The sequence below is a fragment of the Epinephelus fuscoguttatus genome, linkage group LG1 (assembly GCF_011397635.1).
Source record: "Epinephelus fuscoguttatus linkage group LG1, E.fuscoguttatus.final_Chr_v1".
NCBI lineage: Eukaryota > Metazoa > Chordata > Actinopteri > Perciformes > Serranidae > Epinephelus > Epinephelus fuscoguttatus.
In genome coordinates, this window is record NC_064752.1 from 15,198,277 (window position 1) to 15,261,072 (window position 62,796).

General features: G+C 40.7%; 2 protein-coding genes across 2 annotated transcripts; both read left to right on the forward strand.

Annotated features, from left to right (window-relative positions):
* The first annotated feature begins 22,075 nt into the window (after positions 1-22,075).
* On the forward strand, positions 22,076-32,972 carry ngfb (nerve growth factor b (beta polypeptide)). Its single transcript, XM_049579125.1, has 2 exons — positions 22,076-22,202; positions 29,309-32,972. Exon 2 carries the CDS (start codon positions 29,320-29,322, stop codon positions 29,905-29,907), a length of 588 nt encoding a protein of 195 aa, XP_049435082.1. The 5' UTR covers positions 22,076-22,202; positions 29,309-29,319; the 3' UTR covers positions 29,908-32,972.
* Positions 32,973-43,975: 11,003 nt separating this feature from the next.
* tspan2a (tetraspanin 2a) lies at positions 43,976-60,590 on the forward strand. Its single transcript, XM_049579111.1, has 8 exons — positions 43,976-44,232; positions 49,917-50,019; positions 57,287-57,384; positions 57,934-58,008; positions 58,997-59,089; positions 59,183-59,260; positions 59,410-59,493; positions 59,586-60,590. Exons 1-8 carry the CDS (start codon positions 44,164-44,166, stop codon positions 59,649-59,651), a joined length of 666 nt encoding a protein of 221 aa, XP_049435068.1. The 5' UTR covers positions 43,976-44,163; the 3' UTR covers positions 59,652-60,590.
* Positions 60,591-62,796: the final 2,206 nt, after the last annotated feature.

A 62,796-nucleotide genomic window follows, 5' to 3' on the forward strand; every position in this document is an offset into this window, starting at 1 on the left:
AGCAGTATTGACACACTTGAATTTAATGATTTGTTTTGTGATGGTGTATAGATTCTCAAAAATGTTAAATCTGTTTTAATTGTTTACAATGTTTTATCTTCTTAATTTCTTTGCCCTAAAGAATCCTGCAATCATATTCAGTTTTATTTTTTAGGCAAATGTTGATTCATTTGCTCAGACTGCAGTACAAGTAGTGCTATGATGTTGGATGTTTCAGGGACTGTGATTGACACAAATACGTTTTTATGCATGTTGTGGGTGTTAATATTATGAAAGTTTTCTGAAAATTAAATATAAAAAATAAATAAAAAAAAAATCACAATAAATCACCATGCTCACAGTATGGCAATATAACACATGGGGTTGGGAAATACTGAAATTCCCCTACTGACAGAGAGAAACAATGATATACTAAATTATCATCCAAAACAAAGCTGAAGAGAGCTGCACATTGACATGAGTAGCGATGGACTGGAGATGCATATGTTGTGATACCCAAAAGTGGACACAAAGTGGCCCCAGTGTATAGGCAGTAAGCGCCATTTTGAAAAAGGACATGCTGAGCTCAATAAAACAGATCAATCAACTGGTGAGGTTATTTTTATTCAATAACGAGTTTAAGTGCCCTGCACAGTGTCACGTTTATATTTTGTTGCCTCTGCCAAAACCCTGAGGACTGAGGGTTTATTGCTCACCATGGTCGGAGTGTTGGTCTGGTAGCTCTTTGAAAATACACTCGCTGGCAGATCTGCATGTTCTGTTGGATGGTGAGTTTTAAGATGGGAGCAGAGATTTGTGGCGCTTCCATATTAAGTCCCAACTTGTTTATGGCACAGCTTACAAATCACTTTGTTCATGTTCTGACTCTCTTTTGTTTGGTTTAAAGGCAAAGAATCGGCTAATAGACTCTTTCCTGCTGGAGCTGGGCTACATGGGTAATTACGTACAGCTACAGATGTATGTTAGCATGTTGTTAGTTTTTTTGGTGATGTTTTTCATAGACTACAACAATGCAGTGAAACATGGAGAAAGCAAAGGCAAAAAAAAAAAAAAAAAAGGGTTTAACTATAGAATTGTACAGAATTTATAAAACGTCAAATTCAAACCAGGCATTGCAACTAATATTGTTATCGTGGACACCAGAGCTGGGTAGCATTTAAAAAATGATGACACTAGTACCATAGCAGTACCCTTAAAGTGATACTGATACTGAGTACTTCATTCAGTACCCAAAATGTGAATGGAGTGGGGTTTACTAGACACACTTGCGAATGTTTCGGTAGCATCTCGGCACGCTGAACTTACAACTCAATCAAATACACAGCACTCTATGTCACCTCACCACAGACTGTATGGGTTGTTGCTGCTGCTGCGGGAGCGTGAGCGCCGTGCTGGGGACAGTTGAGTCCACCCACGCAGACACAGTGACAGCGCTAACTATTAGCACCACACAGCTACTTAGACCTGTTGATAAAAGTTGAGAGTTTAGCCCTTTAGTTGATGGTGAGAGTTTGCTGCTCAAAAGAAGGCACCAACAGAAGATCTGTTCCAGTGGGGAGCCTGGACGGTCTGGGATCAGACCCCGGCACAAAATGGAGCGAATGCAGGTACTCAGTACGTTTACATGGACGGTTTAATTCCACTTTTAATCAGAATGAAAGGCCATTCCGATTAATCGGAATGAAAGGCCATTCCGATTAAAAGTGGTCATGTAAACGGTCATTCCGATTGAAAATGCTCATTCCGATTGAAAATTAAATCCGATTAAAGGGGGTGGTTTATTCTGTTTGTCATTCCGAATGAAAGAATTTTGTGGGCATGTAAACCCTCATTCCTCTTTAAGTTCATTCCGGTCTTTCTGCGCATGCTCGTTTCCTTGCCCTTCTGGTGCGATTACGTATATAGCGCACATAGCAACGGGCTGCATAGCAACGGGCTGAGATAGAGCAGTCGGACTGGTTGCACTCACCGGTTTCCATTCACCACAGCACGGTCTTCTACGTCCCTTCTCCTCCTCAACAGATGAAGCATTAGCAGAGCAAGGTTGTTGTCGTACTGCTGCTTCAAGAATATAAGCAAAACACGCCCGAAAAAGGCACTAAGAACAGCGTCGTCAAGCATCTTGTTATCCGGAGTGAGGACTACAGTGTTTTCTTCCGGTAAACGTAAACATGTAATATCTGCCCCGCCCCCTATCCAATCAGAAACCTTCCCTGCCCCAATCCTTGCGCAGACCTGAATAAAGGCGATTAAACTGATCTCCCATGTAAACCCTCATTCGGAATGAATATGTCCCACGTAAACTACCTGGAAAAACTTTAATTCCAAATGATTTCATTCAGATTTATTTCATTCCGAATGAGAAGCCATCATGTAACCGTAGCCACTGTTTGACTGGAGACATTTAGATACTACTTAGTACTTGGTTATTTCAATGGATGCCTTGAAAGGTATTGAGTACCAATACCCAGCCCTAGTAGACATATGAGGAAAATTATGGCCAATCCCAATATCGCCCAAGACTAATGACGCAATTGAATCATGGCCCCTGTATCATGATGCATATCAGATCTCCAGACTCTAGCCAATACACACAGCCCTACTACTTCCCTCTACAAAAACATAATATGAGCCTCTTTGGCCATTCTGAATCTTTATTTCCATTTGAAGAAAATGAAAACAACATTTTTAGGGATATCTGGATGATGCACAAAGTCACAGTGACTACAAACAAACAGACCACAACAACTCAATATCTTACAAAACAACACATGGAGTGCTGGATTGTTCTAATACCAAGAGTTTACTGCGGATAATGTTTTCAGACTAACAGAGCAGCCAAAAGCCAACATGCTGCTGCTGCTGACAGACACAAACAGCAATAAACAGAGGTGTGAACAGATGAGTCCTCTCATGTCTACAGCAAAATACTTGAACTGTGAGTAATAAAATGTCTTGAATGTTTTTCAGCAGAACTCCTCAAATGTAAAAGAAGGATCTGCATGATTTTTAATATGACAGTAATAGACTCAAAGCCATCCAAGTGCGGATACAGGAGGATGTAAAAGTCTGGCCAAATAATTTCTCTGAGTGAAGGGAGAAATCAAAGCAACAAGTCTGTCCAAGCGTTGACAGCCATATCTGATCTGGTATCTGTCATTGTAGTGTCCTCCGATAATCGAATTGGCCGTAATCTGCAAAAAAAAAAAACTCAGTAGGGATGCGCTCATTATAAGCTGGAGAATTTGAGACAGCCCCAGGTCATCGAGGCTGTTCAGCTCTTAACTGTGCCAAAGTTAATTCACAAGAAGATGATAATATGAAGTTCATCTCAGGAGACCCGAGGTCTGCCAAGGTTTGATCACAAACTAAACTTCCACCGTTTTGCTGATCAACACACACACTGACTCTCTTAAGTCACTGTTGTAAGAATTTATTTAACTAATTTGCAGCACTTGAGCGGAGCCCGTTTCTCCGCTGAGCCTGTTGTGTTTACTGACATTGTATATGGAGACTGGGGTCAGCTGCGTTTCCTCAGCGCAGTGAGACCAAACACAGCCATCAGTGAGTAATGAAACTGTCCTTGTTATATCTGCCATTAACCATTCTCATGTGGTTGTTTCTGTCATAGCCAGTGATTGTATTTCGCCTTGTTGGGTTTGGGCAATATAAAGAAAGACGTTGTTCACTTTATGACACATTCTTTCTCGTGCTGTTTTCACTTATCTTTGACACATTAAGTCCAACAGATTTTGTTGCGTGTGATCGGGCTGTATAATCCGAATGGTCAACGGGAAGGAGGTCCCGTCTTGTGGGAACAGCTCAGCGCATAAATACTAAATCGCAAAGCTACATTGTAATTTCTGCAGACTGTGTATCCTATCACAGGAAACATAAACAGTAGGTTGCTATTGTCACACAGATGTTGCAATCAAAGTACCTACTTGGTGATAACTGAAGTATCTGTTGCATCACTAAAAGCTTTAGACTCCAGTCTCTGAGCATGTGCTGACTGACTGGCCCTCCCTGCTCTGGCTCTTTGGCTTCACTCAGGCCAGTCTCTGTTTGGACCCGACATGGTCCTCAGGTCTCAGCGCCAGGCAGACTTTCACACATCTGCCTTAAATCACAGCCGACTGCCAGCAGAGGCCACATTTCTCAACCAAAGGTCATATTTTGTTGGAGAAAGTTTCCCACATAGTTGTCTGATAACAGTAAAACGGAAAATTGCCTCAACTAGATGTAACAGGACAGCAGGCAGGGGGAAAATGGAAAATTATGTGCTCCAATTGCATACTATTATCCCTCTTAACATGTTTCCTTTGAATAGGTGCCAAAAGACAAAATAAGAGATTTCACTTCCCTACAACCTTAGGACAAGCTGAGGCAGGTATGCAAAGGCTCAAACCCTTAAATGTAACCCTAAATGTGTTGCAATGTTGTGTTGAAGCACCACGTGCAAGCATGTCTACTAGCATGAGTGAGGTAACTGCTGTGAGAAAATTGTTCAGTGATACAATAAACGTGCTGGAATATGTTATGGTGGGTTTGGCTGTATCCATAGCAACCTTAAAGGTGCAATGTGTAAGATATGGACAGAAATTTAGTTTAACATATTCAAAAATTATCAAACATTCAACAGAATGTGGAGAAGTATCAGTTTTGACGTTATATCAAAGACGTCTATGTATTGTGTTGCAGCAATATCTACTGAGATGAGCATGCTAAACAGCTAGCCTGGGCCTGTACTGTCTTCTGTAACACCACTTGTACCTCGAGGCAACAGTGAGTCACTGTAGTGTCCACTCTGTCCTCAGTCAAACATCAGAGGACAAAGAAGTCAAGTCCAGAACTAGTTTCCAGCAATCTCTCCTGACATAAAGTTCAGCAGTCTTTTAATGTCCATAACTCCCCCTTCTGTCATTGGAAAAGCCTTCTTCCCATCTTGCTTGATGTCTGTATACAGATATCTTCATATGTATGCAAAATTGTTAGGCAATGGGACAAGACTGTGGTATCAGGAGCATTCTGATTTCCATTTGTAGCTCGATTGGTATTGACCGACCAATTTAGAGCAGCAGGTTAAAAGGTCATGTGGAGAGGTAGAACGCCTTTGCCGATCAGAACCCGTTGGCTATCATCTGACGACTTAGTTTTATATTAGCCTTTTTCTTAATCATCTGCATTCATATACAGATATCTGTTTATAGAAATTAACCGAAATGACCATCACACAGAAGAGAAGGGCTCGGATATCTGCTAGAAATGCTAGATCTCCCGAAATATTTACCTTTGCCCCAAAAGGCTTGTTGTCATCCGGCGAAAATCGATGGGTTATGAGACTGCCTTGGGATCGGCATGTCATCTGTATCGGCCAATAACGGCTCTAAAATGAACTACCAGATTCGGCCAACATGCTTTTTCTTATTTTGCACAATGAATGAATATCACATGCATTAAAAAGTATTGCATTTAATGTCGCCATCTGCTGATGGGCCGTCACGATAAGAGTATACATGCATAATATGATGTTAATTTCACTGCAGAAGGGATCTGATGATCACTAAAATTAGGTAGGCGAAAATGTGGATATATCGACATCGGTATCAGTTATCAGTTAAATGAGTTGTTACATATTAGTAACTGATATCAGCAAAAAATCCAATTGTATCCCTCGTGCAATGTGTACATGGACAACCAAACAGTGTCTTCAGAAAGTACAAACAAGGTCCACAGTTGTTACCCGCACCAACACAGCCAGAGTGCCATCGGACTCACAGCCTTACTGGTTCAAGGTCTGTGCTCACAATCAAGGCCAGACAGAGAATATGTTCCAATTCACTCAATCCAAGGTCTGATGTCCGAAATCCACGATACTGGTGTTGTTAGGTCGGCCACTGCAGGCCTGTATATAGCCAAGCTCAGGGGCTCAGCTAAGATATCTTGAGGGCTTATTGACTGTCGATCGTTCATGTTCATGGTCTTGCATCATCGTCTGAATCCAGGCGTTGCCAAAGCCAAAATATGTTCAGCGCCAAATAACAAAGAGTCGGAAACCCAGGCAAAGACTGTCAAACAGCCAAGAGGCACAAAGCACAGACAGTGCATCTAACAACAACACAAACTGTACCGGAAAACCCACGAACAAAGGGCCGAGGCCACATGTGAAGATTATAGGACAGCAGTGGTATTTTGACCGGCTCTCAGACTTTCTCAGTTTGGCTGAATTTGGTGTATTCTTTCCCTGCTGTTACTAAGATGTTGGCTTGGAGGTGAAATGCTGCCCACTATTAGTTTGGAGCACCGGTTCAAGTATTACAGATTTCACCTTTAAAACCTGTGCTTTTAAAATGTGCCTGTTTCCCTCCTACAGTCAGCTCTTTGATCAGTTTGACAAAAGAAAATAAACACTGGGCAGAAACTCACATAAAGATATATCAGTCTGGTGATATTTCCTAAAATTTCTCAAAACAGTTTAGAAAAACCCTGAATACTAATAATAGTCTTAATGTGAAGGAGCACATATTTTTTGCTGGAAATTTTAACTGACATTTATTGACCTCATCTTGAACCAAACCGCAGTCTGCTTTTTATCAGTTCCCATAGCGATGCGGTCGTCTTCACGTTTCCCTGTATTTCCTGAATGAAACCATATTTTTGCAGATTAACTTTACACAAACAGCCATGTTTCAGTAACGGACAGACCCCGCCACAGTTTATCTTCCACAGAAATTCCTTGTCTTACTGTCTTTAGTCCACTGCCAGATATCACCTGCTGCTGCTGCGCTGTGTGCTGATGTGTGGGTGTGCTCGGGTCTTTGTGAAACAGACTCCAATTTGAATACACCGAGGGCTGCCTGATGCAAGATCTGTATTCTGAGTGAACACTATTTCTCCGAGGGGAGTATCAGTGAGAGAATAAGAACTGAACTATCATTCACCTTTTGGTGCTGGACCTCAATCAAGAAATATCTCAGTTATCGGGAGCAGCTCTCACTGCCCGAATTAAACCCTTCCTCTGTTTAAAGCTGCACATAAGCTATGTTTAACTTCTGATTGCTGCTGTCCATTTCCTTTTCCATGCCTCCTAATATTTATTTCTTCATTTTCTTTCTATGTACCTGCTTCTGTGACTTGTAAAAAACAAACTCAGGAAGGAATACACTGAACAGTTGCCAAGCAACAAAACTATGCCCTATTTACCTTTGACTGAAAACACTCCTCAAGTTAAGAGATGTTTATACACCATCGTTTCTGTGTCTTCCTGCCTGTCATCCTGTCCCTATGAAATAGGGATGGGCAAACAATCAAAATTCATTATTCGATCATCAAAAAAATTAACGATCGATTATTGATTAATTGATAAGTGAGTATTTCAAAAGAGAGAAAACAAAAGAGTGCAGTGCAGACTGTCGCCGCAAGAGAGCACAGCTGCCCCAGTTTTGAGCTTCAACCCCCCAGGCCAAAGAGGAAGAATGGCGCACACGTGCAGTTCACCCCTGGGCGTTTACAACTGTTGCCAGCAAGAGTTACAGGCTTCAGTTTTCAGCAAAACCTCCGTCTTTCAATGGTGTAGTGTTTTCAGAGGCCTCAAGGGAAGCCGCCGACGCTTTGGAGAGTGATGAGAGCCCCCGTATGTTAATGATTTTTTGCCTGGCATAGGTCCGGCAGGGGTCTCGTAGGCCTGTCGAGCCACCGTGCTCGCTGGGCAGAAGGGTCTTGTTGGCACGGCGACTCGCCGGGCGGGGGGTCTCGTTGGCACGGAGGCTCGCCGGACCTATGCCAGGCATTGTAGGGGAAACACTGCGACTATCGATCAAAATCATTTGTGATCGATCAAAAGCCTTAACAATCAATCATCGATAATCGAAAATTGATGCCCATCCCTACTATGAAACCACCACAACAGAGCTGCGTGCTTGGTTAATTGATGGATTCTCATCCGTTAATTAAGACGTGAGTGGTTCAAGAAAAGTGGCATGATGTAACAACAGCAAACACTGATGCGTAATGTCTCATTATATAAACATGCAGCAACATGGGGACAGTCAGCTATTTAGTTACAAAGGAGAAAAAGTTAATTGAAAGGTGGCTTCTCTTACATATTTTTCCTCTTACCTGTGCTGTTTATCAGTCTAGATTGTTTTGGTGTGAGTTGCAGAGTGTTGGAGATATCAGCCGTAGAGATGTTTACCTTTTCTCAAGTATAATATGGCACTGGACTTGTGGTGCTCAAAGTGCCGACAAATACATTTGAAAAACTCGACAACATTGTCTCTTTCCAGAAATCTTGACCCAGTTACTCAAGATAATCCACAGACCTTGTTGTGAGCAGTTTCATGTCAGAAATATCTTTCTACTCAACTACACCCCAACAACAGTATCACCGTGCAGAAGGAAGAGGGCATGTACTGCAAGCTCACACTGTCACAAGCATGAGCCTCTTGTCCATGAGTAGATGCACACTTCCTTCTGCACATTGATACAGTTAGCAGGTGTAGTTTAGTAGAAGGAAAATAGTTCCTACATGAAGCTGCTCACAACAAGGTCTGTGGATTATCTTGAGTGACCAGGTCATGATTTTTGGAAAGAGACATTGCTGTTGAGTTTTTCAAGGCTGATATCGCCAACACTCGACAACTCCACAACAATCTAGACTGATAGATAGCACTACAGGTAAGAGGAAAAATATGTTTGCTTTGGTTTTGGGGTGAACTGTCCCTTTTAAAGGGCTTTTTTTTTCCAAGAGTTTTTTTAAATTCAGATGATTACTATAAAGCTAACACCAGTCTGCATCACTGCAGATAACAGTTGACCATTCTGTGAGTTTAATTCAGAACTGTGGAAAATAAATACAAAATATTAACATTGTTGACCATCTTGAAAATAAAACTTTGCTGTGTAAAAAAACATTTGGGAAGCTGCACCTTTTTAACCCGAATATCCCAGATACTTGCATTAAATGTAAGCAACAAAAAGGTTCTTTATTCCATTGCATGTGGGAATGCCCTCTGATACTCTCTTTTTGGAAAAAAGTATTGAACCTGGCCAGTCGAATCATTGAAAAAAAAGTACCTCTCAAACCAAAGTTACGTTTACTGAATATCTACCCGGACAACTTTGTGACCTCCAAAAATGAAAAATCCTTACTCAATATTTGTTTTCTGGAGGCTAAAAGATGTATAGCCTGTTCATGGAAAAGGGATAAACCTTGTACTACTTCGCAATGGTTAACAGGGATATCTTTCTACTTGGCTTTAGAAAAGGTAAGCTACACCTCGAAAAATAAACTTGACAAGTTTTGGAAAATCTGGAAGGTTTTCTGTAATTTCCTTGAGAAAAATGATATTGAAGTAGATGGCTGGAATGATGAGCTGAACTAAAGATTTATCTATCTTTTCATTTTAGCTTGATTTAGTATACATATTTAGACTTTTACATACATGTACTGTACATGTATCTGTGTGTGTATATATTAATAGACATATGCATCTATTTTATTTACTTATTTTTCATTTATTTATCTTTCTACCACCATGATTCTTACACATGCAATGATATTTTGTTTTGTGGTTAAAAGTGTACTTAATTATTTATTTATTTTTCCTCCAGTTATTTATTTATTTATTTTATTTTCATCATTATTATTGCTATTATTATTATTGTTGCTGTTTTCTTGTATGTGCCTTCTTGTTCTATGTTGTTCACTGTTTGTAAATTAACAAAATGTGCAATAAACATATGTTTTAAAAAAAAAAAAAAACAAACATTTGGGGCAATTTTATAAATATTGGCACAAAATCTTAAGATAAACAAGCCAGGTCATCCATCTGTCAAATCGATCACACAGCCTAGGTTAGATAAATACAGCCTTAGATATGAAGGAAAATGTTTACAGTAGCATTTGTAGTCAGACATTTGTGTGTTAATAATTTCCACCCCATAAAGAATAAATTAATTATCAAATTATGCACAATTTGGGTTAAATTCAAACAATATAGTTACAAGTTTCATTTTTATTTGTAGAATTAAAGTCATGAACAACTTATGTTTGGTTGCAGCTTTAGAAATATCCCCCTTTTGACCTACATTATGGTAAAACCAACAAAGACATATAGCAGAAATTGTTAATTGTTTATGATTCTTTTTAATTAGATTGAATGAATGCTCTAGCACCACCATCAGGAGAACTGTCCCATTATTTAAGCATGTGTTATTGAGAACCAGACAGTTTTGAAGGTCCGAATATAAAGTTTAAAAGACAAACTAGTTTCTATCATCATCAGTGTAAAGACAAAAGTATTCATGTATTTCATCCCCACATTCTGCTGTGGCTGACGTTTCCTGAACCTCTGAGTTTGTGGTCTTGAATCCAGCACAAAGCTATGCAGTTTTGCATGAATGACCCCGGCAACGTAATGAGCAGCATGTCATTCAAAGCCCGTTGGTGGCTTTCAGATAAAGTCACCTGCACCTCCCTTCCTCTTTGAATGAGAGCCAGCCCTGGTGGATCAGGTTACTGGAAGGGCTGTGTGACTTTTACCATATGAATGAAGCCACTGCCATTTTTTTTTTTCAGAGGGAGGTAGATTGTTCCTGGTCTGCAGACTGAATTGTGTGCCACCCCAGGCTGCATGTCAGTCATCCCAGACAGGGCTCATTAAACTGACTCCATTAGAGCTAATGAGTTGTAGGTCAGCGGTGGTGGGTGGCCTCTCCATTCGGGGCTAACGGACCACAAAACTGATTCAGTTAATTTACACCGACAAGGGCAGAACTGTTTAGTCTGCCTTCATTGCCTAGCTGCATCTAGGGTAGCTGAAACCTATACTGCAACAAGGAATTAATTACTTTCTGCTAGCAAACACCAGAACACCACAACAACAGGCTCAACACGACAGAGATCAGGAGGTGACAATAACAAACTCCCCCAACCAGGAGAACTTCAGCTCTACAGGTGGATGCTGGGGTGAAACTGAAATGCTACAGTATTAGGGGAGTGCCATATCATCTCGTTCACAATAATACCAGTCTAATTTTTGATATAATATAGTGACTTGTCATACTGTCAAGAATATCATTATAGCAAAATATCCTGAAATATCGTAATATGTTACAGCAGTTTGCACATGAGCAGTGCTGCAACAGTAATAGAGTGAAAGAGAGGGCAGAGCAGACTGGATAATTTAAGTGAAGACAGAGTAAAGGGTGGATATTTGGGGCCATTTGCACGAAGCACCTTAAACTACACAGGTGGAACTGCAGCCGACGCGGCCACAACAAAGAAGTGTAAAGTTGAAAGCAAGGATTGCCGCTTTCAAAAGAGGTGGAAAGATGAATACTTTTTCACTGAAAGATTAAACAGTTGCATTTGTCTCATTTGTATGTAGCTTCTTCTACATAATCCATATGATGTGAGAAGCAGCTGCCCCCTGGTGTTTTCACATCATCTGATCTGACCCCCATTCAAAATCGATTACCCCTGTTGTAAGTGTTGTCTTTTCCTGGTGTTAAAGGCTGCGTCACAGTAAAGTGATGTCATTTGCCTTTATCCACTTAGTCATTATATCCACATTACTGATGATTATTTGTCAAAAATATCATTGTGTAAATATTGTGAAAGCACCAACAGTCAACCCTACAATATCGTCACAATGTTGATATCAAGGTATTTGGTCAAAAATACTGTGACATTTGACTTTCCCCATATTGTCCTATATGCAACTAAAACTGTCTGCCCAAACTAGCACACAGGTTTTGCCCCATATCAGTCAGCTACCTTCTCACATAAACTGGGTTTAATATGTGAAGACAGAGGAAAGACTAGATATTTGAGGCCAGTTGCACAAAGCACCTTGAGATTGCTCCTTAACTGACACTTAAGGCTTCCATGAAATACCTCGCCAATAACTGACTGGAAAGATCCTGCTGCATAAAACAACACAGCAATCATAAATTATAAAGGAGCTGGAAGAGCTTTAGAAAGTTGACTGATCCAACCCCAGATGTTCACAATCATAAACTGACTTCTGGTAAAAAATTTGAAGCACAAAATCAGTGGCTCATCATTAAGCATGTCCATCAGGTTCTCCTGGTCACAGAACACTCTTCTCAGGATGCCTTCATTTTTCTCATTTATCTCCAAGAACTCAATCATGTTGCGGTTAAGATGCAGTCAGAGGTACTTCATGTTTTTGTGCAACAGTTTAACCAACTTTAAGCATTTCCTTAAGTATAAGACCAAGATAAGGAGAAAAACTTAAATCCTTGAGTAAAGATTTTAAGGAAACCTTAAGGAAAAGACTTGACGATGTTTTGTGCAACTAATTTTTTCAAGGCAACCTTAACTCTGACTCTAAGGAAAATCTTAAATTAAGGTGCTTTGTGCAACCGGCCTTTGGTGTCTAAATTTGTGCCAGCACACACAAACCTCAGTACAGCAACACTTGAGCTGCACCAATGCTAAATGTCATCACCAAAACCTTAGTGTATCCAGAAGCAGCAGCTATTATGTGAAAGCTCTTAGGTAGACTCAGTAGAAGACTTGGAGGGGATTAACCTCTTAGTGAGCACCTTCTACATGTGAGTGAGGCAGCGGCCATTATGTGAACAATCCCCATCAAAACATCTTCAACTAGACCAGAAATATACCATCCACAAAAATGAGATGGATCAATCTATACACAGCAAAAGACCATTTCAAGGCAGACAGTTTGATCATAGATCATAGCAAGGAAAGCAGGTGTATCAAAAAATCTGTCATGACTCTTTACAATTAAGGTTTCCCATTTGCAGGACTCTGATATTGTACATTGCTGAGTGGTTGCTGGGGCACTTAAATGCAACACAGCATCATCACATTAATTATTTGCACCTGTGTTTTTCTGCTAATGGTTAAGGTATTGATATATAGCAGCAGAGCTACAACACACAAGCTATGCAGCAAACAATAAAAATGATATGACAGTAATACCCAAACATGAATATTCTTATCTCTCAACAACATCAAAATTAAGGATAGACCGATACATCGGCCAGCTGATATATAGGGCCGATATTTGAGTTTTGTACTTGTATCGGCATTGGCCGTTACGCGCGTGGGTTTGCGGATTTATTTTTCCCTGGCATGATTTACAGACAGGCATTCATGGGCAGCTCTGTGTTGACGGAAGACCCTGCAGTGCACATGCAGCGAATCCTACTGTGTACAGTAGTTGTTGTTTTATTTATGTACTCGTACTCGCACTCGTACTCGTCATGCTCGGGACAGCAGCCTCAGCAAAGAAGTTTTATTTATGCTTCAGCTTAAATATTTGTTTATTTTATAAAGACATTATTGGAAGATTTAAGAGCACTGAACTCTTTTTTTATTTGAATGTATAATAATAATAATAATAATAATATTATACCTGTTCTATCTCAACTTTCCATCTTGTTTTAGTATTTTTTACTGTTCAATAAATGTTTCTTATTTTAAACTTGAGACCTGTACTATTTGTTATCATTGTGTCATGTTTTTTATGTAAATTGAGGGAGCAAAAGCAGTATCGGTCCCAAATATCGGCTCAAGAAAATCGGCAGTCCATAATCGGTCGTCGGCTAAGGGTGATGGAAAAAAATTGGTATCGGCATCGGCCCTAAAAAATCCATATCCGTCCATCCCTAATTAAAATACTCCTATTTGAACAACAACAACCAAAGGAAAGCTCACAGACAGCAAGAAATTGATTCACAATTAAAAACATAAGCCAATAGTGCACACAAGTACATGACACAGTAGATATTAGCAGCCAGCAAACCCCAAACACAAACACAAAGCAGTAGCATTTTCATTTCACATAAACACCAACAGAACACAGCCAAACATCAAGATAACATTAGCATGTTAGCATCAGCAGCAATATGTTACTTAGCTTGATGAAATGAAGCGGTGGTCCTCATCATCTCTGGTTAATTAAAGTTTGGTGAACTCCTCCAAACAGTTTGTTTCCCCAAACTGAACAGGCCTGAAGTGACGTTTAAGAACGGCAGTTGATGTGACCAACAGCTGAGAATGGAGTCCCTGAATGCAGCACAAACACGAATATAACTTGATGAAACGACATGATGGATGTCAGCAGGTGGATTAGTTCATGGTATAAAACGTTACCTTAGTGACTGCAGCAGTTTGTAACTGAGTAAAACAGTGAGCAGGGCACAGACGGTTTAAATAACCCGCCTAAGCGCATACGGTGCGTTCGAAGTCAAGTTGGGAAGTGTGGAGCTGCTTAGATTAATTCATCGTTTTCTTTTCTAATAACCAGACATTTAAAACGGGACTCTCCTGAATAAGTTCACAATACCTTCTAAACGTGTATACGGTCACTAGTTGTACGTGTTTCTTCTGTCGTCTCTGAGGAATCCTGATTGACAGTTCGATTCCACTAATCGTTCGAAATACTACCATACCCATGATCCTCAGCTGCCGTTGCTATGGAGATGGCAACGGCGACACGGAGGCAAATATCGTACTTCTTAACTCCGCTACAGTTGTCTGACAGCCATCGTCACTAGTAGGCTACTTTTATTTTTTAATTAATTATTTAATCTATTTATTTATCTATTTTTATTTATTTATTTTCAGATCACAACCTTTCATATTCGCCCTGTCCAGTGAAAACCATGCAATTTAACTTTATTTTATTTGATGTTGTTTTATTTTATTTGTTCATTTATTTTTTTATTTAGATAAACTAAAGGATGAAGTGTTACCTCATGGGCTCAGAAAATTCTCTGACTTCCTTAAATAAATATTTTTTTTCCTTTAAAACCTTGAATAAGAAAGTACAGTTGACTTTTTAGAGATTCGTGGTTCTCAAAAGAAAGCAATAATAAAATTACTGTGATTATATTATGGAATATGATGCATTACTATAGATTACACTACCCAACAAGGAGTTAAAATTAGCATAACCTTAGCATCTACAGCAGCACAATGCAACATACACATTAATGCAGCAGTAATATTAATCCAAAAACCATCATATGCTGTATAATAGTAAAAAACTTTTACATAAAGAAGGTTCAGTATGCAGGGCTTTTGCTTGTCCAGCAGTATTTTCACAGTGTGGTATTAGTACTTTTGCGTGAGTAAAGGATCTGAGTACTTCTTCCACTACTGATCCAATATTGATCTATATGTCTGTAGCTTTGTGTTTGATCTTGGAAACAGCAGTTTACAAAACAATCTCACCTCAAGATCCACTTAGCAACTGTTTTGTAGTTTTAAACCATATCACAACCTTCATCAGCAGATGTAGTTTGCTCAGTTGTCAGGGAATTGTAGATGGTTTTGTTTTCTTTACAGAGCACACATCCATTCCAGCAAAGAAAAAGTCAGTTGAGTAGATAAATAGATTCTTTATTGTTCTTTTTCAAGAAAATCTGTCACAGTTTGTACAGAGCCTCACATACATTTACAGGTACATGAAGATGAACAGATGCACAGTATAAATAATTAACTGTAAAAAAAAAACCTAGAATATGATTTACATTATATGCATACTACATGAAGCTAGGAAATATTAAATGATTAATATGTTTATTATAGCCCACACCATGTATAAATATTAACTTAACAAAGTGATGATATAAGTTCAGGAAGTTGCTTTTTAAATAGAAAAATAACCTTGGAGGAAAGGAATTAGGCAGTGGATATACAGATATAAAAGTGTTAGCAGCATTAAATATAGTTATCAAACCTCGAAGCAGTGAATATAAAACAATGCTGTTTTCTGTACTTCTCAACTTTTGTCCCAATAAAAGAGGAGATCACGACCCCAGAACAGCCTGCAGGGTTTTAACAATGTTTTGGAAGTGTTTCACAAGGATCCTTTTCATTCTGATTCAAGAGCATTTCCTTCAGTGTTATCATTGGCACAGTGCGCTGCAAACATCCTGTTCAACATCATCCCAAAGTGTTTTATTGGGTTAGGCCTGGGAAGTGACAGGCATTTTTAGAAAGCTTAAGTCAAAGCAAAACTACTACTGTTGCTACTATACACAGAGGGGCCTGAGGTGTGCCATCACACACGTCCGCCTCCTCCTCCGCTGTTACAGCATCACCGTTATCTGACCGACATTTTTCCACTCTCCTGTCATCATGTGGTCGTGTGCTGCTGCTGCAGCCCATCTGCTTCAAGGCTGAATGAGTAGTGCGATGTGAGCTGCCCCAGTGCACACTAATGTTGTACAGCGGCGTTATGTGCATATTTGTAGCCCACCTAGTAGCTTGAATGAATGTTGCCATTCTCCTCTCACCGCAGGACGAGACTGCTGACTGCATGTTTCTTAACCACTGAGTAGCTGTTACAGCTGTGCGTCGAGGGCCAAAGTCTGATCCTCAGAATAACCAAGACATTTGTTTTCTATTAGCGTGATTGCTCTTTTGCATGATATATCAAGTATTAATGTTGCAGATTTTAAATAATAACATGAGGAACAAATATCCACATCTTGTTCTTTTTTACAAAACTTCCACTGTGCCACGTCATACACATTATACATGACATGAGTCTGTGCCTCTGTGTTTCTCTGCTGCTGTCATGTAGTTGATCGATTCTCTGGTATCTGAGCTGGTATAAACATTGATCAACTCTCAGTTAAGATCAGATAAAGCATTAAACTGGTATATTTAAGTCTCTGTATGATATTGCCAATATTCACTGAATCATTCTTGGCTGTGATCGACACAAAATCTCAGGAACTTCCTTTCATGAATATTTAACATCACGCTTCTTGTCCGTTCCTGTCCACTTTTACATTTACAAAACACTAATTGAACCTCTCAACCTTATAAGTTGGACAACATTTCGTTCTCTCATGCACATACAGCACTTTGACGAAACAATCCCAACTCAAGGCTGCCTTCAGAGAGGATTCAGTGTTTCCAGTCCAGTGCACTTTTTGTCAAATTCAGCAAATATCTCCTTATGGTCCGTTTGTTGTTGGTTCTCTATGTGCCCTGAAAAAAGCCTGTGTTCATACACAGCCCTGGCTCTGTAGATGGAAAAACACAGAGAAACAAAGCGGCTCAGACCGAGCCTCTAAACACTATCATGCTGTGCTGGTGCAGAGGACAGGGGAAAGGCCACGGATGTTTAGAGAGAAAGGCAGTGAGAGTGAGAGGGACGGTAAAACGAAGCTTCTGAAGGAGCACTGATGAGACCAGTGTATTTTTTATATCAAATATCGACAAAGTTTCCCCAGAATCGCAGACTCCACCTTTCATTCACATATATATAACGAATCCCAATTTTTGTGTACAATAACTTCCAGGTGGAAAACCTCCATGTCATGTGCATTAAATGAAACAGCACTGAGCAAACAGTGCATCGATTGGTGTGATCTACGCCACCAGACAGCCCTTTCCGATGGGGAACTGAAGCCATAACTCTCATTTTACTTCACAAAACACGGGGGTTGCTGATCCACCGCTGCTTCAGTCAGTTAGTGTGTGAGGTTAAGTGGTGAAAATATTCCAAATATAGTGTACATTTAAACTGACATTGATTTTTTGGTGGCTAAAATACAGTTTGCCCCCCCGCCCACAGTGGCACATTGCCTAGCGTTCATGCTGGTTGAGTTGGGCTATCAAAGACACTAGAAAGGCAACACAGTACATAAAATTATCACAGCAGAAATGTCAGCTAGGTCGGACCAATGTGTTTAACTATATATCTTTAAATGTTACAGTTACAGCTGAAAATAATGTAAATAAACAAGTGTGCAGATTTCACATATCTTTGCAATTCAAAATAAGTGCCAGCTGTCTCCCCAAAAGTGTGAAGTCACAGTGATTCAGTCTATTCACATATAGGGTGAGCATTCACAAATTTTCTTCTCTATATTACATTTTCAGCAGCACCCACACACAGATGCAAACCTCCATGACTGTTGCTCAGAATTCAATAAAAAGAAAACGTAAGAGGAAAATTTCTCAATGGATTTTTGCTCCTGCAAAACTGAGTGCACAATGTTTCCTCTTTGTTTTCCTCAAAGGTGCACTCACTTTATCCAGCTCTCAGTCACATCACATGACATAGAGTTTGCCAAGTTGTCATGAAGATGGATTTGTTCACATGCAAGCACAACTGACTGTTAGGACTTCTCCTCCAGGGGCTGTATTCACAAAGCTTCCTAGTAGAGCTGCTCCTCCTTCTCAGAAAATTCTTGGAATTGTAATGTTTTCTAAGAATTTCCCCTTAAAGTTAAGGCTAAGTCCTTGTAAAGATAAAAGTTATTCACAGAGCATCTTAGACCTGAAAGAGCTCCGAAGGTGAAAAACTGTTATGAGCAGGGAGGAGGACTTTTAAGAGACTGAAGAGTTTCTTAAGCAGAGGAGAAAATGGTGGAAACACACAGAGATCGGAGAGATATTCTCCACACGCTGGATGACAGAGAGTAAATAAAATGCTACAGGGATAATATGTGTGGTTGATCTCATTAGGGACTGACACATTTCCCACCAAATGCTTTACCACCAGAAATAAAATGATCACAACACTCAGATATTTAGAAAACTGGAAAAATGCAGCAGTGGTGACTTGAGTCTGTCTCAACCTTCCATCAGCAGAGTGGTCACACTAACACTTTAACAGTCAAGTTCATTTCATATCCACTGGGTGTCTACACCTTGCATAGGGTCAACCACACCCCCTCACTAAGGTAAAAGTTTCTGTCCTGTCCTTGCTCAGAGTTGCTCTGAGAACTTTTCTAAGCTAGGACTCCTACTAAAAGTTTTTAGGCTCAGATAGGAGCTCTCTGAGAGTGTTCTCTTGTGAATACGGCCCCAGGAAGAGATAAAGTGTCACTGATCTCACATGTCAACAAATCCATCTCCATGACTACTAAGAAACCTCCGTCCACTGATGAAGACTACAGATGAAAGCTCCATATAATTCAAGCCAGATTCGGTACTGTGTTGTCAAACTATTTCCAAGGCGAGAATGAACTTCAATGCTTTAAATAAATAGCATATATTGTGTGTATACTCAGTTAGCTGGAGTAGGTGTCTTGTTCATATCAGGTGTTACACCAACAGCACTTTGATCAGTCTTCGGTCTTTGTGGCGCTCCAGCAGCTACTTGCTTTGCATTCTGCAGAGAAGATGAAAATGAGTTACAGTTAGACTTCACGAATGGATTCGAGACGCAGCAGAAGTCACAAAAACAGAGTGTATCATTTGTTAACAACAGCCCGTCATGGAGGTGTAAGGTCACACAGGTTTAAATCCCATGACAGCCAGAGAGAGACCACCGCTGCTGAGGAGCTGTAAAGCGAGAACACCTCCTGTGCCTGTATAGATTCTTTACAGGAGTACACTGGTGTCGTTTAGATTTACAGCCTATTTGCTTCTGTTTATGTCGAGCTCACATTCCTGTCATTTTGCGTGCCATGACCTACTCACTGTTTCTAACACCCTCAGTCACGCTTAAAAGTGGCTGCCTGTAAAGATACCGTGATTTTAAAGAATTCCGTGAGGTGTAAGATGTTTTCAGGGGTTGTTTCTTTGCTTTTGTTTCTGCGGCTGCCGTGTGATTGACACTAAGTAAGGTGTAACACAACACAACGTGTGCCTTCTGACACTTAATTCAAGCACACTTGAGCACGGTGACATAAAGATAAAACAAGATGACAAAACAGAGTTAAGGCTCCTCGTTTACTGTGATGGATCGTCTGACTCGGATGGTGGCTGTGTTTCATCAGCGCACAAAAATGAATCATGGCACTGTGGATGGAGGAAATCAGGCCTGATGGACTCATTAACCAGAGGGAGACAAAACAGACAGTGAACAGTGATATTAGGACTTATTGATAAATGAAACATAGTGCTGACATTTCCTCGCGTGTGTGTGGCTTCATACATAAAATATATAAACTCCCTCAATAGTCTTTAAAGGAGCTGTATGCAGCATTCAGAGCATATCTATAGCATCTTTACACTGCCTGTTCAAGGCGGGAATGTCATGCCTTTATTGCACCTTGCCTGTCTTTATAACCAGTACAATTGTGGAATGGAAGGACAGAGTTGTCTCACCTTTAAGAGCCCATTCATGCTCAATGTTAGATACATATATGGACATGGACAGAGCCTTCTGTCCATACTCTGCATTAACTTTGTCTGTATTTGTGCACCTTCTTTGAAAGCAGGTCAGTACCACCACAGATCATGGGGGCAGTGTAGTGTACTTCAAATGAGCCGTGACCGTAGAGAGACAACAAGTATGTTTTAAAAACGGCAGAACAGAACAAATCTATAACATAATAACAATTCTCCTGCCATGTGTCACAATGTATTATATGGCCTCCAAGACCACCCCCCATCTACAGGCTGTATCTATGCCATCATAAAGGACCCCTGGATGTATGAGGGCACTGACGTTTACAACCTTTTAAAGGGATGTATCTATTTCCATACATAGTAAAGGACAAAATAAATCAGCCTTCAGCCGGCAGCGGAGGTAGTTTACAGCACTGAATCTATGTCTGTATAAAAGGGAATGCTGGCCAAACAGGACGATATCAAGACGGGTGTGACGGTTCTACAACATGTGTGCAGATTTGAAAGTAGGGATGCACAATATTGGATTGTTTTTTACTGATAACCGATATGCTGATATTTAACAATTCATTTGGCCGATAACCAATACAGATATCGACATATATCCACTTTTTTCCCTGCCTAATTTTAGTGATCATCAAGTTTCTTCTAAAGTGGAATTAACATTATATTATGTATGCATACACTTATCTTGATGGCCCACCAGCAGATGGAGACATGACATACAATAAGCATGTTGGCCGATTCTGATATTACATTTTAAAGCCAATATTGGCCAATATTGATGACGTGCCGATATTATCTTGCATCTCGAAAGAGATTTAAAAAGCAGTTAGTAGCAGTTAGCAGCTAACAAAAGAAGAAAAACAGCAGCTGAAAATGTCCTCAAATTGAAGAGAAATGAGGTCTGAGAGGTATTTACCCTCCAAGTAGAGGATGAGATGAGCAAGAAAGCACTCCCTACATGTATGTTCTATGTTACACTAGAGGTTTACATGCTTGTGTTAAACTTAATGTGTCTTTTGTTTCCGGGACGCCAGAATGCTACCTAAAATCACACACTGGGGCTTCATGGTGTCTTTGCTTGGTTGTGTCAAAACACAGGGGACATGATGAAAGGACTCTGCAGCTGCCCAATCATGCAATTCCTGTACAAAAAGGGCATATGATTCGGGATTGCCTGCACAGGGCTCTCAACATGGAGGTGGTTGAGCTGGTGGCTAGCAGCTAACAGTGCTAAAAACGTAAACAGCGCTAACAATGGCAACAGTGCAAACAGAGCTAACAGTGTTAATATGAAGGGGGAACCAGAACGCGGGAGATACATTTCTGGGATGACACCATTCTGAAACTGTGGGTCAGGATGGCATTATTAGTGGTAACCACTGTATGAGCCCAGTGCAGAGCAGCGGTGATTAGTTAGCCAGTGGGAAACAAACACAAGGACTCACATGCAGTAACATGAATGCGCAGCAGGGCCGTCTACCAGCACAAAGAACAGAGAAGCTCGGATTAGAACACACACAGAGGAGGCGTGACTTCATTCTCTCCTCAGGATGCAGTTACACATCTTATCTTTACATAGCAATTAGTTGTTTGCTGCTAAATTAATGCTCTGCATGTTGGATACAGCACCTCTCAACTTTAAATTCTTTGTTATACATCTGTCTTTTATGTTACAGGAGTGTTTACGTCTCAACAAACCTGTCAAAACTGATATATTTAGTGTGCTGACAGAATTTACGGTGTTAACATTAAACTACGTTACATGTTTCCTCTCCAGATAATCTACATTATGCAGGTCTGCTTCTTTGTTTCGGTATGTTCAGTATGTGCAGAGCTGGTGAGCAGGAATAACATATTAACTTTCTCTTCCCAGTATCAGTCTGACAAAGAATGTGTTTACAGTGAGTTTATGAGCTGGGTGAGACGCTTCTCTCTGCTTGTCTCTCAACAGAGCGGAGGCAGAGGAGGGCAGAGGTCTGCGTGCTGGATGGGGGCCACAGCCAGGCCTGATGGCAGGAGCCCAGAACACAGTGAGCTCTAATCACGTCCTCTAGAAGCCGCTGAGGTGTTACAGTTCACGTGGAGATACTGAAAGGTACAGATGGTAATGGATGGTGTTGTCTCTGTAAAAATAAGGTGCACAAAAGGTTAAAATTACACATCCTGTCGATAGATGTAGCGGCAAATAGAACAACTTCTACTGTTGGTAGATGAGGTGCATCGGAGAAATAATATAAGGAGAATCAATACCATACTGACCATAAAGATGCATGGAAAGTGAGCTTTACTGTTACTGTTTGCTCCCCTAAGCAGTTAAAAAACAAAAACAAGGGGAAAGGGGTTGAACTCTCTATCAAATGTTCAAATCAAAGGCAAATTTAATTCTGCATTGTATTTCTTGGCACAGTTGAATATTGTCTCAAGAAGTGTTTCTGTCCTTCAGTTATGTAATATCTCCTCTAAACCAACATCAGAGACCTCCGGAGCTCTCTCAAATTGAAAAGGACTTTTTGAAATTGTATGAAATTTTAGCTTTTGAGTCAGTGTAAAAGTGAAATTACTTTTATTTTCCACTCAAGTCAAAAAGTTTGATAAATACAGGCCTTGACCTACGGATCGTTACCAGGTATTCCTTTTCATCTACCTACTTGTCAACAGACCTTTTTCACGGCAGTCATAATGATTTAACACACATTAACTAAGGCTCTGTTCCATTTAGGCGTACCAGCAAATCGTCAGTTCATATGATAATCTGACAAATTAGCGTCCCACAAATCACGTAATTAACGTAACACAAAGTTATGTACTCAGTGTAAGACATGACATGACATGGAATCATGGAAGAATAACAACGTACTTTAAAGTAACTCAAAGTTAAATTGGTTTCATGCGGTTCCAAACTCTGGTCTCCTGGGAGAAAGTCCTGTGTTGTTTGTTTGACCCATCCACCACCCCAACCTGCGTCCTTACCAAACCTTTCTCATTCCAAGGTCGTCAAAGACTGCTACTGCAGGATGGCATTAGTTTGAAATGCTGTCAGACAACGATGTAATTTATGGTGCTAGAAAGTCCCCATAGGGCAGGAAGGGCAGTGGATGGGTCCAACAAACACCGGACTTTCACCCAGGAGCCCGGTGTTTGCTTCTGGTATGAGTGTAGAGCCAAACCATGTTTTTTTAACCTAACCACGTGCTTTTGTTGCACAAGGAAATAAACGTACCTACGAGGTCTTATACTGACAATGTGAGTCATTTTAAAAAAGAGTCTTTAAAACTCACAAGCAGAAAGTGTACATTTCCTGTGAAACTGGATGTACTCGTACTTGTCATCCTCTGCTTATCCGGGTCTGGGTTGCGGGGGCAGCAGCCTCAGCAAAGAAGCCCAGACAGTCCTCTCCCCAGCCACTTCTGTCAGCTCTTCCGAGGGAACCCCGAGGTGTTCCCAGGCCAGCCGGGTGATGTAATCTCTCCAGCATGTCCTGGGGCGGCCCCGAGGTCTCCTCCTGGTTGCCGGGCCTTTGCCCATGGGGTCTGGCTGGGCCCAGCCCGAACCGGCTACATGGGCTCGTCCCCCTGCAGGCCCACCACCCGCAGAGGGATCCAGAAGGGAGTGGTGCATTGCGGATTGGGCAGCAGACCAAGGCGGGGGCCTTGGCGGTCCGATCCTCGGCTACGGAAGTTGGCTCTTGAGAAACTGGAAGTGTATTTTGAAAAGACGCAATGCATGTAAGAGGCGTAAACGGTGTCCCAGAACGCCAACAGACGCATCCAGGATGCTTAGTGTGCAATATGTAGACGTGAAAGTCCACTGACCAAGTGGTCATGTGACAATGTGTTGTCCTCACACGAACTTTCAGTCTTAATACAACTTCCTTCTTTACTCCTGTCAGCGCATTGGACACATTATCACAGCCTTTCTGATTCTGTGGGTTATATAGTATGAATTGCGGTGCATTACTTCATGTAGGTATACGTATGAGCAGTGCATGAGAAGAGCCTGCCCACTGAGCCATGCCTGCAAACCAGCAATACAAGCTGTGTTCTGAATCACATAGCTACTTTTTCTTTTTACTATCAGTAAGTACAGCAGCTGCCCTTACAAAGTCCTGTTGCACACAACTGGGATACTCTACTCTGTCGATTGCACCATGAACTCTGACCCTCTTACACACATATCCATTGCAGTCTGTAGCACGAAACTCAGATCTTAAAGTTATTGCTTGATTGTACCTTGGACATGAAACCGCCATTCCCTGAGCTCACCAGAGACGGAGGTCTATCAGGAGAGTTCTGCTGTTGCTACAGTACTTTGCAACGTATGCTGTTTGCTGTTTGAAGTTATAAGTGCATACTTTGTAGATTGTTTGTGATGGAATGATTGATTATAGTCATTGCAGCTCTCAATAAGCTGTCATCTGTCTGCAGCTCAGTCAATGTGATATATCTTCAGCTGTGCAGAGAATTCAGGGTCAGAGCAGCCAGAGAAGCTGGCTTGAACACTATTCTGCATGTAAAATACGACCGGATACAGCAGAACATTCTGGGCTTTTTGGCATACTGCATTTAACACACTATGTTTTAGGACATACTAAATCTTTTTCTGGCCTACTGAACAGCTTGATAGTAAGGGTAATAGAACGCTCCGATGATACCAGAGTCCTGCATCTTACAGGCAGCAGCAAACACAGGGAGGCTTGAATCCAAAAGCACAATACAGGTGTGGAGATGGGCGGGGGAATCTCAGGTGATTGCAGGGCAGCTGGGAATGCCCGGATCTGAAATGACATGAGAGTTAGCGCTATGGAAAGTAAACACAGAACAGAAACATGAACAATGATGACGACAGAATCCACCCATGGTTACTATTATTTACTCCTGTGCTTTTCTGCTATGATGTATCCAAATGTCTGCTGTGCTTACTGAAATCACCAGCAGGCTATATTTGCTTTTCTTATGTAGCTGTATGATACAGGTAGCAATTTAGGCATTAATGTGTCTTTAATTGTTAAACTGATTGCGGTAAATTGGTCTGATTACTCATAACAAACAAAACCATGGACTGACAAGATTATTTGTTTCCTTTGTCATCAGTGATTTTGTCTCTATTTTGTTGCGTTTCTCCAAAATTAAAAGCCTTTCACTTCCTTTAGCAGCAGACATTTTGCCACCGGGGAGGTGCTGTGCTCATTAAAGTTTTTTCCCTTTTCATCAGTGTTGTGCTCGCTCCAGAACTTTAAGCATGAATGTTTCCTGCTTCCTGCTGTAAACAATCCAAATTGGCACATAACATAAAACAAAAAAGGAACAGAGACCCGTTTCCTCTGCGTCGGCCTCGTCTGTTTATATCAATTATACTAATCACCATGACGCTGATGTAGTAATGATTTATTTCGTGTCCAGCTGTGCTGTGAGGGGAGACACTAACTTGAATTGGACAGACCTCACAGGCATTTATTGGTGTAATCATCACTCACATGATGTACTTTTGAACAGGCTATGATTTTTCTTTTGATTTGTTGTGCCAACAATTTTAATCCATGAGCACTCACCCCGCCACCCGAGGCGATCATAGCATATAATAAACCCTCCTGACGGAGCGTGCTAGCAGAGCCATCACAGGTGTTAACACGCCTGTTGTACTGTGTTAAATGTAGTACACAGCCTGGTGGTTTACGCAGTGAGGACAGATGTTGTGGTGCGTGTTGTGTGGAGCCACAGTGTGATGGAAAGAGAAACTGATGGGATGTCACAACACTGTCTCTTAGATCCCTGCTGTGGGGAATGCCACACCTATTTACAAGGATCACTTACACAGATTTAATCATGTATAGAATATTCTGCTCCACAAAGGGAATTCAGATCTGTCTATGGATAATTTTACTATTTATTTTCCTGTTTACCCAAAGAAAAATCATTTAATTCCTTTATCATGTCTGTGAATACAGTTTGAGGATCATACCAAATTGTGAGCTTAGCTGAGCTTGGCACCGACTGTGGATATCTTCTCCAAAATATTCAGGCTGCAAGGTTCAATTTATTCATCCATAAAATCCTGGAAATGATGCTTAATACAAAACATAAGAAACAATTATCTGTAAAATAAAACCAGGGATTAAAAAAGTGTAAATACTACAAACTAAATCGTTTCATGTTCCAGGTTCAGGTTCCCAAGTGGTACAGCAACGGGGTCCAGATTTCTCCTTAGGATGCTTTCACACCTGCCCTGTTTGGTTCAGTTCAATTGAATTCGAGATTGTTTGCCCTCTGAGTGCAATTCATTGGGGCAGGTGTGAACACAGCAATCACACTGTGATTGAACAAGAACCTTCTTTAAGAGGTGGTCTCGGTCTGGTTATAACTGAACTCTGGTGCTGTTCGTTTGTGATGAGAAGGTGTTCCGACCTGGATCTGAACCAACTGCAGTCACATGACACATTGTTTGGGTTGAACATGAGCATGTTACAGTCCTGGAGGATTATTAATGTGCACCTCCTCCTGTACTGCCTTAATATGCACATTCAACACATCCAATGCGTCAACACATTGTTTTCTAGTTGGAGCCGCGCCTCGTTTTCAAACTGTATGGTTTGACTAAAATGAACAATGACAGCAATATAGTCCACGATGAGCAGCGCTAAAATCAACCTGCGTAGTTGTCCCTCCATTGTGACATTAGAAAGTGTCACATTTATCTTGCAAGTGTACTCTTCTTCAACGTTTTGTTTACTTCCTGGATTTTCCACACATGGAAATTCTGACCAATCAAGAGCAGCTTTCTCACACAAGGCATTTGATCTGGTCCGCTTGTAAATGCTGCCGTGAGAACACGAACCAACTCTAGGCAATTATGCAACTTTATAACAAAATTAGTCCCTGATTCAGACCAAAGTAAGACAACTCTGGGTCTGAAAACACCAAGCATCATTAGTTCAAGGTCGACACAGTTTAATACATTCAGCGTCATGCTTGCGTTTGGCCATGTCGTCGAGGTATTTTGCTTTTTCTGTCAAGTGGCTGTCACTCACTCTACAGCAGGATATCGCACTTGAAAATAAAAGCTCTGTGGTGGAAATTCACTGTGCTTAAAAATACTGTAAAGTGTGTTTCTTTACAAACTTCGACCCACTTTTGGACCGCGACCCACCAGTTGGGAACCACTGATTCAGTGTGTGTGTGTGACACTGTTCAAATGCAGCAGATGTCTTTCATCCTCTATAGGACATCTTAGACAGCTGGACTGAACACACAGTCCACTGTTCTCTCTGTGGATGTTTACACAGTGATCATCTTACTATTAACCAATAAACTAGAAATCCAACACTCAACCACTTCCTGTTCATGTGGTTAAATATAAAATCAGGGACTCTTCTGTCCTCTGTTGAGCCTCTCAAGCAGTGCGTTTTCTTCCTGCCTCTTTCTTTAACATCTAGCTCTGTAAAATGACCTATAACCTTAAAAGTAGAATACATGACCTGTGTAGTCAGGACACCGCCCTGAAGGAAGTGGAAGCTGACCAAGAAGTTCCTGGAAATCTCCTGTAAAACTCGAAGCATGTCAGACAGACTTGTGTATGAACTGTACTTGCAAAAACACTTACCACTAAGCCAACGAGCATTAAGCATCAAACCCTCAGTATTAGGCAAGGTGTGTTTCCCACTTAAAAGAGGAGGTGCTCCTATTAGGTTAATCTCATGATTAAACATGTCTTGCCTTGAAAATGTGCAGGAAAAATGGGGAGTATCCACACACTGCATGAAAACAGTTTCTCACTGCCTCACAAATACTTAGAGCTTTAATCCAGTATTCAAATACTCTCCATTAAACCCTCAGTGACTTTGTTACTCTCTGCACCTGATCAAAATGTACGACAAGATGTGTAGACTGGATATCCTTATTGCGACTTGTGCTTTTATTGCGAAGTTGACCCGTTCTCTCGTCTAATACATGTCATTGTACCATTGAGCGTGTGTTAATCTACACATGACCAATATTGTAAAGCTGAAACTGAACTGGACTACTAGTGGGCCAGGAGATGCACATCAGACATTGTAAGTCGGTCGCAGTTTCGTTAGGTTTCACTGTCACTGTTGTCAGGTTTAGGCGCCAAAAAAAGATCATGGTTTGTCGATCCCAGCACCAGATTGAAACAATGTCATGCTTAAAACCCTCTGGCTGTGAACCTTGGCCTCCAGACGCAAAAAAACAACCTGTGACAACTCTTAGTGGTGGATCACTTGGCTTGTGCATCAATGGAGAACGCAGTGATGTGAATTGCAGGACACACTGATCATCAACACTTCCAACGCAGCTTTATGCATCGTATATGTTTTTATGTAACATGAGCTGATGTAACTTAAATACTAAAATACGTCAGTGTTGACTTTTGGTTTTACACGGGACACTAACTTGAGTCTCCTCGGTCAAAATCCTGTGTTTGTTTGACCCATCCATCCACACGGACCTCCTCTATGTGTGGACTTAATTGCTCTTTATCATGGATGTATCAAGAGAACTGGATACAGTGTTGGAGGCGGGGCGCCATTGATTCCGATCAGAGCTGCTTAGTGGGGCTCCGTGGCGCATGAAGCCAAAAAGCTTGATTTTCCACAATATGAAATAACCAGATCCTTTGTATCTGTGGGCCCACAGAACAACCACTCTAGAAACATCTGCTGGCTGAACCACTGACTTAGAGTTTCGTGGTCCACTGACATGAATGGAAGCAAAATGATTATATTATATGGCTCTTCAAAACTTTCTAAATGTTATCTGACCCAAATGGATCAAATTCTGAGAGTGAAAGGAAACATTTCATGGGGGGTTACGACGCCTAAAAAAATGTATCCACTGATTTACAGACATCTCTGACAATGTAAGCCTATGGGAAAAAGTTTCTATGGGCCACACGGCATCACGTGACCCGGAAGTTGTAATTCCATGTTTGGCCACTAAGCAAACTTGGCTTTAAAACACGGCTACTACATCAACTGATTCCCTCTTTTGCTCCGGTTATAATTACTTTGACCACTAGAGGTCGCTGCCTAACAATTAACATAAATGCAGGAGGTCAACTGATAACGCCCATTAAATGGGATGATAGAATTAGTGGCAGGTGGAGATGATCAGATACCAGTAAAATGTCTTCTCACTGTGCTCTGTACATCAACACTAACAGGTTTTCTGTGCCGGTTGACCCCTTCAGGTTGTGTGCCCATGAGGTCGTCCATGCTGGTCCTGTTCCTCCTCTTCAGTGCCCAGGCTGTGGCCGCCATCGGAGGAGCAGCACAGCAGCAGGCTCCAGGCAACAACCCCAGCTCCATCCCCACAGTGGACCCCAAACTCTTCACCAAGCGCCGCTACCTCTCACCCCGGGTGCTCTTCAGCGCTCAGCCGCCTGATGCAGAGCCGGCGGAGTCACAGGGTGGCAGCAAAAGGACCCGCAGACGAGCGGGGCAGTCTCAGCACCGTGGAGTTTACTCAGTGTGTGAGAGCATCAGCGTCTGGGTGGGCAACAAGACCAAAGCCACAGACATCTCAGGCAACGAGGTGACAGTGCTGCCGGACGTTAATATCAACAATGTCAACAAGAAGCAGTACTTCTTTGAGACGACGTGTCACAGCGCCCGCTCGGGCAACTCTGGCTGTTTGGGGATCGATGCCAGACACTGGAACTCCTACTGCACCAACTCACACACTTTTGTACGAGCACTGACTTCCTTTAAGAATCTGGTGGCGTGGAGGCTCATACGCATCAATGTGGCCTGTGTGTGTGTGCTGAGCCGCAAGTCATGGCGGCAGTGAAGACTTTCCACGCACATCACAGGATCACACATTCAGTCAAATAATACTGACATACTCATCACCAAAGACTTGTCACCCTCTGCACAAAGTAAATTATTGGTATATGTCAAAGTATCAGGACTGCATGTATAAACACCAGGCCTGGGTCAAACAGTATCCGTCTGTAGCTGTTGTTTGTACCTGTTCAGGTGTAACAAACGTTAAAGGGGTTGTTGCTGTGTCACTTATCACCTGACTGTCTTAGCTGCGGTTTGTAACAGCTTGCAGAGGTTTAAAACTTAGCTATCAAACATCTAAGAATTAGTCTCAGAGGGAAACTCCACAGAGAGTCTGTTTTCAGTACGACCGCAAATGTGGAAAAAGCCTTTTGTGGCTCCAAAGGTAGCGGATAAATCGCCTCAAGTGATGTCACTTGAGTCAGAGTTGAAGACGACAAGTTTGAAATGTAAAAAAATATGGATGTATGGAGAGAAATGTGACTTCTGCAGCCCGTTCCTTTCTCTAGTTGAGTTTAGCAGTTCAAGGCTGCATTAGTGTTGCATCGTGGGTAATGTAGGCAACAGATTTTGATAAGGAAGAAGAATATATGGCATAAAAAAGAAGATATCTCTTTCTGCTGCATCGACTTCGGTCTTTTTTTTTTGTAATGTTATTCTTTTAAGAAAGCCCTAAAAGCTAATCTAGGGGACTTGCAGTTGTTCGCTGAGTGTGAGGAGTAGGACACATTTACTAAGCTACCTACTCTAATTCACAGTGAAGTATAAGAGTAAACTTTAAGAGCAACTCTTAAGTGATTGTGTGAAATCCTTCATATCTGCAACAGCAATTTCCCTGTGAAGTAACAACAAACTAATAGGCATATTCCCCGATCAGCCACAATAATAAATCAGTGACAGGGGAAGTGAAAAACATTGATCTTTTCATTACAATGCAACAACCTGGCAGCCATGTGGATGCCACTTGACACGTCCAAACCACCAAAACCCTGTTGCAGACTAAGTTCAATCCATCATGGCAACAGCATCACCAATGGCAGTGACCCCCCCTGCAGGAAAATGCGCCACGCCACTTGGCGAGAACTGCTCAGGAGCAATGTGACAAGTAGCCTAAGACGTCACAACAAGGCTACAACATGGGGTACCAGCATATCCCACGGACGCTTGATTGGATTAGGATCAGAGGAGCTGGAGGCCAGAATGACGCCTTACACTCTATAGCCCCTTTTACACTGCCAGATTTTCCGCGAATGTTGGGCCGTTTTGCCGGCAAGCTGCAAAAGCTTAGACACACAGAGCCGGACTGGCGAGTTGATCTGAGGTGCCCAATTTTCTGCCTTGTAGGGTAGCCATATTGGTGGAACCCTTTTAGTTTAAACAGACCGAGGCGGCCTTCTGCAACGAGAGGGGCTGTTGAAGACTTGTGGGAGGAGCTGTTGATGACGCCGCATGTGCGACCCACTGGCGGTGGATAAACAGGAAACAGCTGATAGCAGGAATTAGCGAGCAGCTAGTAGCAAGAGGGAAACGCAAACCTGAAAGACACTGTAAAGATGAGCAACTGGGGAGACAAGGAATTGCGCGCCCTCCTTGTACTCGCAAACGAAGAGGCCATTAACCGTAAGATGACGGGGACGGTGAGGAACGGGCCGACTTATGAGAGAATCGGCGAAGGACTGACCAGCCGCGGCTTCCCTCTCACGTCACTGCTTACGTCACACGCTGAGCTACACGTTTTGTTACTTGCTCACGCCCCCAATTGCCCAAACAAAATCGAGGAGTGAGGCATTTTGCCACACTCCTCGATTTTGTTTTTATACTGCCAATGCTGAAAAAAGACTGATTGGGCTTTCCTGCAAATTTGCACAATTCTTATCTAAAAAGGGCTTATGTCACTTTTCTCGGGCCATTCCTGAGAAGTGTTTTTGGTGTGGTGCATTGTCCTGCTGGGGGAGGCACTGCTACGGCTACAACCACAATAATAATATCACAGCACCTTTAAAAACAGAGTTCACAAATGGAACAGGATAGGGAAGCAGCAACAGGATACTCAGAAGGCAATGTGACAACAGAAAGCCAAATAGTCCAACCAGACATAAACAAGACAAAGTGAGGGAAGGGTTAAGTTAAAGTTAAAACAAGAAGACAAAAAAAATGCAAGATGCAGGGCACAAAATGTCAATATAAATAAATAAAAAAGATCAAAAACAACAAAAGCAATAAAACACAAATAAAAATAAAAGGAAATTAAAAAATGACATCACACAAAAGCAAGTCTATAAAAAGGGGTTTTAAGAAGTGATTTCAAAGAGATCACTGATTCTATGAACCTTCCATCCTCAGGCAGGTCAGTCCACAGCTAAGGAGCCCTGTTGGCCATCGCAGCTCCATCATCCAGCTACAGTCTCCCTCACACTCTGTACATTTATACTTAAGTCTTTCACTTTCAGCAGTCTGATAAATACAGACTCAGGTTCAGTTAACCACTGCTAAACTACAGCTTAACCAAAAGTAGCCTACAATAAAGTTACATCATCAGATCTGCCCCCCACAGCCACAGGTGAGTCAGAGCTGGGGAAATGTAATCAAGAGGAAATTAGTTTCAGCTGTTTACATGAAGACTACCTGCTGTAGAAATAACTTTAAACACCAGTGGAACAATGTGTGTGTTTATCATGTACAGTCCAGCTCCATGTGACCTTTGGCCTCCTTTCAACCTCTGCAGCAGATTTAATCAAACCTCAGATATGATGACCTCTAGTGGCGTTCAGGTGACCACTACAACACACAGGAAGTGACTGCAGCTTGTGAGGTCACAGCAGTGGTGTTAGGGAACGACGTCATTTTGTGAAAGGCAGCCTGTCTGATACGTTAAACCGCAGCTGAGCTAGAGACGGAGTTTTCGCACCACGACTCAGTCATGCTGATTACAGGCCGTGTTAGTTTTCTGCCACCTGTTATATAACTCTATAGCACCTCCCACTCACCACACATAGACTGACACAACCTACACGTGTTGGAAATACAGTTTGACCCAGGTCTGATAGCAGCAAACCTTTTGTTAAAATGTTGTTGGTACTGTTATTTATTAAACACTTACATGAACTGTGTGTTTATGAGGTTTATTGTGTGGATGTGAGGCCTGTTGTTCCTCAGGGACCGACGACTGAGTGACTAACCTCTTAACATAAAAAGGAAAATTGAGTTATTTGGCCTTGGTGGAAATATGCAGAGAAAACCCATATGGCTCCATTTTACTGCCACTAATTTGGTGTTTTGGCTTTGCTTTGTGTTTTCCTCCTGCTCTTTATCCTACAGCATATATGAAACAAAAAGGGAAAAAGACATAAACATAAATAAGCCTGTGATTCATCAGCCTAACTCCGGTTGATAATATCATGGCTCGCCATTTTCTTTGTTTTGGCAGTGACATTTCAGAGTTGTCAGCGCACAACAAATCATAGAGGAATACTGTCAGTGTTCTCATCAGGCTGGTGATTTTTTTTTTAGGCTCAAAGCCCAATTTTTGTATCTTAGCTGACATTCAAGATGTCTGAGGTGAGCTCAGAGAGCTTGGAGGTAAAGTGGAAACAGAAACAAAGAGGCAGCTGAGGTTATGTTCCTGGAAAAATACACTTCTAGGAGAAGTACCATTTAAGCTGTCCACCTGCCAACAGTAAATACATTTTTTCAGAACCAACTTGTTTAGTTTACTGCTGACTTGTTTACCGCAAATTAAAAAGCACTGCTCTAAATACAATACAACACCGCCCTCTAGAGGCCACAGGTAGGAATAAGTCTTTAAATAAAACAATTGGTGTTTCTCAGAGTCAAGGATCCTTCCTTGGTAGGATGGGTCCGTCCAAGGAAGGATCCTACAGAGCCAAGGCATGAGTCCTTCCAGCATTCAGTGAACACACATTGGAACAGGCAAACAAGTGTTCTCAGGTGTGCGTCATTAACCCTCAGCAGACTTAAATTAAATGTGATCATTTTGGCACTCTCTAATGTTGTTGTACAATTTTAAACAAATGCAACCAGCATTTTCAGAGTCATGTGACTTTTAGGGAGATTATATTTCTGGATTATACTTAAGAGAAACAAACAGGTAGGCGAAATGAAACTTTTGTGGTACCCAGCGCTCCATCTCTGCTGTAATCAATTATTCCAAAAACTTTTATGTTTTATTTAAATCACGGTATTTTAAATATCTCAGTATTTGGCAGTGGACACATTGGAAAGTGTAAATTATGAGGTTTCTGTCAGTATATTTTTATACTTGTATTATAAAAGCTGCTGGAGATATTAATACAAATAAATGACATATTAATCTAAATCTCTCCGAGCTCCACTGGCACAGGTTTCATTGAAGAGGCCCTGCCCTCACTTCCAGCAAATCATGCTCAAAGAATTGTGGGTACTTTGTACCTGCTGAGGATACACACATGCATCCTTTAAAATTCTCTGAATGAAGGACTCTGTCCTCGGCAGAATTTGAAGGATCCTCGACACTGGATTTGATGATGTAGCATCCTTGAAATTCAGCCATTTAAGGATCCTTAAACACCCACTGTTTTAACATTGGATCAGGTGTTAATATGTCATACTGAATACTTCCGGTCATGGATTTAAGGGAGTTTAGAGAGTGTAAAGCGAGACATGCAAGTCAAAACAACCAATTTTCAATTTTAAGATTCTTGTCTATTTTGCCTACATGTCCTCTTTCAGACTTATGGAAAGAAAACCCCCAAAAATACACATTTAGTGTTTATTGTAGTTCAGATGTCTGTTCTGGAAATGTATCCAAACAGCACAAATTTAATTAGATAACGTCTCATTTGCACATTTAAACATAAAATCTCAAAAAACTTGTAATACTAAAAATAAAGTCATCAACAGGGGGCGTTTCATGGTGATATCTATTAATTAGAAGTTTTTTATCCTAGTATACTTTTGTTTAAACATGTATTACATTTTACAACACATATTTATAAAGGCTGTTTTCCCAAAATGAGTTTCTCATACTCTGAACCAAAAATCTCAACTTCAGTATCACTTACATACAACAAACTTTCCAGTATTATTCCTATCTATATTCTGAAGGTTTTCACAGAAACTTTGATATATTATTCATAGTCTGATTTATCTCACATTTTGCTCCTAACAACACGGCGAAAATAGATTTTTTTATGGCTACAGGCAAGGTAGCATTATTTGTATGACACATATACACCAGGGTGATTTAATGTGCTTCACAGAGCAATAAAGTGTCAGTGTTTTCTGATTTATGGAGGGATAAAAAGACACATTCAAAATCCCTTTTTTCTGAAAACCTTTGACTCTGATGTGTCAACAAAGTGAAACAAGAATTTTGAACCAGGCTTCATCAAGTTTAGATTTTTGTTCTGGAAATGTCTGTAAATTAGTCCAGAATTAATGAGATATTGTTTCGTTTGCATACTTAAACAAACAATTTCAGAAAACTTCTAATTCTAAAAATAGCAGTCTCAATAATGTAGGTCATAAACTGAAGACATTTCATGGTGGTTTAAACTAGTTAAATATTTGACCCTGGGGTGTCTCCCCTTAAAATAAATAGTTCCCGGCGTTATTGAACACTCAGGTAAACTGAGGTCTTAATAAAATATGCCACACATCAGTATGTTGCTTTTACAACACTGAGTTTTCATCGTAAAACAGTGTTTTAAAAGAAAAATATAACTTACCACAGCAGGGCGCTCCTTGTTTAAGGAAGCTAAAACTAGTTTGTGGCTATATCTATTGCGCATGCGTCCTGCTGAGTTCATGTATACGCGGGTAACCTCGGACAAAACAGCACTTTCGATCTTTTTTTTTTTTCAGAAGTGGAAGAAGTATTATTTAAGTAAAACAGCTATACTACAGTGCAGAAAAAACTTTCTAGTTTAAGTAAAAGCACAAAGTTTTTGCATTGAAATATACTACAAAACACATGTATAAAAAGTAAAAGTACTCATTATGCAGAATGGCTAATTTCAGCATCCTGTATATTAAATAACTGGGTATAGTTATTGATGCATTTATGTGTGCATGACTTAATGTCGCAGCTGGCAAAGGTGAAGCCAAATCTAACTACTTAATTCACTGCAGTGTAGATTAATCTATAATATTACATCCTAATTCATTAGCTGATCATGTTTTTTATTAACAATCTTGATCTGCAGAGTGACACATTACCCTAATTAAAGATTTTACAATTAATGTAGTGGAGTAAAAAGTACAACAGCATTTTTTTAGTTCAGATAATGGCATAAATGTAGAAAGTAATGACTATTATTTAAGCAGGATTCTTGACCTTGGATATAGTTTGACACAATAACCTGAAATCTTGAAAACAGGTGTGGCTGACATCTCCTGAAAAAGCTAGATTTGGGCCTTGAGCTCAGACTGGTAAAAATAAGGAAACAACTGAATGATATGTAAGCTCAAACAACATGATTTTGATAATTATTACATATTATTCATAATAATTTCTATGTTTGCTTTTAATAGAATTAAAATGTAATAATAAAATGTAAAAGCATACAAATATAACTGGTCACATTTGGTAACAGGGACAATAATACACAGAAATAAAGAAAGTCAACAACAAAGCAGCTTCCTTCATATAAAATAGTTTATTCAAAGTATGGCTAAAATTAAATTAAATTAAATTAAAACAATTAAATTACATTAAATTGAATTGAATTAAATTAAATTGAAATTAATTAAATTAAATTAAAATGAATTAAATGAAAGTAAAATATCAGCAATGTCAAAAAATACATTTTGAAATTTTTTTACTTTAGATTTTTAAATTTTCTTTAATTCGTTTTATTTATTTTTTTTTGACAAATCTTACGATTACAATCTAAGTTGCAATTTTAGTGGGAATAATAAATTTTGCATTTCATTTTCATTGAAAATTGTACCAAACAAGCATGCTCCCTCATGTCGGGGATATTTTTTGTAGGCCGGGGCTTTTCTGTAGCATCATAATGCTTCATTTATAGTGGTATGTTAAGACACATTTAACCTTTAGCAAGACAAAAAATTCAGCTCCTGTGATTCTCATGTTGCACTTAGCCATATTGCAATTTCTATAGTATTTGGATACAGACTGTGTTTGCACTTCTCAGTTTGTCCACTAGATGGAGACATTGTTGTAGCAAAATACTTTCTATAGTCCTATAATAATGTTTCTGTTTAATCTTCATAAATTGAACAGTTTTCATTTTTAGTGCCACATGAAAATATACATAGCAAGTTTTAAAATGCTGTTACACACTGTCAAGACTCTAAAGAGAATCTAAATTTATGAATTACTGACAGGCTCTGTATTTCATGATAGTCTACAACACTAACGTTAAACCTGTTTAAATATTTATAATAAACTAATCAGCATGACCTGTCCTCATAAAAGTCTACAACTCCATAATTACTTCTGCCTCATCACCTCTGGCGTCTCATGGATTCATCAGGGTGACAGCTGCACCATATGGATATCGGGTTACATTACTGCACCAGATTTACATATCAAGCCCAGTAGAGGAGGGTGAGGAGAGGGCGGCGGTGGAGAGATAATGGGATTTTGACTCCATTATTGCCCGAGGATATGGTTTCAGTTTGGGTGTACTTCCACTGTGATAATTACAGCTCTGAATTCATGTCAGGATTGGATGACCGAACTGATATCAGGTTAACATTGATGCTGCTCAGTGAGCCTGTTCAGGGCTACATGGAAACTATCAATCATCTGTATTTCAACAGGGTACAATAATCTATCTATCTATCTATCTATAAATGAATCCTTTGATATATTTGCTGACTCTTGTTCGAGCTGTCATCTGATAACTGGAGAGGAGGAAGGCAGTGATGTGATGAGTCTCATGATCCACCCGGGCCGATCCTCACTGATACTCTGGCAGACGAACAGGGGGTCGCTGTTTCCCTCCCACATCAGTGCAGCAAACAAAGGAAGCACAAACATGAGAAGCTCGACTGTCAGAGTGCATGAACCCGAGCTGACCTCCGCCGGCCCGCAACGAAGACGCAGAAGAGACTCATATGAGGCCTCCATTCACAGGAACTGGCTCACAACACTACAATACCATGTATGCATACTCATGCAAGTTAACCAATAACTGTGTCTTTATATAGAATAACAAGTACAATTTGCATAATAACACATATGCAAAAGAACTTTCAAATACCCTATAAGAACATCAGCGGTTTGGCAAAATGTCTGCAGTGATGCAGCTACTGTGCCAAACCGTAGTGGTGAAGAGAAAGCTGAGCTGGTAGGCAAAGCTTTCGATTTACTGGTCCATATATGTCTCAACCCTCACCTATGGTCATGAGCTCTGGGTAGTGACCAAAAGAATGAGATTGCAGATACAAGGGGCCAAAATGAGTTTCTTCTGAAGGGTGTCTTGGCTCAGCTGGGCTAGTGTAAGGAGCTCAGACATCCGGAGGGAGCTCTGAGTAGAGCCGTATAAGTATATTAAGTATATCATAATGCAAGTGAGAGAATCAACAATGAGTAAATTACACCTCCTCTACCTATTTTTTAAGAGAAACAACTGCAACATGAACAATGTCATAAAATATACTCTAAGATTCATCCCTGCACTGCAACGTGTGCATGTGCAGCCCGTTCTCATTCCAAAAGTTGTCAAATACTGCTGCTTTAACAGTGATTTCAGCATCAGACACCTGACACAAAAAGCCACCTTTCGTGGCGGTATAGTACGCCGTCAGGTGGTGTCAGTTGGTAACATGGCCAGGCGGAACCTTTGTTTTGCTATGTCACCGGTCAGGTGTTCAGCACCTGTCACAGCGGTATGGCGTCAGTTCATTACGTGGCTGGATGGCACTTGTCCCAGCGATATGATACATAGCTGGACAGCGTCAAGATAAAACGCTACAAGTAAAGACCTAACATAAAGAGCAGGCAAGTCCGTATAGGTTGGACAGGAGGGGTGGTGGATGGATCCAACAGACCCCAGGCTTTAACCCGAGAGGCTGGTGTTCGCTTCCCTTAGAGCCAAACTATGATTTTTTTTTTTTCTAAACCCAACCATGTGCTTTTGTTGATGTCCCGGTGTTGGTAGCAGCATCCTGGAACGTGGACAGCAGATGCAGAAGGATACCTAACGCATAACATGTAGACGTGAAAGGCCACTGACAAAGCCTCAGCAGGTGACGTCCTGGGATGAGAATGTGTTGACATGTGTCATCTCCGATGCAGCAAGGCCAAAGTCGGTTTCATCCGAAGAGTGTTTAGCTCAAACAATGCACACCTCTTTTGTGTCGCTGTTTGTCAGAAGACATGAACTAATAAGTTGAGCAAGGCGAGGTCAACTGGTCAGTTAAAAAACTGACATGATCAGTGTGGTCTCTTGTTTCCACTGAAGTATGTGTGCAGGCAAGTCAAGTGGAAGTCCATTCATTCCTATCTTAGCTAACAGGCTGCTAACTAGCTAGCAGACTAATTACTGCAGTTCAGTTGCATGTGTTTATCGTCAAGTGAGTTTCTTTGATTGAAAAGAACTTGTTTATGTTGTTTAAACACAATGTTAATCTGAGTAATGTCATTCTGCTAAAACATGGTTATACATTACACACAGTCAGATTGTCATTTCCAGTCTGACAATGGAATACAGTCAGATTTAGGGCCCAAGCACCACGTGGTGCATGGACACTTTTGAAATCCAAGGAATTTTTATTCCTTTTCTTCTAAGTGAATGGTATTTTTGAACTCACGAAGCTCAACACACACATCACATTTGGTGAAAGATTTGATATTTTAGGGGTCTGCTCTTAAGTTCCAAAAAATGGCTCAGCAGCGCCCCCTACAAAACTTGTCTTGTACGAAGCAGCTCCAGACGCTGGTTTGACCTATATGTACCAAAATTGGTAGGCACATGTAACGTTCCAAAAAAAGTCTCTTGGAGCCATAACCTAAACCCAACAGGAAGTCAGCCATTTTGAATTTAATGTGGGATTTTTTTTGCATTTTTGGCCATTTTCAGGGATCGTACTTTAACGAGCTCCTCCTACAGATTTGATCCGATTAGTCTCGCCACCAGACAATCAGAGATCTCCGCCTTCTGATAGTCTGGGGACACTCCTTTCTAAAGTGTGTTTAACACACCGGAGAAAACGGCCGGCAACAAAGCAACGCCTCTTGCATTTTTGAAAAGGACACGCCCTCCCGTAAATGTGCTCTCCCCCTTTTCTCGTCTGCAAGGAAACAAACATACAGAGAGCTTGAAAATGGGTGCCGAGAGATTTAACTCTGTTTTATCAAACGTGTGCTCAGTCCACAAGATTGTGGAAATGAAGGACTTACAGCGACTTAGTTTAAAACTTTTAACACAGTCAGACTGTGTTTATGATCACAAGAGTTCAGCGAGCCACCGAAGGATGGATTTACTGCAGATTTACTATTGGTTCTGCAACGTAGGGAGTTTTTTTAAACTCTGAAATTGTATCCGCCCATCTAAACACAAAATCAGGGAAAAAGACGTCAGACTTTAGTTAAGCAAAGCGTCTAAAGACTGACTTATGAGTCTATGATCCGATTGACTTCAAATTTGGTGTGTACCATCTGAAGACACTGAGCATCAAAGTTGAGTTATTTATTCTCTATCTGTACTGTATATTTATGGTATGATTTTTATTTATGTTATTACTCGTAAAATGTTTTATTGTAATTTTCATGTTCAACTGGCTGTGGATTTTGTCTACATATGTTTATATTGCTTGTATAAACCAATAAAAAGAGAATTACAAGAAAAGGTTTAGTGTGTCATAGTTGTTAAATTTAAGTTCTCAAGATATGAAATCTACTCAAACAAGCTGAGCACAAATTGTTACCTCACGTGTACTGTGTAGCTTCGCTAGGTTTGTTTTAACAGTGTTCAGTGTGAACCAAATGGGGGTAGACACTAAAATGACGTCTAAATTCCTGGTACAGCTTCTCTAACTGTGCCAGTCAGTGAGTTATCTCCAGTCACTGTGTTTCAGGTGCATACTTTACACAAGTTCCCATATTTCCATAATAAACACTGATATCTGTGGCACTGTGTAGGATGATATGCAGGTTTAAAAGTGACGATAAACTCTTGTCTAACTTCACGGAGGTATAAGAAGTAAAGGTGAAAATGTCACCTGAAGACTTATATTTATATATAAATGTGTTGCTGTCAGGGGGGGCATTATAACAAGATTGTATGATATGCTTTGAAATATCTCTAGCCCCTCCCTGCACCATCTGAAAGGTGCTTGGGAAGAAGAGTTGGGAATGAGGTTACCTGATAAGACCTGGCAATCCGCAACTGAGAGAATACACAAGTCTGAGGCGTAGTATACTCCAATTTGTCTCTGCAGTAGCAGACTTGCCAGACTGTACCTGAGGTTGACCCCACCTGTCAGAGGTGTCATGCTATACCACATGTTTTTATCCTGTTGTTCGATTGCCCCATTTTAGTCATCTGTATTTGAAACTCTTTCACAGATTCGGTCGTAATTTACCACCCAACCCTGTAACTGCTGTGTTTGGAGTATCTTAAGAAGGCTCGTCCCTTTCAAGTAGCCAATCAGACTCCATGGCTTTTGCGTCGACTAATGAAGTTCCAGTGAAAGTTCAGTCATGAAAACAATACTTTTCATGCTCAGGCTGTAAGTTTCTCTCTCACCCTGCCATTCACTTCTTGCACAAATGCTCACTCACTGTCTGTCGATGTCATCGTCTGGGTAGGTCAACTGAGTCACCAGCTGATTCACAATCAACCAATAGCACAGTGACACACCTTCTCTGTGAGCCTATCATCTTACCGCTCCTCATTTTAAATATGGTTCTGTTTCTACTGTAGTTCTTTCTTGCTGCTGTCATGCGCGCCCTCCACCTCCCCATCACCACCCTGTCTTTACGGATTCATCAGCCTCAAATGCCTCATCAGCCTCAGCAGTCAGCAGCCTTAGAGTCAAACAGGATTTACACTTGTGCAGCAGACCCTACGCACGTGGCCTATGTCGTTGTGAGAATTTATACTTGTGCCGTGGTGTGTCTGTGTCACTCTGCAGTTACACCTCCACAACACTAGTCGGCAGTGGGGTTTAGTTGATTCAAAACACACATCAAACATGACTTAATAGCAACAAATTCAAACGCAAGTACACAAATCGGCTTCACTATAACTCGCTGCATTCACGGACAAACACTTGTCTTTATCTGGACACATTTTCCCCACAAATACAACATGCTAATGTTTTTAGCACAAGCCTATGGCGTTTTACATTGTATAAATTAGCCTAGTGACTAGCGGAGATTTTCTCCTCTCATATGAAGCCAGGGACAACAGCAACATTTAACAAAGGTAACGTCACAAAATTTGGCTCCATTACAACTCACACAACTGTCTTATACTAAACATGTTTTACAAACAAGTTCAACATGCTAACATTATTAGCACAAGCCTATGGCATTTTACACTGTATAAATTAGCTTAGCGACGAGCGGAGATTTCCTCTGCTCATATGAAGCCAGGATAAATCACACACAAGACTACGGTGTACACGTCAGCAGAGAGCCTACACCATAGGTACGGCATCAATTCAGCACAGAAGTATAAATTCAGCATCAGCAGCCACCACCAGTGTCTGGACTCCATGGGGGGATTTATCGTGCTGTTGCTCAGATGTCCCTCGATCACAAAATATGTCCTTCTGGTGTCCAAGCGCCAAAGACTTCTGTTAAATCTTAATCAGTCTAAATCATCTGTTAATCTGTACACTCATATTCTGTATTGAATATTATCTTTACGCCATTCTTCTGTCTCTCCTGATTGAAATTCTCCTGAAGTGGAAGGACAGGGCTCCACCTTCACGTGCCAGTTGGCACGCCTAAAGCGAGAAGAGCTGAGGTATCGCAGTCATGGCTCTATTAAAAAATACTGCAAGGCGTGGCAGCCCTTCCTGGACAACTTTAACAACCTTCCATGTGCCAGGTTGCCTGAATAAGGCCTTCATCCCCACCCCTTTGATTTAGTTCAAGTTCCGTTATCTACTTATTTATTTAATTATCATTATTTTATAATTAAATTTTTTTATTGATTTTGGTTGGGTTGGTACATGGCAGCTCTACACATCAAATGAGATGTTCAGTCTTGACAAACAAAAATAAAAATACAACACAAACAGGGTAATAGAGTTCCCTAAATTTGAATAAATACAAACATTAAAATTAATATTACTAATAATTAAAATATTTTATAATAATAATAATAATAATAATAAGAAGAAGAAGAAGAAGAAGAAGAATGATAATAATAAGCAGGCAGGGCAAGACAAAACAAAAATCACAGTTTATTTCTGGGGGTTTATTTAATCACTATCATTTACTTTATTTCATTTTATTTTCTCTTATTTATCTATGCTACTGTTACTATTGATCTTACCATTGACCTTAGTTATTTGTGTCTTACTTTACCTCACCTACTTGTTCTTTTTATTACTGTCTGCCCATGTACTGTGTTCCTTTTTGTACAGATTACCTGAAAAATGTAATAAAAACAGTTAAAATAAAAAATGTGTTGGGCTCCTAAAGACCCTCGGGGGTCCCTGTAGTGGATCTGGGTGGTCTCAGCACACTGAGCAGTTTAAATTCATTACATTTACTCATAAAAAAATAGAGACTGCAAACAGATGGCAGATTTCTACACCAGTTTCACATCTCCCACCCACATGGATTGTTATATAAGTTGGTATTTACTCATATCTACAAATACATTTCCTTTACAGATCAGGTTTATTGGACTGAATCTGATTAAAGGGGGCTTCTTTGGTGATTTTTATCTTTGACATTACATTTAACACCTCATTAACACCCCTGGCAGTGATAATACATGCAAATCTGAACCTGCTCCTCATGTTGTTGGGGTGCCTCCTCCCCGGAGTCTCCCCCTGGAGGGATCCCAGATCCCTGAACCCAACCTCGGGTACCCCCCCCCCCACACACACACACACACACACACGCACGGATGGGCGGTGCAAGTCGGCGTGCAAGGAGCAGCAGCGAGCCCGTGCAGCTTTGTGCGCATGTTCTCATGTTTGGATGGTGTGTGTATCTGTGCAGGTCATCATCATTGCATGGTTGATGTCCAACTGGAAGCCGCGAGGATTTGCAGAATAACCGCGTTCACAGATAAACGGAAATATCGACAAATCAGGTGACATCATGAGCAAAGTGCAGGGAGGGATGAAATGCGTGAAATATCTGCTTTTCGTTTTCAACTTCATCTTCTGGGTAAGTGTCCGCTTCTTTAACGGGCTCGTATGGAAACAACGTTATTGCTATTTTTAAAATAGCCCGACTGGTTTAAACAGCCTGATCATCTTTTATTATTATTTCTCCATCAATATATGTTTATTTATTTTAAATGATAATCAAGCTTTTGTTTGCATGTGAAAACCTGTCAGTGCTCCGCCTTGTTGTGCTGTTTACATGTTCAACACACTGCAGCCCAACAGTCTGACTACTGATATTATTAGATAGGGTTTTTAATTAACCTGGTTTCATTGCACACTGGAGATCGTGGGGGAGTGGATGGTGCAGATTGCTCCTCTCCACCTGCTCCATGCAAACTCCTCTGACTCTGACACTGTTTCCCCAAATCCTTCATCTTCTCATCAATCATCTTCTTTCCATTTAAATCCATTACAAAAACCTCACTACAGCTCATTAAGTCCCCTCTGTCTATGAAGTGTTTAATAATTAATGAGTGAATCAAACTGGAGCCACTAAGCCTCCTTCTCACACTGATATGATGTATGTAGTGTGTAATGCACTGTGGTTCATCCTGCAGCATCAGAGCTGCAGTGTGTCGCCACTTTTCTAACACACCCACTGTTCAGATCCTCTCTCATGTTTTGGCGTTGTGCTATGACTTTCCTGCAGCAGGTCTGGGAGTTGTGTGTGTGTGTGTGTGTGTGTGTGTGTGTGCAACCGACAGGATTAATGTGTTTTGGGGACATCATGGAGGGTTTTGTTTTGGTCTTGTTATGCTACATTAGATCTTTCTCAGATAAGGTTACCTGTGGCTCTGGCTACTGTGGAGTCACTTTCGATTTTCTGTGCAGTGACTTGTCATCTGACATTATGTCAGGTCCCCACAGCAGCTGTGGAATACACATTTGGTGGCATGGCTTTGGCTTGTAGCCCCAAAAAACGAAGAAGGAAATGTTGGTATTGTAAGTCTCTGCAAACCACTAATATGTTACATTTGGAGGTTTCTTATATATCATATCAGCATTTCTTCAGTGACGTAGCACATGAGCTGAGTTTGTCATCAGGTGGGGGAAAAGGTGGATTGTGCACTGCCTAGGTGAGACACCTGCCAAGCTGCAGACTACTTATAGATGTCTACAGATACCCAGGATGTTTGACGTTGGGAACCGTGTCATGATGGAGAGATGCTGATCTTGTAATCCATCTTGCAGGGTCACTATGCACTTCACTCGCAACGTGGCAACCTGCCTCCAATTTCCCAGACTGTTATATATTTACGTTCTCATGTGTTCACTTGTTCCTTTTATGTGTTTTAAATTGCTGTATAATTTCTCTCCACATGCAACATTAAAGTTGAAGTTTAAGTTATCGAGACCAACAAAACTGGTTGCATTTTAGCTTCCCATTGCTAAAATGCAACCACGGTGTAGTGACTAGCTCTATACGTCAGCCGCCACTGGTTGCTAATTAGCTGAATTGTTAAGATGTGTACTCAGAAAATTACTCATCATTGTTCGTTTATTTTCTCACCGGGGTCCGTAATGCCCATTTAACTGTCAACACAAACTTCCAGTAAATACAGCCATATAAATTTTAATCCGAGCACAGTCCAAAACTATTTGCTTCCCAGCATTAGCAACACCTGTGCTCACTGGGATGAATTTACATCCCATGGCCTGCCTCAGCCAGTGACATAAGCCACCTAGTGGCGTGGTGTGATAATACATTTCACACAAATCAAACATACAGCACCAACACGGGGCTGGTGCCACGAGGAGTGGTTGTTTTTTACCGAGAAATCACTGTTTCCAGCCGGGACTATGCCCCCAAAACTGGGTATTTTGAACCAAAACACAATCTTCTCCCAAGCGTTTTTTTGTGCCTAAACCTAATCACATGTTAAACATAATGCTGTTAAAATGTAAAGTTTCATCGTATCCACGATATAATAATGTACAAATGTATCTGTGGTTTGCAGAAACGTACAACACCAACATTTTTTTTGGCTGATAAGTTGCTGTAGGTCATTGATAAATGCAACCTGCTCCACTAAATTTTTCCTTTTTAGACTGTTTTATTTTAAATGATTGTAGAAGCAGGGCGAGGTTTTCTGGCACAGCTTTACCCACTTTCAAGCTCCATGGAGACGAGAAATAAGTCTAAAGAGGTCAAAACTCTAGCAACACCTGTTGTGTGCAGAATAAAAGTTGTTCTATATAGTACAAGTGTTGCTGGAGTTTTCATTTTATTACCTGCAATGGGTTGAAATAAATGCATTAAAGTAGATATAATCAATAAAACTATTGTTTCTATCATTGATTAATCTGCTAGTAATTCCCCAATAATTTTTTTGAACAGTAAAATGTCTGAAAACAGTGACACAAGTCAAGTCTTTAAATTGCTAGTTTTGTCTGATAAGAGTTGAAACCCAAAGAGATCAAATCTATTATCACATAATGCATATATCGCATAATGTTTGGCATTATTTGCTTGAAGAATAACCTAAACAATTAATTGAATACCACCACAGTTGCATATTCAGACAGACTCTTGGAAGTGCCGAGGACGGATGCTGGTGTTTTACTGCTAAATGATACAGTATATATGGATCTGAACGGCTGCATTGACTGATCTGTGCTCTGTAAGACGATCACTTGTGTCACTCGGACAGACAGCGGCCTCTTTGTTTGGGAGTTTGGGGACTGAAAGCAGAGCTGTTGTGGTCGGAGCCAAAAGGGGCGTACAGTACGCTGTCATTTTGGGGTGCGGAGCCAAACGAGCAGCCAATGCCAGTGTGAGTTACATCACCCAGGCACTGTGAGGCTGGCACAGCCTGTGGCTGAAATGCACCATGGGAGACGGAGCGTTGATGCTGCTGATTAGAAGTGATATTTTGTGATGGTCCATATGGAAACATGAGCTGCTGCTTTCCTTTTCCAAATCATTTTTACTCTTTCATGAGTCTCTTTATTTCATATGTTTATCCTCTCAGATATTTTTTCATCAATTCACTGTCACAGATTCAAAGGTTGAGGTTGTTTTTGTACCTTTAAATCTCTTATCCGATATCATATTAGACATAAAGATAAAGAAAGGTAGGTTGTGATTAATTTTTCAGGCTGTTAATTATTTGTCCTTGTTTGGATTTATACTGTAAAATGTTGTAAAACTTCTGTTTGTTGTAAATAAAACTTGTGACAGCAATAAACATCAATACACCCAAACACATTTAGTATTAAAACCCTTCATCTGTCTTTTAATTGGATAGAAAATAGGCAGTTTAAGGAACACCATTGCTATAGAAATATAATCACCCAGTGCTACCTTGAGTTTGTTAAGCAAGCTGTTTTCCTTTCATGTTTTCACAATGTAGGAAAAATCCAACAACACTGAACATTCTTGATGAATTAAAGTAAAGGGGGCCGCATCTATCAACAGCACAACCACATTAAACATTACACAAGTCGTGCAGTATAATCCAAGTCTCACTTATCCAGTCGTATGTTCAGTACGTCCCAAACACATGAATTATCTCTATGAATGTTATATTTAAAACCCTGTATAAACAGTCTGAGGCACGGACGACGTGGGCATGAGTGTGCGTTTGAACACTGCTTAAGAGTTGCTCTGCACGAGCAGAGTTCAAACCATGGAAACAAAGAGCACTGGATACAGCGTTGGAGGCGGGGCTTCGTTCATTCATATGAAAGCTGCTCAGTGTTGCATGAAGCCAAAAGTTTGGCTTCCTGGGTATAAAATTAGCAAGATCTTCCCCCTTGTGCAGCCCATAGTGCAGGCGCACTGGAGACTTCTGCCAGCCGAGCACCTAACCTCGAGTTTATTCATTCATTTTCCGAAACGGCTTATCCTGTTGGGGGTCATGGGGGGCTGGAGCCTATCCCAGCTGACACTGGGCGAGAGGCAGGATACATCCTGGACAGGTCACCAGACTATCACAGGGCTAACACATAGAGACAGACAACCATTCACACTCACATTCACACCTATGGACAATTTAATGTCCGGGAGCCGGAGTACACGGAGAAAACCTAGTTTAGCACTTCGCTAATCTGAATGGGGATAAGGTGATTTAATCGTGCTGCTCTGTAAGACTTTCAAAATGTTATCGGACTAAATTGATCAAACCCTAATAGTGAAATGAGTCATGTCATGGGGGTTGTTACGCTTAAGGAAATGCATCCACTGATTTACAGACATCTCTTTCCCAGTGTAAGTCAATGGGAAAAAGTCCTTTTGGGCCCACTGGCATCATGTGACAGATCCGGAAGTTGTAATTCCTCAATTTGGCCATTATGTAAAATTGGCTTCAAAGCCCAGCCTTGTTCCTGGAGGCTTGGATCAAACCCATGTGATTGCCCATGCACGGTACTTGTAATGTTGTACAGGACATCACATTTTGGGTTTACTTGACCTTATACTTAATTCTACCTAACTTAGACCTGTTGTCCTCATTCGTGGACACTTTTGTGCCATCTAGTGGTAGTATGAGCACAATATACTAATCCATGTAAAAACAAGATGGCAGCCATCTCTGCCAAGTCAGTCTGCAGCCGATCCTGACACAAAAGTGGACAAGGTCAAAAACCTGATCACATTTTATGTTTATGTATGATTAATGTTTGCAGTTTGATGGCAACAAATTTGACCAATTTTAGCAACAGTAACAAGCTAAGACACTGTTAATTAGGAAGTAGGCTACTCATTTGAAGACGTTGGGACTTTACTATCGTCTCGTTTGAGGGCATTGGGACTTAATTATCATTGACAATGTTTAGTTTTTTATATTTATCAGGTCCTACTGATCCCAAATAGCTAGGAGAAATTAAAAATGTAGACCAAACAAAAGGAGGTCATACTGCACAAGTTCCATGAGAGTTTGTAGACAGATTTTTTTATTAAGTTTTGTTGTTAAATGCAGACCCTATGACTTCAAGTCATCAAAAATTTTCCGGTTTTGGATTCTTATTTCAGCGTGAAGACAGTTTTTTTCATGAATTCAATGTAACACAGGGTGAGTAATGGATACACAGATGATCATTTTGTGGGTGAGGTATTTCTTAAAACAATGCCATTGACGTGTATGTAGAAGGTCAGAGGGATTAACTTTCTCAGGGCGACACCTGGTTTCAATCGATTGGTTTATTCCAGGTCAAACTCGCCCAGGGAGCAATGACATCCTCTCAACGTTGTGACAAACTCATCAGACACATCACCTGATACTCTGTCTTTCGGCTATACTTAGACACAATGACAAGTAACAACGAGATTATTGCAAAAATGTCAGAGAAACAAAATTATTTGGCTTCACATGCAGCTCCTGTGACCGGTTTGAGAGTCTAAACCTTTAGTTACTCAGGAGGCAAAGCATTAACATCTCTGTCAGCAGTTTGTTTGGAATAAATAGAAGAAAAGAAAACGGACAGTGAGCATCAATAGCCACTTTCCTGTGGAGACAGCCACCTGCAGAATATTAATCAAGTGCCAAAGGAAAAGAACATGATGGGCCTCAGTGTTTAACTGTGAAGTGATTTCTGGGCAACAACACTGAGAGGTTTTCACCAAAGACAGCACTTAAGTCCTAAAAATAATTAGGGACCATACTTCTGGAAAGTTTAAACACTGAGCATTGATATTATGTGAAAGTGTGTATTTATGAAATGATCTCACTTCTCGCTCCTCAGCTGTCGGGCCTGTTGGTGCTGGCTGTGGGACTTTGGCTCAGGTTTGACCCAGACACAGTGGAGCTGCTGACGGGTGACAGCGCCCCTGACACCTTCTTCATAGGTACGTCACACCTCACCTCACATCCACAGATCCTAAAGTGTGGTGCAGGATTCGTTTATTTTACTGTGAAAACTGCTGTATTGTCTTGATTCAGTGAAGTCATTTTAATGTCTCAGTGGTGCCAGTTGTGTGTATACCCACCTCTCAACTATGCAGCGATGCACAAGTATGCTGAAGCTGTTTTTACAAGTAATGAAAGATGCTCAAAGACATGATGATCTCTCTGGAGACAAAAGGAAAAGTTTGGTATATTTGAAGCTGGACCCGATTTTCTCATGTTTTTGTTACGAGATGACTAATGTAGGCAACAATTTTAGAAACTGGTCCAATCCTCTGGGAGACCACGTCATCCGGCATGGTGAAACAGGCTGCAATGTAATCCTTAAGGGCAATTGTGCACAGTCAATTCACTCCATTTAAAGTGTTTGTTTTTGCCACAGACACGCTCTGGTTGTTACTACAAGTGTCTGAGTACATCAGGGGAAGAATTCCGACAGAGAAATGAAATGGTTTCTTCACATTTCGCATGATCTTTTCTGTTTGTTATTGTGTGTGACTAGGTCTCGCTCAAGGAGAAATATGAGTCTTTTTCACATTGTCGAAATCAGCCAAATAGTTCGCCATGACAATGAAAAACTTTTACATAGCACAAAGCTGCACCTTAATGTTCTTTTGTTCTTTCCCATGTGCTATTCTCTCTGTTTACCAATGAATGTATGGTCAATGACAAATGCCTACCTGGCTCACACTGAGATCCTTCAAACATGGTGTCATGTCAATCAGCAAGTTAGAAATGAATGTGGCCAAGACTGAAGCAGTGATTATACACACGAAACAAGATCTGAAGACAGAGCCGGTTTCATGTTGAAACTGTGGAAATACTAAGGTACAGTTCTGGACTCCACTGTGAGCTTCTCTGGAAGTACTGAGTGTTTTTCCAAGGAATGCTCCCAGCGACTTGATCTTCTTAGGAAACTCAGCGGCCTTGGTGTGAGTAAGCAGATTTTAGAATTAGTGTACCAAACTATGGTTGAGAGAGTTTTAACATTTCACCTTCTTGGTTCGGTCATGTTAACTGTACATTTAAGAATAAACTCTAAGCCCTTGACCCAACTCTTTACAGAAAGGACAAGGAAGTTTCTTAGACAAGTTTCTTAGCTCCCATCTTCTTGTCAGCAACTACATAGTTCCTCTGGCACATAAAAACTGTATATAGGACGTCCTTCATCCCGAGTGCCATCAGTATTCTTAACTCAACAACGTGACTGATGAGTTTCAAGTGTTTTGCAACGACTTTGTATGTTTGTTTTACTCACCATTTGTCTACTTTTACGATGTTTCATTTTGTGTTTGGTGAGCCGAAGACAAATCTCCACCCATAGTGGACAATAAAGATATATTCTATTCTATTCCCAGCACTCCTCTCTTCAACTCTCACTAACATTTCCACCGTTGATTTCATGCAACAAGTCACTTTTCGCATGTTTTTAGAGTGAGACTTCTCCTTGAGCGAGACTTGGTTACACACAATAACAAACAGACTTTCCTTTCCATAATATTGTGAGACACTTCTAATAACAATCTGAGCCTGTCAGTGGCGAAAACAAACACTTTAAATGGACGTAAATTGACGTTGCACAATTGCCCCATGCAGTTACATTGCAGCCTCTTTGCTGCTTGGGGCTGCAGTGCTCTCTCTCAATACGGGACCAATTTCAAACTTAGTCGTCTCCATTAATCACATAGACACAAAGACATGGAAAAATACGGTCCAGGTTGAAAAATATAGTTGGTTGCCTTTAAGACACATTTTTGACTACATGAAGGTGTAAAAACAGAACAAAATCTTAATGTCTTCTTTTCAGTGAACACAGTGCAGCACCAGCTTCACGCCTGATGACTTCAGCTTTTACGGTGTGCTTAGATAATCATTTAACAAACCCTTGTTAACTTCCCCAGGGGATTCCCCTGCACCATTTTAACTGAAGGACCTTTCAGGGGCTGCAGGTGTTACTGAGTGTTAATAGGCGCTTAACAGGCACATTTACCCCGATGCATCGTGATGTTTCCTCACTTCCTCCGCATGACGGAAACTCACTTTCTGAGTGGTTTTAAGCCTCATTTATACCCTCACTTATCCGGTGGTTTTTTAGAGCCTCACATGACTCGCCACTGTGCTACGAGGGGAAGTGAAAGAGGACATGTCAAGCAACTATTGACATGCACCATTAGTGGTAGTGCTCTGGTTTATGGGTTATGGGTAGAATTGCTCATGTTTACAAATATGGATTAGATTTTCCTTTCACTGGAATAATAAAAACGGATCAATCGGAGACGCTCAGGCAGTGACAAATGGAGCTGAGCCTCAAACTGACTAATGAACAGCTCCGTCTCTTTGATGAAATATCTGACAGCACTTTGGACTCAGGTGACTTCTGATTGATATTGAATGCTCTTCTGCAGAGCTCTGAATAAAACACACACAGCAGGTGATTAAAACATACAGTAGACAAGACAAACAGCCTTCAGTGTGTAGTAGTGCTGCAGAGCTCCATACAATAGGCCCTCTCTGTCTCGCTCTGCGTAGGAGCGGATGATTAGAATGAAGCCTATTCTTGCTACTCCCGGTTAGACCATGACCTAAAATGGTGACTTCACTTCATCAGCTCTCTGCTGTGCTTTCATGGGACTGGCTGCCTCCCTCAGGACATGAGGAGCAGGTTGGGTGGGGCAGGTGACGGGAGTCTATCCTGAAGTTTATCCTTTAGTCGCAGTTATAATAATAATGTACCACGCAGCGCAGCTTTGCAAGAAAAAAAGGGAGTGTTTCCGACAGTAGCTTGTGGAAATGTGAGGGGGAAATGCACACAAGGATTAAAAGCAAAGCCTTTTTTAAAAACAAGAAAACAGCCTAAAAACATAACTGTAAATATAAATCACATAATAAAAAACTGACATTAATGCTGTAACACAGCATTATTATTATTATTATTGAGCTGAAATATACTGATGTGCTCACAGTGTTTCATTCCTTTATGCAAACTATTTGAGGTGAGATAAATCTTGTTCAGTTTGGTTTAATTTGACATGCAAATATCACAGAGCTCGAACAACTTGTCACACACATTTTACTGTGATTACACATCACAGATACAGTTACTTGGTAAGATATGATCATCTTATTACATATGTACATATGCTATAACATAGCATCTCTGTATGGATCAAGCAGTCCATGAATCCTTTAGAATAATGTCCATGTTACCCAGCTACAACATTAAAGTGCTGCTCACTCAGTCATGCATCAGTAGTAATAATATTCCCATAGAGTATAATAAAAACACTGAAAGGAGTCGATCTGCAACATGTACATTTTGCTAACAATACTTCTGAACTTGTACTTATCAGGACTCAGCACTAACTTTTAAAGATGGTTGCCAGGTCGGCAAAGAGGCATCAGCTTTTTGTTGCCAAAACTGAAAATATGGTCACCATTTTTTGTCACCTTTTGAGTAATTAAGATAATATACAGCTTAATAATGAAAATGTGACATCAAAGAGTTTTTAAAGGTAACTGAACTACCTTGTAACTTGTTATTGTAACTGAGCAGTGTTCTCTGTAGTCCCTGTTTTATCTGATACTTATCAGAATTTAAATCTTAAGTTTTAAGTGTGATTTATTCTTGTGCGTCAGCTCTATGCAGTGCTGCAGTTTCACCTCTAAAACACTAGTCGGCGACAGGGTTTCTGTGAAGTGCTTTAAAGTTCACTTGATTCAAAACACACATTAAACATGGCTTAATAGTGACAATTTCAAACACAATCACACAAATCAGCTTCACTATAACTCGCAGCATTCGCAGACAAAGCACTTGTATTTATCTGGACACATTTTCCCCACAAATACAACATGCTAATGTTTTTAGCACAAGCCTATGGCATTTTACATTGTATAAATTAGCCTAGCGACTATGAAGACAGGAACAACAGCATCATTTAACAAAGGTAACATTACAAATTTTGTCTCCATTACAGCTCATAAGGTTCACTGACAAAACAACTGTCTCATATTTAACTCGTTTTCCAAACAAATATAACATGCTAACGTTATTAGCACAAGCCTATGGCATTTTACATTGTCTAAATTAGTCTAGCAATGAGTGGAGATTTCCTCTGCTCATATGAAGCCATGATAAATCACACACAAGACTTAAAATGCTATTTTTGTGGAGGCTTAACTGTCTTCACAATTTATTGTTTCTTATCTGTGAAATTAAAGTAAATAAAAGCTTCGTTTCCACTGAGGGAAATGGTTTCAGCTTACAAAACTAGACTGCGTTGTTGGGCGTGTAGTTACATTTCTGGGGAGGTGCAAGTCAGGCTATGGCGTAGGCTCTATGTCAATGCAGAGCCTTCACTTTAGGTATGGCGTCGATTCGACACAGACCTGTCCACCTTCAACTCTGGCTGTGCAAAATCTTATGATTGCCCGTGTTCAGTGCTCTTGTTGCTTTGAGCTGCAGGGCCTGTTCAGCCCTGAGTTTAGCCCCCGTCTAGCTCAAAGCTGCTGGGATAGTTTCATCTCCCAAGACTTCACAAATTTACTTTGTGATGTTCACTTAGGTTCATCTGGTTCATTGTCGGTTGAATCATTTTGCTCATAGGCTTGTCTCTAGTATAGATGCCTGTGCGCACGCTAGTAAACGAATGCAAACCAGACAATGCCCATGCAGTGTTGTCTGGTTTGGGCATTGAAGCAAATTTTACCTAGTGGCCAAAGGAGGAATTACAACTTCCAAGTCTGTCACGTGTTGCGATTGGGACCAAAAAGACTTTTTGGACACACGTGAAAGAGACATCTGTAAATTAGTAGATACATTTTTTTGAGCATCACAACACCCATGAAATGACTTGTTTTACTTTGGAGGTTTGATCTATTCAGTCAGATAACATTTCTAATGTCTAGTAAAGCCGCACAATTTAATTATTTTATCCACATTCAGGTCAGCAGAGGGTTAAACCGGAAGTTAACCGCCTCACTGTCATAAGCCTGTAGTACGCCTGCTCCTGCCCAGCGATGCAGAACATTTGCGTAATTTCATACTGCAGACATCAAGCTTTTTTGGATTCATACACCACTGAGCAACTTTTATAAGACTTAACGGGGCCCCGTCTCCAACACCGTATCCAGTTCTGTTCGTACATCTGTGGGTCTGACTGTAACAGCCACATTTACATATTACTAATGTAACAAATATAAAAAATGTATGTATTTATGTGTTTCACATTTTGCTGTATATGTTAAAACGTGGTTGCAAATGATGAAAACCAGAGGCCAAAAATTGGTTGCCAGTTTCTCAAAGTGGTTGCCATGGCAACCTGGAAACCGTAACTGTCGAGCCCCGCTCATGCAAAAGTCTGAATGCAGAACTTTGACCTGTAACCAGGTATTTTTACTTTGTTGTGTTGCCACAACAGACTGCAGCAGATTACTGAGTGAACGTTATCGGTTCATCTGTAAATCTGAAAGATCCTGCAGAGGATCGATCGTCTGACAGAGGAGCCTTAGCAACAAAATAAATATCATCATCATGAGCTCCCTGAGCAGGACGCTGGAGCGTTTGCTGCTGCCTCAACATTCACCTTCAGCAAAGAGTCTGAACAGAGTGATACCATAACAAGTCAAAGTGGAGGCATTCCCTAAGGGTGAATCACTTTCCATTCTGTCACCTGTGTTGCTGTGTGCGCCTGCATGTAAACAGCCATTATGTGCATTTACGAGACGCAGACACTGAAGAGACAGCGAGATGTTTACACTAACATGTATCACTACCAGCTACCTGCTATCTGCATTAAAGAGAAGGACGTGTAGGGTTCTGCTGGATATCACCGGTTTCACTAAGAGGAAGGACTGAAAACATCACCAGCCAAGATCAGCTCCGTGCAGACACTTTGTATACACAGTAGAAGCTGTCTTGGCCCATTATATTTTCCATTGCTGACCTCCTCCTTCGAAACAAGCGGATCCCTCGTTTCCAGCCCCCTTCAGCTATTCACCTCGTCTTCACCTCCCCTTTTGTTCAACAGCAGGAAAACAACAGCTTGCAGTCCCCCCATGTGGATTAATTAAGTTGCTGCAGTGGTTGCTGTCTATGTTACCGATTAGACCCTTAGCATGGACCTCAGGGACAGGTCGGGTGTATGGTTACAGTGTGAAGGGCTCAGTAGTGAGGGCAGGGAGCAGGGGAGCAGACCTGACGACATCAAGGCTCGTGGGGGAGCTGGGATGGTTGGGGGATGTAGTCTAATTTTGTAGCAATCAGACACCTGAAAATTAGATTTTCCTTTTACCAGACAGACAGCATCTGTTGTGCTGCTTTACCCTGCAGGTCCATGAACGCACCGAGTCCGAGTAATTGGAAATAACACCAATACATCAAAAGAGTAAACCGGAAGCCTGGTTCCTCAGTAGACTCCGTGGCTCCATTAGCTTTAATTCAAATTCAAATCGTGATATTGCACAGAGTGACTGCACCTCTGAGACACAGACGGGTAGGATTTCCAGCTATTTGCAGCTCGCCTGCAGCAGAACACAGTCTAGCGTCTTGTTTTGTCCAACGCACTCAGAGGGATGGACAGATGGTATTTATTTTCAGAGGTTTCAGTTATTGGACTGTGAAGCACTGATACATCTTGAAACCAGTATTTCCCTGGAGCTGCACAGCATAAAACACAGCGACCACGACACCAGGACACAGTTTAAACACCAACTCTCACCTGACACATTAAATATACTCATCTGTCACTTATGATATGTAAAGTGGAGGCAAAATGACACAAAAGAACTATTTTAAGCAGTGAGCCAAGCAACAGTGTCAGAGATTCTTTTTTTGGTTTGCGACTTCTTTTAATCTCGACTCAAAGCTTTAAAATTCTCCTGTGACTGGACTGAAGGAGTGGGCTGATAATACTCAGACTGAATTGTGGGCGGAGATTCAGATCTTTTGCTGCTCAAAGAGTTTCCCCCCTACACTTTTCTGCTGGTACTCAAACACAACAGCCCCTTCTTATGAACTCTGCTTAAACAAAGACACGACAGCAGCTGGGTCCTGCTGCCATCCTCAGCTGAAGCTGTGAACTGCAGTCATGTGACAGAGCACACTGTGATTCTAGTCCTCCAGTCTATTTAGGATATAAATTCCTCTTCTTGATTCATTTGTACAGATTAAAAAACAAGTGCTAATCTGTGTGCTCTGTCTCTCCTCAGCTGTGTACATCCTCCTCGGTGCAGGAGGGTTGATGATGATTGTCGGGTTCTTCGGTTGTTTTGGGGCTGTGCGTGAGTCTCAGTGTCTTCTTGCATCGGTGAGTTAAGGTGCTCACTTTATTTTCACAGGTCTCTAATTTCCTAGTAATTTCCATTAAGTTTTCTGAAAAGATAACTGTGCATTTTTTTATTAATTACAGGTGAAATTGAGTTTGATTGGTATACTAATTGGTATTAATTCATTCATTCCAATGAATTGTGAGAGTAACCAGGTCTTTAGTCAGCGTACAGCTGGTGAAAACAATCTGCCATGTGTCTGTAGACAAGCTCACAGTTAAACTTATGATGAATAACAATTCTATTGATAAAAGAGTAAAGGATGGATTTTTACTTCAGTTTAAACAGAGTGGTTTACTTTTATTACATTCCTATTTTCCCTGAAAATAAAGTCATACCTAATGAAATACGTCTCTCCAGGAAACTTTCAAGAAAATTGAAAAATAAGAAATTTGCAAAAACAATCTCAGACTCTGTTTGCAGAGGGGAAAAAAAATCAATATTAGGAAAATTCAGTGTTGCTTCTTGTTTTTGTTTGAATGATAGGCCTCGCCATAAGGCAGTTAATAAGCCACTTTTCTGTTCTGCAGTTCTTTGCTTGCCTTCTGATAATCTTCGGAGCTGAGATCGCCGCTGGTGTGTTTGGATTCATAAACAAGGAACAGGTACAACACTTCAAGGTTCTGTTGGTAACATTTTTATGCAGATGAGAGAGCTTTTAGAAACGTGCGGAATAAAAGTATCGCTTTTATGACTGTGAATTAATAATTATAAAAGCTTTGACGGGTCCAAAATGAATGTTTTGTTTACCTCTTCGTAACATGTCTGACGTTTATTTACCACTTCTGACAAAGCTTGTGAGTCAATAGTGTCATGACGTTGGTCTCATGTGGTATCTCAGTGTCCTCACCGATCAAGAGTCTAAGTAGTTTGCTAGTTGTGCCTTGTTAGTGTGAGCTAACACAGCAGCAGCGACTAACATCCAACACTGAGCTGTTAAACGGTCCGAAAAACTCACACCAACACTTAATATTCTTGCCTTTAAACCTGTTAATAACCATGAGGTAATATTGACAGTGTAAAGCCAGCAGTTAGCTTTGTAACTGTGTGTGCTGGCGGATTTTGTCCCTAGTGCGGAGCTCATTTTCCCGCAGCGACGATCTCCTAGCAGAGGTGGACAAGTACTATGGGGGTCTCATAATAAACAGAGAGCAAGTGCAGGGCAAGTCATGAGAGGAACGTACCAGCGCCAGAAATCAGGGGTGAAAAACAAAAATGATTGCACCATATTAAAATAATAATCCTACAATTACATTAATTAAACATGATTCTTGAAACAGCACCACACAAAGTACCTAAATCTATAGATTATGTAAGGCTACATGTTGCAGAATGAATTCACTTCTCCACATGACAAAGTCATCACTTGACATGACTGAATCTGTCGGTCCACTCAGCCATGAAATATGCAGGTTGTGCAATTGTCAGCCACTTGTGCTTTGAGTAACAGCAGTGTGATGACGTTAATACAATGGAATTGGGGGAAGACTGACATCTAGTGGCTAATCTTATCAATAGCACTTGATTGTGATCTGAATTCACCCCCAAAATCCCTTAAATAACAGATTGTTTGCCATCTTTTCTCAACAACAGATTGTCGAGGAAGTCCAAAAGTTTTACAGGAACTCTGTGGCCGACGTCACCAATCCGAACGGCACCGCAATCGCATTAATTTACCAAAAAACTGTGAGTAAAACTTCTCCTCCTTCATATGGTCGTCACTAGTAACATCCACAGCATCACAATTTCAATCTTTTTTTTTACTTTTCACACTTACAGCTGAACTGCTGTGAGGGCTCCATATCAGACACCACCGTTGAACCTTGCAAAGATGCAGAGGATGGGGAGAAAACCAAGGTAAACCCTACTGCCTGCTGTAACACCTTATACCCACATGGTGGCAGTATAGCACTGATTTAAGATCAAACTGTTTGCACACTATCTGCCTAGTGTTATGTGTCAGGTATGTTAGATGATTCACATTAACCACATGAACGTTTTTTTAGGACTGTCTCGCTGCAATAACAGAGTTCTTCAATGAAAAGCTGCATATTATTGGATACATAGGGATTGGGATCGCAGGAGTCATGGTGAGAATTACAAAACCTTGAATTTAAACTTCACAAACCTAAAATCATAATCCTAGTTGCTTTAACGTGTCCCCAAAATGTGTCTGTTTCAGATCATAGGAATGATCTTCAGTATGGTTCTGTGTTGCGCGATCAGGAACAACAGGGAGGTTATATAGTCGGTGAGTTGACCCCCCCCACAACCCCCACCAGCCGGCCCACTGATCCCTTCGTAATCAACCTGTCTGCGTAAAGAAGGGAAACACCAAAGTTACATTTCAATGTCATTTCTCATAGTCCAGAGTGATCTGGTGGGGGAGTATCACAAAGAGAGAGTACGGTACATCCCAGGTGTCCACGGGCCAAATTCAACACGATACGCTGGATCGTTATCTTCACACCTTCTCCTCAACTCCACCAGCACTGAAAATTTATTTCTCCGTTCTTTTTCCCGTAACACATGCTCTGCTTTTGGCACAACTCTGTGACATTCCTCCGTCTTAACATCTGTTTGTTACACAGTGCTGCGCTGTAGCTACAGCACAGTACACGAAGCCTTCTTTGACACAGGAATGTTGTGACTGCTGTAAATACGGACAGCTATTTTATGCACCTGCTGTTAACATTTATTGTGCCCTTTTTATGTAATCAATACTACTTTGTGTGCTTAAATGTTTTGAGGACTAGCCTACCTTTGCTGAGTAAATTTCCATGATGTGCCTATGTAGTCACACAGACGTCCAGCTACCACACTATTTACCTATCCCTTGTGATTTGAATATGATGTAAATAAGCTCCCTGTCACCACCCTCAAGTATTTCTACTCTAAAGCACAATGGTGGAAGTGTGGATATGATATCAACCCAAAGGGTTAGGGAAGGTCTGATGATAAACTGCCACTCTGTGAATCTCCAAATTCAACTAAAAGGTCATGAGTAACACTATGTTTTGAGCTCTTCTGGAGCACGTGTGAACTGTAACAGTGAGCTAGTTTGCATTTTGTGTGAGTTATTTTGGATGTAAATTTTGTTGGTGTGCCAATAAGATGTGAATTTTAGAATAATATAGTTTATGCCATACTGTTAACCGTAATAAAACAAAAATATTGGGTGCTTTTATTCGGTGTGTGTGGTGTTTTCTGTCTTTGAAGTGTGTGAAACAGACATGTGCTTCCTGTGATGTGTCAGAGGTTAGAGACAGAGCAGTGGTATCGTGTGTAAATTTTGTGGTCGGCTGGTTTTCTGAAACTTGACAGAGCACTGTTACAAGAAATGGCAGCCATTCAGAATAGCAGCACAGCGCGAAACCAGAGATACACAGACTACACTGACAGAAAGAGCCCAGGACTGTAGAGGCATCCTTTTTGCCATTTGCCAGAAGCCTGCTGACTTACTTAGATGCATTTGTTAAAATGTAATTTCTCTATACTTCGTCTAACATCTAAAAGACAATGTGACCCCTTTAATTCCCGCCCTTTTCTCTGTGCACCAATAACAGTTGAACAAGCTTGGTACCCGCATGAACCTTGCTCAGCTTTCCCCTTTCCTGTTACACTTATGCTGTATGCTGTGTTTTCTCTATGCCAAAGGTCGGCAACCTTTACTATCAAACGAGCCATTTTTGGCCATAAAAACTAAACAAAAAATCTGTCTGGAGCCACAAAACATATTTGAGCCACATAACAAATGTAACACAGCCTTTTAAGTCGAATTCTGCCTATCAACATTACTAACAGATCTAAATGAGCATTCATTAATATGTTTTATCACAAGGTGGCTCATCTGGGTTATTTTTGATTTTTTGGTACTAAAACTTGGCAGCAAATAATTGCTTTAGGCCTGCAACAAGAATAAACAAACAAAAAAAAAGGTTATTTACTTCCATACAATTTCTGTCAAAGCCACTGGGTGCCACTGGAGAGGGGCAAGAGCTGCAGGTTGCCTACCCCTGGTTTATGCTAATGAGGAAACCAAAATTTGAAAATGGTAATGAGATGTGGCTGGAGGACTGTCACAAGCCACACGGACATATTACATTGTAATCATATTTTAAGTTAGTTAATGTCAGCAAACACTAGCTGACTACGTAGCTAACGTATAGCTTCATCAAGAGGAGTTAGCCTAAAGTCAGACACATAGATTTTAATAATATATAGATACCGGATGGCAAGATGGCGCCCATTCATTTCAATGGAGTTGCTCACCTGGTGCATGGAGACATGTAAAACTGCAGACACATTCTTTTTGAAGTGTACACAACACGGCTCTACAAACCAAGCCCACCACTAGTACAAGACAAACCCCCCGACCCAACAGTTATCTGAACTCTGCTACAACGCTACACTGTGATAAATATATATGAGACCAAATATTATGGGGTGCCGTTTGTAAAGTGTCTCACGCTGAAAATAACATCAACATTTTGCCACATTTAGCTTCAAACAATGTTTAAAAAAGTATTGTGATTTTTTTAACGTCACCTTTTACCACATTTACAGCAATATTTGTTAACTTAAAATATATTAAATAGTTAAATCTAAATATTAAATGTGGCACCTAAATGTTAAATGTTAAATCTAAATATTAAATCTAAATCTAAATGCTAAATCTAAATCTAAATCTAAATATTAAATCTAAATCTAAATGCTAAATCTAAATCTAAATCTAAATGTTAAATCTAAATGCTAAATATAAATATAAATATAAATGTTAAATCTAAATATTAAATCTAAATCTAAATCTAAATGTTAAATCTAAATGTTTTGGGTGAAACTAAATATTTAGCGAATATGCAAATTCACACTGCCGGTCACCGGAAGTACCAAAATAAAAGCTCGAGATGGTCAGACTGTTTATAGAATCAAATAACGAATTAAAACCAACTTATCGGGGGAAATGGACACTTGAACATACATTAGCGTGATAATAACTACCTAAAATAACAAGAAACGTGTTTGGAGAAATTTTATTTGATGTGTACTTTGAGCTGTTAGTGTCCCTTCTGAGGGAATCACCTTGTTGTTTACAAATACTTCCGGGTAGAAAACCAGCGGAGTTTAGCAACATATATATATGCGCATCTCACGTTTTTCACGTCACTGTATCACCGTTTAGACTAATCTGGTGTTTGTAAAGCCTATAAACACTATGACTGAACAAACATTACTATCACGGTCTGAAATTAATAACATGGTTATCGTAGATTAGCGGGCTAACTGTTAGCTGTTAGCCCGTTAGCTGTCTGTAATGACTCACTAACTCTAAACGGTCCGTGAAGAAAATATTTTTTCCTGCGGATGTCTTAGTTACAACATGATTGAGCTAA

Bases quoted from the DNA above. Each gene is read 5' to 3' on its own strand.
- ngfb (XM_049579125.1), top strand. From the start codon at position 29,320: ATGAGGTCGTCCATGCTGGTCCTGTTCCTCCTCTTCAGTGCCCAGGCT.
- tspan2a (XM_049579111.1), top strand. From the start codon at position 44,164: ATGAGCAAAGTGCAGGGAGGGATGAAATGCGTGAAATATCTGCTTTTC. The intron at 50,020-57,286 runs GTACGTCACACC...GTCTCTCCTCAG, and splicing joins CCCTGACACCTTCTTCATAG to CTGTGTACATCCTCCTCGGT. The intron at 59,090-59,182 runs GTGAGTAAAACT...TCACACTTACAG, and splicing joins CATTAATTTACCAAAAAACT to CTGAACTGCTGTGAGGGCTC.